General features: G+C 34.6%; 1 protein-coding gene and 1 long non-coding RNA gene across 4 annotated transcripts; both read left to right on the top strand.

Annotated features, from left to right (window-relative positions):
• Positions 1–11,583: 11,583 nt before the first annotated feature.
• On the top strand, positions 11,584–14,723 carry LOC127096619 (uncharacterized). Of its 3 annotated transcripts, none has more exons than XR_007792751.1 (4): positions 11,584–12,052; positions 12,185–12,950; positions 13,051–13,858; positions 13,958–14,723. It is a non-coding gene; the product is annotated as an uncharacterized LOC127096619 (long non-coding RNA). The 3 variants fall into 3 exon arrangements; XR_007792752.1 differs by having other exon boundaries at positions 11,585–12,052; positions 12,185–12,389; positions 12,664–13,858; XR_007792750.1 differs by having other exon boundaries at positions 12,185–13,858.
• A 29,030-nt stretch (positions 14,724–43,753) lies between these two features.
• On the top strand, positions 43,754–58,034 carry LOC127091098 (myosin-1). The gene is made up of 24 exons (XM_051029642.1): positions 43,754–44,059; positions 44,759–45,116; positions 45,932–46,033; positions 46,128–46,271; positions 46,361–46,511; positions 46,629–46,656; positions 47,597–47,762; positions 47,907–47,970; positions 48,110–48,123; positions 48,209–48,293; positions 50,207–50,310; positions 50,455–50,593; positions 51,652–51,770; positions 52,417–52,569; positions 52,683–52,772; positions 52,914–52,991; positions 53,353–53,511; positions 53,693–53,899; positions 54,337–54,542; positions 54,670–54,805; positions 55,433–55,562; positions 55,655–55,801; positions 56,695–56,762; positions 56,894–58,034. The coding sequence occupies exons 2-24, from the start codon at positions 44,775–44,777 to the stop codon at positions 57,554–57,556; spliced, it is 3,495 nt and encodes a 1,164-aa protein (XP_050885599.1). The 5' UTR covers positions 43,754–44,059; positions 44,759–44,774; the 3' UTR covers positions 57,557–58,034.
• The last annotated feature ends 14,055 nt before the right edge of the window (positions 58,035–72,089 follow it).

Here is a 72,089-nt window from a genome sequence, read left to right on the forward strand (position 1 = left end):
GAGGGATTAGTGAGTAAATCATTTTGATTGTTGTTGATGTTTGCATGCTAGGTGATTAGCGTGCATAGCATGGCCCATTTGGGGTGGTAGCTAATTCCCATGGTGAGGAATTAGTGAGTGAGTCACTATGTCTCAAATGAGTGGGACTAGTGAGCTTGGTAGCCGTGCCTGGATTTGGACGGTGAGGTTGAACTATATGTTCACAAATAGTCGGTACCGCATGCATGGAGTCTCATTGCATAATATATGTATGGCGTGTAATATGAATGGATGTATTCCAATATTACACGTGTATTTGTGTTGGTATTGTTGTGTGGTTATTGAGTATGATGTTGAATTAATATGCTGTTCCTGGATGTGTGTTTTGATTAGGGTGATGAAGTGTGTTGAATCACTTAACATAACATGATATTTTATAATACTCATTATATTGATTGAGGAACTCACCCTTACAACTATTTTTCAGGTAACGAGAAATGAGTTGAGTAGAAGCTAATTATTGGAGTCTAGTGTAGTCTCCGTAGTGGGTCGTGCTCTGATAGATGTAACATCGGGATGGGTTGTCTTAACTTATTTCGAATGTTTTATTGTTGGTTGAGAACCATTGTCCATGTAATGTTTTACATGATTGATGAAATTATATCCGCTGTGTTTTATGCAATTGTTTAAGTTTGAAATTAATAAAAGAGCATGACCGTTACATTGTTGAAAAATGTGGAAGATTGTGTGACACCCTTAATGGGCATAATTACTCTGATGTTATATTTTGATATTTAATTAAATTATTGGGGTATTTTAGAAGGGTGTTAGATTAGTGGTATCAGAGCATAGTCGGTCGAGTCGAGTCGTAATTATTTTGTTTCCCCTGTACGAGATAGGTGTTGTGTAACCCTATCAGTACTTATTGTTTTAGTTTGTTGGGTTTTCAGAATAGAGATGGCTGGGAGAGGTAGAGATGATGCTGCGATTGCTGAGGCTCTGGGTATGCTAGCTGGAGTACTTGGAGGAAATCCGAATGTTGTGGGAATGGGAGCTGCTCGTCAACTGAGTGAGTTCCAGAAGAACAATCCTCCAATGTTCAAGGGAGCATACGATCCAGATGGTGCTCAGAAGTGGTTGAAGGAGATTGAGAGGATCTTCCGAGTAACTGAGTGTGCCGATAACCAGAAGGTCAGGTTCGGTACGCATATGCTGTCAGAAGAAGCAGATGATTGGTGGGTTGCTACCCGCACTGAGTTGGAATCTGCTGGAAATGCTGAGATCACTTGGGCTGTGTTCAGAGAGAGATTCCTGAGGAAGTACTTTCCAGAGGATGTCAGAGGAAAGAAAGAGATAGAGTTCTTGGAATTGAAGCAGGGCAATCGGTCGGTTACTGAGTATGCTGCTAAGTTCATAGAGCTGTCGAAGTATTACACTCCCTATAATGAGGCTGCTGGAGAATTTTCAAAATGTGTGAAGTTTGAGAACGGGTTGCGTCCCGAGATCAAGCAGGCTATTGGGTATCAACGGATTAGAGTGTTTTCTGATTTGGTTGACTGTTGCAGGATTTTTGAGCAGGATTCCAAAGCCAGGGCAGAGAGTTATCAGCAAAGGGTTGATAGGAAAGGCAAGAGTCAGAATGATCGTGGAAAACCGTATGCAGCTGGCAAAGGTTTTCAGAGACAGAGTGGGATGAAGAGGCCTAGTGGGGGAGACTCTAGTGCTCCTGCTAAGTGTTACAGATGTGGTCAGGCTGGACATCGTATCCATGAGTGTACCAGTAATGAGAAGAAATGTTTCAAGTGTGGAAAAGGGTGGTCACTTGGCTGCAGACTGCCGGTTGAAGACTGTGACTTGTTTCAACTGTGGAGAGTTGGGTCATATCAGTCCACAGTGTCCTAAGCCGAAGAAAGAGAATCAGTCAGGAGGCAAGGTCTTTGCTTTATCAGGTTCTGAGACTTCTGCAGATGATCGTTTGATCCGAGGTACGTGTTATATTAATGGCTTTCCCCTTGTAGCTATTATTGACACAGGTGCTACTCATTCCTTTATATCTTTGGATTGTGCTGTGAAACTTAAGTTAGAGATATCTGAGATGCGTGGTAGCATGGTGATTGATACTCCTGCAAAGGGTTCAGTGACTACTACTTCAGTTTGTTTGAATTGTCCTTTGAGTATTTTTGGTAGAGACTTTGGGATGGACCTTGTGTGTCTTCCACTAGTACAGGTTGATGTTATCCTGGGTATGAACTGGTTGGTATTTAACCGAGTCTATATCAACTGTTTTGATAAGACTGTGATTTTTCCTGAGATTGAGGAAGGAAAGAATTTATTTCTATCTGCAAGGCAGGTGAATGAGGCAGTAGTAGATGGGGCAGAGTTGTTTATGCTGTTAGCGACTATGGAAGCTAAAGATAAACTGGTGATTGGTGACCTAGCGGTGGTGTGTGATTTTCCTGATGTGTTTCCGGAAGAGGTGAATGAATTGCCGCCAGAGCGTGAAGTTGAGTTCTCGATTGATTTGGTACCTGGTACTAGACCGATATCGATGGCTCCGTACCGTATGTCTGCTGTTGAGTTAACTGAATTGAAGAGTCAGTTGGAAGATCTATTGGATAAGAAATTTATTCGTCCGAGTGTGTCACCGTGGGGTGCACCAGTGTTATTAGTTAAGAAGAAAGAAGGTACTATGAGGTTGTGTGTGGACTATAGGCAACTGAATAAAGTGACGATCAAGAATCGGTATCCTTTGCCGAGGATTGATGATTTGATGGATCAATTGGTTGGTGCGAGTGTGTTCAGCAAGATAGATTTGAGATCTGGGTATCATCAGATACGTGTGAAAACTGAGGATATTCAGAAGACTGCTTTCAGAACAAGGTATGGACATTATGAGTATTCTGTGATGCCTTTTGGTGGGACTAATGCGCCTGGTGTATTTATGGAGTATATGAATAGGATTTTCCATCCGTATCTAGATCAGTTTGCTGTGGTGTTTATTGATGACATTTTGGTGTATTCGAAATCTGAAGAAGAGCATGCTGAGCATTTGAGAGTGGTTTTAGAAGTTCTCCGAGAAAAGAAGTTATTTGCTAAACTCTCTAAATGCGAATTTTGGTTAGAAGAGGTTAGTTTTCTTGGTCATGTGATTTCAAGAGGTGGTGTTGCTGTTGATCCTTCTAAGATAGAAGCGGTATCTCAGTGGGAAGCTCCGAAGTCTGTTGCGGAGATTCGAAGTTTTCTTGGTTTTGCTGGTTATTATAGGAAGTTCATTGAGGGATTTTCTAAGTTGGCGTTACCGTTGACGATGTTGACTAGAAAGGGGCAAGCGTTTGTTTGGGATTCGAAATGTGAAGAAGGTTTCCAAGAGTTAAAGAGAAGGTTGACTACTGCTCCTATTTTGATATTACCGAGTCCGTCAGAACTATTTGAGGTTTTCTGTGATGCTTCATTGTTGGGCTTGGGTGGTGTGTTGATGCAGAATAAGCAGGTTATAGCTTATGCTTCGAGACAACTGAAAGTTCATGAGAGGAACTATCCGACGCATGATTTAGAGTTGGCAGCTGTGGTATTTGTTCTGAAACTATGGAGGCATTATTTGTACGGGTCGAGATTTGAGGTTTTCAGTGACCATAAAAGTTTAAAGTATTTGTTTGATCAGAAAGAGCTGAATATGAGACAGAGGAGATGGTTAGAATTTCTGAAGGATTATGACTTTGGTTTGAATTACCATCCGGGTAAAGCAAACGTAGTGGCTGATGCATTGAGTCGGAAATCATTGCATATGTCTATGTTAATGGTTAAAGAATTGGATTTAATTGAGCAGTTTAGAGATTTGAGTTTGGTGTGTGAGAGTACTCACAATAGTGTTAAATTGGGAATGTTGAAGTTAACGAGTAATATTTTGGATGAGATCAGAGAGGGTCAGAAATCCGATATGCTTTTGGTTGATAAGTTAACTTTAGTGAATCAAGGCCAAGGTGGTGAATTCAGAGTTGATGAGAATGGTGTTTTGAAATTTGGTAATCGGGTGTGTATTCCGGATGTTACCGAACTTAAGAAGAGTATTCTGGAGGAAGGACATCGTAGTGGCTTGAGCATTCATCCTGGAGCTACAAAGATGTATCATGATTTGAAAAAGCTATTTTGGTGGCCGGGAATGAAAAGAGAAATTGCGAGTTTTGTTTATTCCTGTTTGACTTGTCAGAAGTCGAAGATTGAGCATCAGAAGCCGTCTGGGTTAATGCAACCGTTGGCTATTCCAGAGTGGAAGTGGGATAGTATCAGTATGGATTTTGTTTCGGGTTTACCGAGGACAAGTAGGAATTTTAAAGCTATTTGGGTGATTGTGGATAGATTGACGAAGTCGGCTCATTTCATTCCGATCAGAATGGATTATCCGTTAGAGAGATTAGCCGAATTGTATATTGAGAAGATTGTAAGTTTGCATGGTATTCCGTCGAGTATTGTTTCGGACAGAGATCCTAGATTTACATCGAAGTTTTGGGAAGGTTTGCAGAAGGCTTTGGGAACTAAGCTGAGATTGAGTTCTGCATATCATCCGCAGACTGATGGTCAGACTGAGAGGACGATTCAGTCACTAGAGGATCTTTTGAGGGCTTGTGTTTTGGAAAAAGGAGGTGTTTGGGATTGTTATTTACCTTTGATTGAGTTTACCTACAACAATAGTTTTCATTCGAGCATTGGTATGGCACCGTTTGAAGCTTTGTATGGTAGGAGATGTCGGACACCGTTATGTTGGTATGAGTCCGGTGAGAGTGCTGTGGTTGGACCGGAGATTGTTCAACAAACTACGGAAAAGATTAAGATGATTCAGGAGAAGATGAGAATTGCTCAGAGTCGTCAGAAGAGTTATCATGACAAGAGGAGGAAGTCACTTGAGTTCCAAGAGGGAGATCATGTGTTTCTTCGCGTTACTCCGATAACTGGTGTTGGTCGAGCTTTGAAGTCGAAAAAGTTGACACCTCGTTTTATTGGTCCTTATCAGATTTTGGAGAGGATAGGGGAGGTAGCCTATCGTATCGCTTTACCGCCGTCGCTTGCGAATTTGCATGAGGTTTTTCATGTGTCTCAGTTGAGGAGGTACATTCATGATCCGTCGCATGTAGTCCAAGTAGATGATGTACAGGTGAGAGATAACCTGACTGTTGAAACATCACCTATGAGGATCGAGGATCGAGAGTTGAAGCGGTTGCGGGGTAAAGAGATTGCCTTGGTGAAGGTAGCTTGGGGAGGACCAGCAGGTGGCAATGTGACTTGGGAACTTGAGAGTCAGATGAAGGAGTCTTATCCTGAGTTGTTCGTTTGAGGTATGTTTTCGAGGACGAAAACTCTTTTAGTGGGGGAGAGTTGTAACACCCCGATGAAATTAAGATAATTGTTTAAATTAAGTTAATCTTTTATTTATTAATTTAATTAAATAATTAGAAAATTATTGGATTATTAATATTATTATTGGGATAATATTATTGGGTTTTATTATTTGAGTATATAAGTTGGAATAATAAAAAGTCCTAATTTTTGGAAAAGGGTTTTCACGTGAAAAAGAAAAAAGAGAAGCGGCTGAAAGGGAAAGGGCAAAGAGGCAGAGCAAGAGAAGAGGAAAAGCTTGAAGCTAACGGAATTGCCGGATTAACTCAGGTAAGGGGGGTTTATCATCGTTTGATGGGTCTTATGGGATAGCATGTAATGGGTAGTGATGAACCTCTGAATTTGACTCTGATTGAAATGATATGTGATGAATTTGTGAAATATTGATGAACAAAATTGGATGATAATTGATGAAATTGTAGGAATTAGATGTAGTAAGGTTAGCGATTTGAGAAGTTGAATGTATCTGAGTTGTAATTGATAAAACGAACGAACGTGTATGAAAAACTGGACTGTGAGAGGTTGGATCTGAAGGATCTCGTAGCAGAGAAAACCCATAGCAGATATGGAAAACTGGATTTTGGTCATACGCGTATGGCACTAGGCAATACGCGTATGGGATGGCTTGAAAATGGGGGTTTTGGCGCTGGTACGCGCCATACGCGTGTGATACGCGTATCCCTGGAGTGGTACGCGTATGGTGTATGCTATACGCGTATGAGTGAAAGAGATGATGTTTTGAACGTGAAAGCGTCTCTGTTGGTACGCGTATGAGGATGTGGTACGCGTAGCATACGCGTATGGGCGTGGGCGATACGCGTATGGGCATAGGCGATACGCGTATGGGCAGACTTGTGGTTTTTCTGAACAGTTGTGGTGCAGTTTTTAGTTGTTTAGGCTGAGTGCTGTAACTTAGCTGATGTATGACGTAGTGGGGATTATTTCCCGTTGTTTTGAGTAGTATAGGTATTAGTAGAGTGTGCTAATACTGTGTTTGATGATGAGGTATGATATGATATGCCTTGTGATAAAATGTGTTGATGATGCTGTGAATGTATTAGTTATGTATGCATTTGTGAATAGACTGCTTTATGGCTTAGAGTGTGAGCATATGTCTATTCTTGAGTTGTTGTTGTTGTTGCATTGCTAGGTGATTAGCATGCATATTGTGGCCCAATTGGGATGGTAGCTAATTCCCATGGTGAGGGATTAGTGAGTAAATCATTTTGATTGTTGTTGATGTTTGCATGCTAGGTGATTAGCGTGCATAGCATGGCCCATTTGGGGTGGTAGCTAATTCCCATGGTGAGGAATTAGTGAGTGAGTCACTATGTCTCAAATGAGTGGGACTAGTGAGCTTGGTAGCCGTGCCTGGATTTGGACGGTGAGGTTGAACTATATGTTCACAAATAGTCGGTACCGCATGCATGGAGTCTCATTGCATAATATATGTATGGCGTGTAATATGAATGGATGTATTCCAATATTACACGTGTATTTGTGTTGGTATTGTTGTGTGGTTATTGAGTATGATGTTGAATTAATATGTTGTTCCTGGATGTGTGTTTTGATTAGGGTGATGAAGTGTGTTGAATCACTTAACATAACATGATATTTTATAATACTCATTATATTGATTGAGGAACTCACCCTTACAACTATTTTTCAGGTAACGAGAAATGAGTTGAGTAGAAGCTAATTATTGGAGTCTAGTGTAGTCTCCGTAGTGGGTCGTGCTCTGATAGATGTAACATCGGGATGGGTTGTCTTAACTTGTTTCGAATGTTTTATTGTTGGTTGAGAACCATTGTCCATGTAATGTTTTACATGATTGATGAAATTATATCCGCTGTGTTTTATGCAATTGTTTAAGTTTGAAATTAATAAAAGAGCATGACCGTTACATTGTTGAAAAATGTGGAAGATTGTGTGACACCCTTAATGGGCATAATTACTCTGATGTTATATTTTGATATTTAATTAAATTATTGGGGTATTTTAGAAGGGTGTTACATAGATCATGTTCTAAAAAGTTCCCAGAGTCTTAATTCCTTTTATCGGATATTATGGGTTAGGATGACTGACTCATCAACCCATAATATTCTCAAGAGAAACTCTTCTGAGTGTAGTATCGCGTAACAACTGTTATCAAGTTTACACTTAAACAGTCTCCGCCCTACATCCTAAATAGGCCAAGAGGGGTTTAATGTTCTACGATCCTCAGCTTCTCGAACCCCAAATCAGAGATAGTAATGCCTAACCACAAATACTTGTGTGACATTCCTAACTCCAAAAGGGTCTCCACTTAGTAGATGGGTCTCAAGCCAACTTGTTAAGGATTACTCCACACAAGTCGAACATGACTATACCATCCTCCTATCTCAATTGCACTCAAGTTCGGGTTAGAACTTATCTCACCACTCAGAGATCACCAAGCACAACAAGCAGATAATATCATACAAACAAATATACATACATCAAATATACAATTATATACACACAAAAAAGTAGGATAAACCCACTAGAGACTACTCCCCAGCAGAGTCGCCACTTAATTTCTTTAGCGGTAAATTCATGACCATCAAGCTATAGATAAGCTAGACGTCAATAAAACCAGAGTCGCCACCACGCTTTTATTGTTTCCAAGGGAAAAGGGAAAAGTACGAACAAAACCCAAAGATAAGAAGTTTTCAAATCAAACCACTCATGGAAACCTTTCTAGTAGGCCTTCACACATCATAATGCACATAGTCTAAAATTCCCTTTATTTTGTGCTTTTTAGTCTTGAACCGAACACGACACTATTTTTTATGTACACAATACTTGCACAGATCCATCTTGCAACTACGAAAACCCTTCAATAGATTTTTTTATGAAGTTTCATCATCCCACGCTCATTAAGATGATTCTGACGCATATAACATAGTTTGGCTGCATCATTATCAGACTCAACTAATGCAACATCACCTACAACAATGCTCCCTAATAGTTTGTAAATGTTACCTTCAGTCCTCCTAGATCTCATTACATTCAAGGAATACTTTATAACCTTTATTATATCCATGTTTCCATCGTACCTTTAGGAGAAACCATTTACCTTAGAGTACCTAGGGAAATTAAGTTTTTACTCAACTCTCGAACATATTTAACATTCTTCAATGTCACACACCACCATCTTTTATAGAAATTTTAATTTGTCCAGTTAGAGCAATAATATATGCTTTACCATAGCCCAGATAAACAAATCCAAAATTACATGACCTGAATGTAGTGAACCATTTATGGTGTGACACCATGTGGTAAGAAAAACGAGAGTCAAGCATCCTTGCATGTACGCGTTTGTTAGATGAAACACATAGTATATCTGTTTCACTACCAGAATCACTGGTTTAAACCATATTTGCATAACCGAAAGAACTCCATTTTCTATTTAGACATTCCCTATTATAATGCCCAATGTGTTTGAAACTATAATACTCAGCTACTTTTTATTCTTGGATTTATAACTCTTCTTTATAGAACCTATTTTACCCTTATTTTGTCAACAATCTTGACCTTTCTCACATACAAACTAACACGTTAATTTCCTTCCTCTATATTTTGTCTCATTTGAGAATGATACAAAAGTGTAGTAGTAATCACATCAAGACTAATAATGTATTTCTCGTAGGTAAGAGTGGTCACTAAATGGTCATAATAACATAGTAATGAGCATAATAAGATAATTGTCTTATCTTTGTCATTAATCTTCATCCCAAGCCTCGTCATAGAAGTAATTATACAATTGAATAAATTGATATATTGTTTTAAATCATATCCTTCTTGAATCTTTAGACTGTATGGTCGATGTGTTGCAAATAATTTGTTCATCAGCATCTTTGACATGTACTAACTCTCAATTTTTTCTCAAACCTCCATCGAAATTGTTAGATCCAAGATATGATATATCACATCTTCAAAAACACATAAGTAACTCAATCCTACTGTCTTCTCCTTCATATCTCCTCAATCGGTACTCTCAATGTCGGTCAATTATGTCTCACACAATGCATGTTATAAACTTTGTTAAGGCAACATATCTTTAACCCTCTTTTACCATTACTTGAAATTTCTCGTCCCACCGAACCTTGTCACATCAAATTTTGTTAACGCAGTTCGACCAATGGTGCCTACCTCTTATAGAATATTAAAGAGAAACAAAAGTAAAAGACAATGAACACGATTGATCTTTGTTAACGCAGTTCAACCAATGGTATCTACCTCTGCGACTATAAAACGGTTATAGTTCCCTTGGTTTCGATCTAATAAATATGGTTACAGTGTTGCGCCGCGAAAAACACCTGAGCGTATCGCACGCTCGAAGATACAACAGAGTCACCATCAAAAAATAATTATTCCCTAAGAAAAGGGAAAATAAAACTCGGGAAAAGAGAAACGGGTAAGAAAGTCGGTTATGCAAGGGGAATATATTAACACCCCTCACATTTGTTGTACTCAACAGGAACTATTTTGATTATTCTCTCCATTGATGGGTGTGCTTATCTAAAGGTTACTTGTGAATAATTTTAATTAGGGGGACAATAAGTTTTTAATTAATACGTTTGTCAAGATTTCGATATCATGTGCCTACGTATTTCCATAGTGTAATGAGAAAATCAGAGCTCCGTAGTTCATGGTAGAAAATACGAATTTGTTTATTGTTTCTATTGGATAATGCTAACGTTCACGTTATAGCAGTTAAATGTTGCTTGTATGCTCGCGCATGAGAGGTTTAAGTGTTTGCTTGTATTGCGGTAGAATGGATGCACTTGGATCGCATTCTAGCAGTTAAACGTAGCCTGTATGCTCGCACATGGGAGACTTAAGTGTTCTTTATATTTGCGGTAGAACGAAAATAACATGTCTTTTTTGAAAGATTTTGAATGCCCTAAGGCGAAAAAAATTGTATTTAATTGGTTGTGATTGATTTTAAATAGGAGACAAGTATCAGACCACAAGTTAAATACGTCTGAAAATCCAAGTACTCTGGAGCTTGAAGGATAAGTGCATCATGACCTCTCTTTTTAATCTTAAAAATCTTTTGTTTATGAAATTTTTTAGGCGAGTTTAATTGTTGAAACTTAGAAGGAAACTAGCATCTAACCACAAGTTAAGTACGATCGGCAATCAAAATACTCGAGAGCTGAAAGGACAATTGCATCCTAACCTTTGTTTTTCACTCGATGAGGACCGAATTAAATTCGTTTATTTTTTAAGTGTTTTGAATGGAAAACAAGTATTGGGCCACAAGCTAAGCATGACCGACAATCCAAGTACTTTAGAAATGGTGTGGAGAAGTACGTACACCCCATCCTTTTTCATCTAGTTTATTGCAAAATGTTTTGAAAATGACTTGACGTTGGATCAAGTGTTTGAGGTTGAATATAACAATTATGAATTAAATGGAAGAGGTACTTGACATTGGATCAAGCACTCGTGTTGCATTCAATTAAGTTTGATTTGGAAAAAACACTTGACGTTGGATCAAATTTATTTTTGTTCTTTTAGAAAAGATCATTTTTAACTTAATTTTGATTATTTCTAAATTAATAGAAGATTGATTGATCTAAAGGGTCAAGTATTGAATCAAGTGAAAGATCTAATTCAATTTAAGTGATCAGGGGATTTATGATCACTCAAATGGATGAAAATCTAAGAGAACATCAATTGATCATGAGAAGTCAAAGGTCTAATACTAAAGTAATTAATTGATCAAGAATGATCTTGATAACCGAGAGGATGAACATGTCAAATCATACACTAAGCATATGGAATTAATATTAAAAATTGGAATTAATAAAAAATTATACCTAACCTTAATTAAAAATTCTAATCAATTAATTAAAATTAAAATCAAAATTAATCCTAATTAGGGTCTAATCCAAGAATCATTCCATTTCATGTGTGTATTTTATTTAGTATTTTCATGAATTAAAAGCAATTTAAAAGCAAAACAAACAAAAGAATACTAGCTAAATACAGCAGGGGGTGCGCCTTCTGTGCAAGGGTGTGCAGCCTGGAAAACCTAGGCGATGGGCCTAACAGAAGGCCCAAAGTGTATGTGTTTGTAGCCTGGTTCAGGAAATGGGGTATGCTAATTAAATTGAGGGTGCATGGATGAAGTTTCATGGGCCTATGGCATGAAGCCCACACGCACAGCCAAGGGAGAAATTGAGTGGAGGAAACACTCAGTACAATTCCTTCATCTTGTTCATGTGTTTATGTTACTTCTCTCAAATATGCCTCCGCCGGAACTTCTGCTCCGCCGTGCCGGAGGCGGCGGAGTTGGCCAGAACGACCAAATATCACCACCAAAATGCTCCTTTCCACATCCTCTCTCTCTCTCTCAATCTCTCAAAAATTTCTACTAAAGACTAACTACTTCTCCAAATCGAATCAAAAAAGCTATGGGCCCTAACCATGAAAACTAAAATCAAACGGAGGAGGAGGGGAATCAAGCCACTCCACCTTGGGGCTTTGATTTCCCTCAACAAGAGCTACATTGCGGTATCAAAATTCAAGCAAACAAAGGAGGAAGAGAAATGCGTCACCGACCTGTAAGACAGAGGATTGCCTTGGAAGTTGTTGCAGAGTCAGAAATTGAAGACGAAGATGCTATTGAAGAATGAAGAGAAATCCAGACGTAAGCAATTCGAGTTCTTAACCTTTTCCCTTGCTGCAATTTCTTCTTCTTCTTCTTCTTCTTGAATTATAGCCTGTAGGGTGAACTTGTTCTATGGTTGTTGTTGATTACAATAGAAAATGTGGAATGCAGGTTTAGCTCAGTTGTGGCAAGCTTCAATGTCAAGCTTGCACCAACAATGGTGAAGTTGAGCTTTTAGTGATTGGTGAGGGGAAGATGAATTGAAAGAGTGATTTGCAGAAAATGATCAAAGTCCCTTGATGAATAAGGAGGAATATGATTATATAGATGAGTTCCCTAACTGTTTCGGGCACTTTTCCGGGCAGCTCTGTTTGAGGTTAGGGCACTGTTATGGTTAAGTTAAGTTGAATCCAATAGTAAGTTAGTTGGATCAATTAACAGAGTTATATTTTCTGTTAAATTGTCATTTGGAACGGTTGGAATTTAGGATTGGTTAATGAAGTGAAATGTTAGTTGCTGAATCTGTTCTGTGGTGCTAATTGATTTGCTAATTTGAAGTAAATTTTGCAACTGTTTTCATAACTATGCAATCCATGTTTTTGAGTTGAATGCCATGTGAAATGAGGTTTAGTTGTTTTGGAATGATGCAGGCAATTAACTGATTTGAATGTTACTGCAAAATGAAGTTTAGTTGCTGAATTGGATTGGATTTAGTGTAGGAAATGGCACTGCAATACTGAACATGGCGACAGGGCACAGGTGTAACCGGTTAACCACTTTGGTTAACCGATTACCAACATGACATCTTGCCTTAGTAGGCCATGTTTGAATGGATATGTTGAATTGGTGATCAAAAGAGGTGATGGCTGTATGTTGTTATTGTTGTTGGAAGTGTTAATGAATTGAAGTTAGTGAATTGGTTAGAAGAGTGAACTAGGTTAGTTTACTGTTAGTTAGATTGTTAGTTAGCTGCATTAGTTGACAATTGTGGGTTAGTTGGTTATGGAATTTTACTGGTTTCACTTGTTTGTCTGCAGTTACTTGTTTGAAGAGGTTCCAACATAAAATGAAGGTTTACATGGCATTCTGCTGCCAACAAAAAAGCATCAATAGCAACATCATGAGTTTCAACAGTGATTTCATTCTGAGAATGCAAATCTAAAGCCAAGCGCTTAAACTCAGAAGCACGAAGCTCACAGTCATGATAGTTTAAAAGTTGAAAATAATCTGCCTGAAGTTTGAAGTATTCAAACCTAAGGCCGAAATCTATGAGAACATTAGATAGAAACAATGGGTGGAATGTTTATCCACCACATGTTTGGATTCCGATATCACATCCGCATCGCGAGAAACAAAGATATTATTGTTAGGAACATTAGAATTGCTTCTCAATGAAATACCCTGCAATTCTGGTGGAGCGAAATGTAGATTACGGTATTCAACAAAATCAGATCTTCCTGCGGTTTCCGGTACCTGGTTTTGCCATCAGACTCATCTTGACTATTGAGCTTGGAAAAAGTAGCTCCTCCATTAACCCCAGAAGAAAGAAGTGAGACAGATGCAGCTTCATTTTCAGTTGGTCTTAAAACAGATTTGCAAAGGTCAACATCAGGTGGCGGTAACATGTGTGGTTTCAGTATCGAGAGAAGCACACTAGGAACCACAGACCCATGTCTCCATTCTGATTCCAAAGAAGGAAGAACAGGTGGCTTTGAATATATAGACGAATGAATTTCACCTCCTAAGCCAAAACTCTCTACTAGCACAATCCTTTAACAGCTCCTTCATAAAGATACTTTATTCCATGCGAAATATCAAGAGCAATTTACATCCTTGACATCCAAAGTAATTGCTTCCTTGGCATGTTATTTATTGTTTCTTGTTGCTTTAATCCATATGTTTTGACCTTCAAAGATAAGTGTGATAGTATTTGATCTTGTGCAGGTTTGCAATTGATAACTGGAAACGCGAGGGAACCTTCATCAATTCTCAGCTTCTTCAATGTGTCCACTTGTAACCAATCGGCGGCGCTCATTTGCAGTGACAGAAGCATCATGATTAGCAGACAAACAAATCCTTCCAAGGCCCTTCATTTTGTTCGAACTCTCAATCACACTCTGGACATTCTTGCCTTTGATACCTACAACAACTGCATTTGCAAAATATCTAAGAAATGGATCCAAATTTAACCGAGATTTCTCAGCTATTCAATCGATTTAAGGCTGCGTTTCTCAGAAACGACTTTGATTCCAGTTCGAATCTCCTTTCCCAGCTTAAAGTGTTACTGAAAGGGTTCAGAAGTCTTCCACCATTGTTTGCAGATACACCTAATGTTGTTCAGGAGTTAACAATAGCAAGGGATATGCATGAGCATGCTGTTGTCCTAATATTGGCACAACCTCCATGAAAGGTATGGGGCTTTATGAGGGAAGATTATTGCATATGTTCACCACAGTAGAAAGAGCAACTCTCTGTATGCTTGTTGAGAAGCAACCAATGTAATTTAAAATAGTCGTAACATGCTTTGCCAGCTTTACAAGCAATGGTGATATGCTTCTTTGCAAAGTCCAGTTTCTCAATATCCCTACATATCTCTTGAACCATTGTCTCCGCCTTATTTTTTTTGTTTGAATATGCATTGTATTCTCATGGTGATGAGAACTAGTTCAGGTATGTACGTGAATGGATGTTTGGATGTTGATGTCTTGTATGTCGACTTTTTGTAACTTGATTTCCAAGAAAGAATACCTTTCCCTCCGAAAACATGTCTTTTGAAAATGTGAGCAAAGAGATTGGTTAATAAAAGTCAATTTCTCATGGTCGACTTTGATTAGAGTCAAACTTGCGATCAACAAACAATTCCAATCCATGATGTAGTCCATAATGATCAAAGCCTAGGCCAACAATTAGGATTCCACAAAGATGAGCATCCCAAATTCATTTTAGCACAATTCCATAGACTTGATTTCCAAAATTCTCAAGTATGCTATAGAAGAACCCTAGACTTGATTCCCAAAATTCTCAAGTATGCTATAGAAGAACCCTAGCTTATGGAGTTTGATAGGTTACTTGTCATAATTCGAACACTTGTGTCATTAATAACAAACATTTGAATCAATGATACTTATTTAAAAATACAATTATAAATGAGTGTCATAGATGATTATGAGTATGCAGATGAAGTGAAGATTATGAGCTTGATAAAATAAAAAAGATAGGGTAAATTTGACACAGGACATTTCAGTCACAAACCTACGACAAATAGTTGGGTCTAAGACCCATTTGAAATGTATATATATTGTATTCCTCTTCGTCTTAATATGAGTCATACTCAATAAATTTGATTTTTAACTCGGTCGCTAAACATTATAGTGAAAATTTTAGTGACAAGTTTTCTAAATTTTCATATTACTTTGTTCTATTTTTTATTTTTCCAGATTTATTAAAATATTTCACGTTAAAAGTTTTGATTTTTTAAGAAATCTTTCCATCTTTTGCAAGATTTTAAAAAAATTAATTAATTGTGAGAATGATTTTGTAGGACGAAGATGAATATAAAATAACAAAATTAAATATAAAAGTAAAATGTTTAACAAAAATGAAGGATTTTTTTAAAATAACATAAAATAGTGACACGGTATGAAATAGCCATGTGTATGCCACATGTCTTTAAAAAAAACATTGAAAACATCTAACCTATTTTGTATAATCATAGGCCACAAGTGATAAAAAATTAAAGAATCCTCATATTACATGCTTAAATTTTTTTATTGGAACAAAATATAATTTGCTCATATGATAAAGGATAAAAATGATATCAATCCTAAAACAAAAACCGTTTAATGAATATTGTTATTTTAAATTGACTTTATTACAACAGTAGTTTTATAAAGGGTTATGCGTGTTATCTATTCTCGTAGCCTAATAATATTCGATGCTAAATAATTAAGATAGAAAAACTTTTTAATAGGAGAAAAGAATTGATACTTTCCGTATAGACAAGCAATCAAAATAACTCACCTAAGCTAATATTCTGCAAGAAAAATCCTAATAATAAATAATCATATCGAAATTATAATATTCACTATAAAATAAAACACGTTTAAACAGTTGATGAATAACTATTCTGTATAATTGTACAGTAGAAATTATTGATTAAAATAGCATAGTGATAGATTTGAGGACCAATATTAATTTATTAGCCTGTCCGGCTTGCTTAATTTGTAATGCTTGATGTCGTTAAGTGTAGGACGGTGGCCTTGCAATAAGTTTTAAATTTCTAAAATCTGAAGATTTTAGTTGAGCGACAGGAGATCAAACACATGGCTCAACTGTGCTATACTTTGACTTTGGTTACAACATTCAATAAAAATTGGAAAAGAGTAAATACAGAACTCTATATAAATATATATTTTTTTGAATGTTTTTTCTTGGTTTTAGTTTAAATAATTTTTAAAAGTAATGTTTTATTTTGAAAATTTATATGAATGATAAAATGTTACGTTTATGTTTTTATACAATATTTAAAAATATATATTTGATTAACTAATATTTATAAGAGTTACTATTTGTTAATGTGTATTTAGTAGAAATAAGGAAATCATGGATCACGTGGTTGTTTATTTTTAATATATTATGTTTTATAAAATAACATGTTTCGGGTCTAATAACAAATAAAAAATATGTTATTTAGAGCTTCATCAAATATCACCTGAGTATCTATCTTGAGATCATCAGTAAACTTCATTGTTTTCTCATTGACAGAGAATCATACAGTAAGAAGGAGCTAGCCAAGAAACATTCATCAAGGAATTCCTCGAAGTCGTTAACAATAGAAGGAAATTGGAAGGAAGAAAGACACATCCTAGGGTTCCGAGTCAGCGAGAATTTGGAAGGAAATCTTAAGGCGGCGCTTCCGTTAGTAGTGATCGTCACCATGGATAATCGCAAAGTCTAAAGAATTCTTATCGGCAACGGAAGCTTGTGCGAAGTGATGTACGCCAACGTATTTGTAAGATTGGAGCTAGACAAAGAGGATCATGCATCATATAAAGGTAAGAGTCTCTAAACGCTCAATGACTTCATCACCCACCCTTGCAGTATTAAAGAATTGTATGTTTCTATTGGAGAAGGAGGACGTTGTTGAATGTGTGTTTCTTTGTGGTCCATTCTGAAAGTGTTTATGGTTGCATTTTAGGAAGGCATTTTTCTTTGCAACGTTAGACGCAATGCTTCCACTGTCCACCTGAAGATGAAATACCATAAATGCTTCAGTGAATGAATTGTCATTCCGACTAACTTGCATGAAGTCCGCCTACTTCATGAGATAATTTCGAAATACACCATGCAATTGTCCTAACTCTTATAAAGAATGTAAATGAGATCCCTTCCCTCACCATTTGCACATTTGATATTGACATACACGAAAATGAAATTATGTCGAGTGACGAGCCTAACTCCCCAATGGATACCAAAGTGAAGACACTAAGACCGATTTCATACAGGAACTTTGATACTGTAAAGCTTGACGAAAATTCTATAGGTGCCTAAGAGAAAATGCCCAGTCGAGTGGCTAATAGTTAATATCATCCTCTTCATAATCTTCCCCGGCAAAATGTCTAGCATCGACTCTAACATAGCATGTCACCACCTGAATATCGATCATTCCATCTAATACATAGCGCCCAATGAAAGAGAAGATGATCCCCTAAGAAAGATGAAGGTACCATGAACATGATCTGAGGCCTGCTTCATACCAAATTTAATTTTGAAGTGAAATACACTGAATGGTTATCTAATATTGTCATAGTTAAAAAGGTGTTCAATAGATGGAGAATGTGTGTAGACTACATCGACCTAAACTAAGCTTATCTTAAAGATTTGTATCCACTTCCAAACATTAATAAGCTGGTAGAAAGTTATGCTAGCTAAAACTATTTGTTGTTCCTAATGGATTGGTCCTTTGAATTAGTTGCATTTAGCAAAATAACAACTTGGAAAAGTGTCCAAGTATTCAATATTGGTCTAGTCTTCTAAATTTGTATGGAATTGCGAAAGAGACACATGTTGGGTGCGATGCTCCAGCATGCTGGTACGACTTTTGGGCCTTGTGCAACAGGCACCAGATTGTTGCATTTTAACAGAATCTTTTGAGAAGATTCAATTATGTTTTATTATTATTGGTTTAGCAATATGATTATATGATTTTTTAGACAGCTATATGAACATAAAACAAAATTTAATAGAGATTTAAATTTGAATTTACAATAAACCAAATCATATATTTTTTTGGAGATATTCAATGAGCAAATCAAATATCCAACAAATTGTGCAAAAATTTTGGACGAAAATAACTATAAATCGACAAGGAAAAAGCCCAGAGTTATTTTTCTATATAATGAGCCCAAACCTAAGTTGGAAAGAACACATTCCCATTGAATATTTTAGAGTGCTAGGATTTACAAGAGTCCTTGTTAATTTTATGTACACCTATGTGTTTCAGTAACTTGGCATAGAAGGTTTGTCTAGTTGAGTTGTAAATTCAACATTATTATGTACACCTCTATGTTTCAGTAACTTGGTATAGAAGGTTTGTCTAGTTGAGTTGTATATTCAACATTCTTTCATCTTGTTAAGATTGAAGTTGATCACTAGAGTTTAGTAGTTGTTTACCCTTGTCATTGGTTGTGTGGCAGAGAAGAAAGTGAGTAGGTTCTCGTGTTTAGGGGGCTCTAAATAAAAAGTCATTGGGTAGTATTAGGAAGAGGCATTTAACAACATAATATTTCTTGTTTCTTGTAAGTCTAATTGTACTAAGCTACTATTAGTGAATTTCTTTTCTTGTATTGTGGACTCAGCCCCCAGATATATGAGTAGTTTCACAAAATTAGGTAAACAAATGATTGTGTTCTTTATTTCATTTCTGCTCCATTATCTAGTACTTGTTATTATAGTGGTTCTGATGTATCTTGTAGAACCGGTTGTTGAAGCATCGAGTTTGACATTTGTCCTCTAAGAAACATAATTTCAATTGGCATCAGAGCAGGCACCCTAGCTTGTTGCGTGAGCTCTAGGAAAGATAAGTTCTGCTCAAATGGAGATAACTAAAGATGTATGATTTGTCAACAAACTACCTACTATGGATGTCAGAAATTATGATTATTATAAGGTGGTGATGGTGGCTTTTCTCAAATCCTTGGAAAACAAACCATGTAAAGTTATGATGAAGGGACATAAACATCCAATGATTACCTCTAAAGATGATACAACCACCATAAAATTAGAGGTTGATTGGACTGATGTTGAAGATGATGAAGCCCTTGGGAACTCAAAGGCATTTAATGCAATTTTCAATGGTGTGGATAAAAACATGTTTAGGCTAATCAAAAAATGTTCAGAAGCTAAATAAGCATGGAAGATTTTGAAAATATGCATGAAGGCACATCCAAGGTTCGCATGTCGAGTTCTCAGATCCTAAAAGCAAAATTTGAGAACCTAAGGATGAATGAAGATGAAATTGTGAGTGAGTTTCACATCAGATTGCGTGACGTTACCAACACATCCTTTGCCTTAGGTGAAAAAATGACTGAAGAAAAGTTTGCCATAAAGATTCTCATATCATTACCTAAGAGGTTTGATATGAAAGGGATTGATATTGAAAAAGCTCAGGACCTAAGTAGTATTAAGGTTGATGAACTCATTGGATCGACTTTTGGGCCTTGTGCAACAAGCGCCAGATTATTGCATTTTAACAGAATCATTTGAGAAGATTCAATTATGTTTTATTATTATTGGTTTAGCAATATGATTATATTATGTTTTTAGACAACTATGAACATAAAACAAAATTTAATAGAGATTTAAATTTGAATTTACAATAAACCCAATCATATATTTTTTTGGAGATATTCAATGAGCAAATAAAATATCCAACAAATTATGCAAAAAATTTGGACGAAAATAACTATAAATCGACAAGGAAAAAGCCCAGAGTTATTTTTCTATGTAATGTGCTCAAACCTAAGTTGGAAAGAACACATTCCCAATGAATATTTTAGAGTGCTAGGATTTACAAGAGTCCTTGTTAATTTTATGTACACCTCTATGTTTCAGTAGCTTGGCGTAGAAGGTTTGTCTAGTTGAGTTGTAAATTCAATATTATTATGTAGACCTCTATGTTTCAGTAACTTGGTATAGAAGGTTTGTCTAGTTGAGTTGTATATTCAACATTCTTTCATCTTGTTAAGATTGAAGTTGATCACTAGAGTTTAGTAGTTGTTTACCCTTGTCATTGGTTGTGTGGCAGAGAAGAAAGTGAGTAGGTTCTCGTGTTTAGGGGGCTCTAAATAAAAAGTCATTGGGTAGTATTAGGAAGAGGCATTTAACAACATAATATTTCTTGTTGCTTGTAAGTCTAATTGTACAAAGCTACTATTAGTGAATTTCTTTTCTTGTATTATGGACTCAGCCCCCAGATATATGAGTAGTTTCACAAAATTAGGTAAACAAATGATTGTGTTCTTTATTTCTTTTCTGCTCCATTATCTAGTACTTGTTATTATAGTGGTTCTGATGTATCTTGTAGAACCGGTTGTTGAAGCATCGAGTTTGACATTTGTCCTCTAAGAAACATAATTTCAATTGGCATCAGAGCAGGCACCCTATCTTGTTGCGGGAGCTCCATGAAAGATAAATTTTACTCAAATGGAGATAACTAAAGATGTATGATTTGTCAACAAACCACCTATTAAGGATGTCATAAATTATGATTATTATAAGGTGGTGATGGTGGCTTTTCTCAAATCCTTGGAAAACAAACCATGTAAAGTTATGATGAAGGGACATAAACATCCAATGATTACCTCTAAAGATGATACAACCACCATAAAATTAGAGGTTCATTGGGCTGATGTTGAAGATGATGAAGCCCTTGGGAACTCAAAGGCATTTAATGCAATTTTCAGTGGTGTGGCTAAAAACATGTTTAGGCTAATCAAAAAATGTTCAGAAGCTAAATAAGCATGGAAGATTCTGAAAATATGCATGAAGGCACATCCAAGGTTCGTATGTCAAGTTCTTAGGTCCTAAAAGCAAAATTTGAGAACCAAAGGATGAATAAAGATGAAACTGTGAGTGAGTTTCACATCAGATTGCATGACAATACCAACACATCCTTTGCCTTAGGTGAAAAAATGACTGAAGAAAAGCTTGCCATAAAGATTCTCAGATCATTACCTAAGAGGTTTGATATGAAAGGGATTGATATTGAAAAAGCTCAGGACCTAAGTAATATTAAGGTTGATGAACTCATTGGATCGACTTTTGGGCCTTGTGCACTAGGCGCCAGATTGTTGCATTTTAACATAATCTTTTGAGAAGATTCAATTATGTTTTATTATTATTTGTTTAGCAATATGATTATATGATTTTTTAGACAGCTATGAACATAAAACAAAATTTAATAGAGATTTAAATTTGAATTTACAATAAACCAAATCATATCTTTTTTTGGAGATATTCAATCAGCAAATCAAATATCCAACAAATTGTGCAAAAAAATTGGACGAAAATAACTATAAATCGACAAGGAAAAAGCCCGAAGTTATTTTTCTATATAATTACCTCAAACCTAAGTTGGAAAGAACACATTACCATTGAATATTTTAGAGTGCTAGGATTTACAAGAGTCCTTGTTAATTTTATGTACACCTCTATGTTTCAGTAACTTGGCATAGAAGGTCTGTCTAGTTGAGTTGTAAATATTACATTATTATGTACACCTCTATGTTTCAGTAACTTGGAATAGAAGGTTTGTCTAGTTGAGTTGTATATTCAACATTCTTTCATCTTGTTAAGATTGAAGTTGATCACTAGAGTTTAGTAGTTGTTTACCCTTGTCATTGGTTGTGTGGCAGAGAAGAAAGTGAGTAGGTACTCGTGTTTAGGAGGCTCTAAATAAAAAGTCATTGGGTAGTATTAGGAAGAGGCATTTAACAACATAATATTTCTTATTGCTTGTAAGTCTAATTGTACTAAGCTACTATTAGTGAATTTCTTTTCTTGTATTGTGGACTCAGCCCCCAGATATATGAGTAGTTTCACAAAATTAGGTAAACAAATGATTGTGTTCTTTATTTCTTTTCTGCTCCATTATCTAGTACTTGTTATTATAGTGGTTCTGATGTATCTTGTAGAACCGGTTGTTGAAGCATCGAGTTTGACATTTGTCCTCTAAGAAACATAATTTCAATTGGCATCAGAGCAGGCACCCTAGCTTGTTGCGTGAGCTCTAGGAAAGATAAATTCTGCTCAAATGGAGATAACTAAAGATGTATGATTTGTCAACAAACTACCTACTATGGATGTCATAAATTATGATTATTATAAGGTGGTGATAGGGGCTTTTCTCAAATCCTTGGAAAACAAACCATGTAAAGTTATGATGAAGGGACATAAACATCCAATGATTACCTCTAAAGATGATACAACCACCATAAAATTAGAGGTTGATTGGACTGATGTTGAAGATGATGAAGCCCTTGGGAACTCAAAGGCATTTAATGCAATTTTCAATGGTGTGGATAAAAACATGTTTAGGCTAATCAAAAAATGTTCAGAAGCTAAATAAGCATGGAAGATTTTGAAAATATGCATGAAGGCACATCCAAGGTTCGTACGTCGAGTTCTCAGATCCTAAAAGCAAAATTTGAGAACCTAAGGATGAATGAAGATGAAACTGTGAGTGAGTTTCACATCAGATTGCGTGACGTTACCAACACATCCTTTGCCTTAGGTGAAAAAATGACTGAAGAAAAGTTTGCCATAAAGATTCTCAGATCATTACCTAAGAGGTTTGATATGAAAGGGATTGATATTGAAAAAGCTCAGGACCTAAGTAGTATTAAGGTTGATGAACTCATTGGATCGACTTTTAGGCCTTGTGCAACAGGCGCCAGATTATTGCATTTTAACATAATCATTTGAGAAGATTCAATTCTGTTTTATTATTATTGGTTTAGCAATATGATTATACTATTTTTTAGACAACTATGAACATAAAACAAAATTTAATAGAGATTTAAATTTGAATTTACAATAAACCAAATCATATATTTTTTTGGAGATATTCAATGAGCAAATCAAATATCCAACAAATTATGCAAAAAATTTGGACGAAAATAACTATAAATCGACAAGGAAAAAGCCCAGAGTTATTTTTCTATATAATGTGCTTAAACCTAAGTTGGAAAGAACACATTCCCATTGAATATTTTAGAGTGCTAGGATTTACAAGAGTCCTTGTTAATTTTATGTACACCTCTATGTTTCAGTAGCTTGGCGTAGAAGGTTTGTCTAGTTGAGTTGTAAATTCAATATTATTATGTACACCTCTATGTTTCAGTAACTTGGTATAGAAGGTTTGTCTAGTTGAGTTGTATATCCAACATTCTTTCATCTTGTTAAGATTGAAGTTGATCACTAGAGTTTAGTAGTTGTTTACCCTTGTCATTGGTTGTGTGGCAGAGAAGAAAGTGAGTAGGTTCTCGTGTTTAGGGGGCTCTAAATGAAAAGTCATTGGGTAGTATTAGGAAGAGGCATTTAACAACATAATATTTCTTGTTGCTTGTAAGTCTAATTGTACAAAGCTACTATTAGTGAATTTCTTTTCTTGTATTGTGGACTCAGCCCCCAGATATATGAGTAGTTTCACAAAATTAGGTAAACAAATGATTGTGTTCTTTATTTCTTTTCTGTTCCATTATCTAGTACTTGTTATTATAGTGGTTTTAATGTATCTTGTAGAACCGGTTGTTGAAGCATCGAGTTTGACATTTGTCCTCTGAGAAACATAATTTCAATTGGTATCAGAGCAGGCACCCTATCTTGTTGCGGGAGCTCCATGAAAGATAAATTTTACTCAAATGGAGATAACTAAAGATGTATGATTTGTCAACAAACCGCCTATTAAGGATGTCATAAATTATGATTATTATAAGGTGGTGATGGTGGCTTTTCTCAAATCCTTGGAAAACAAACCATGTAAAGTTATGATGAAGGGACATAAACATCCAATGATTACCTCTAAAGATGATACAACCACCATAAAATTAGAGGTTGATTGGGCTGATGTTGAAGCTGATGAAGCCCTTGGGAACTCAAAGGCATTTAATGCAATTTTCAATGGTGTGGATAAAAACATGTTTAGGCTAATCAAAAAATGTTCAAAAGCTAAATAAGCATGGAAGATTCTGAAAATATGCATGAAGGCACATCCAAGGTTCGTATGTCAAGTTCTCAGGTCCTAAAAGCAAAATTTGAGAACCTAAGGATGAATGAAGATGAAACTGTGAGTGAGTTTCACATCAGATTGCGTGACATTACCAACACATCCTTTGCCTTAGGTGAAAAAATGACTGAAGAAAAGCTTGCCATAAAGATTCTCAGATCCTTACCTAAGAGGTTTGATATGAAAGGGATTGATATTGAAAAAGCTCAGGACCTAAGTAGTATTAAGGTTGATGAACTCATTGGATCCCTACAAACTTTTGAGATGTCCATCAATGAAAGGTCAAGAAAGAAGAACAAATGTAGAACCTTTGTATCCAACATTTAGGAAGTTGGAAGTCAAGGTGTCAAAGAAGAAAGCTTGGCAGATCATATTTATCTTCTTGGGGAAAAAATTCAACAATACCTTAAAATATCTAGACAGGAAATAGAGGACCAATGTCCTGGGTAAAAGGTCCAACATCATTCCAGAGGACAAAGACATGAATGAAGAAGATCTCAACAGTGGGAAGGGTACTCACTACTTTAAATATGGAGGATATGGACACATTAGACCAGAATTCCCTAACTATATAAGGAAATAGAAAAAGGGGTTAACCGTTACTTGGTATGATTTTGAAAGTGAAGATGAAGGGGAAACTGCAAACAATGTAATGGCATATTCTAGAAGATGTGTGTCTGAAGGAGAGACCAATATTGAAGATATGTATGAAGTAGAGCTAGCTATTTCTTTCAGGATCATGTTAAACAATGGGAAATAAGCATGTTCATCTATAGACATCCAGAAGAAAACCATTGGTGCTCCTTCGAAGGAATCAAAGGAACTTGCTTCAACCATCTCAAGTGGAGAAAAAGAGATTTCATCTCTAAATTCCAAATTCAAAAACTTAATTCATTTTGAAAGTAAGTTTAAAAATAAATCAAGTTTACATGACGAAAAATAGAGTTTAAAGAGATAATCAAGGTTGAAGGTATGTGCATGGAAGATACAAACAAAATGATTCCCCCAAAGAAGGTTGATATTTATGGAGAAAAGACTAAAGATCTGAGGTTGAACCACATATCACAACATCGTGCTTAACATGTGGCACCTCATCATAGGAAGAATAAGAAGCAGACTCTGATATGTGACCATTGTGGAAAATATGGACATACAAAGCTCTATTATTTCAAATGGCTTAAGTTAAACATCAGAGGACAAAAAGGAAGAACTTGCCAAGAAGAAGTGGAAATGAAATGTTTCATAAACCAACTCCATAAATCATACATAACATAGAGTTTCCTCAAGGAAAGAATAGTATGGTACCATTCATATGGCCAAAGGTAAGACTGCTCATGGAAATTGATCAAAAGGAAGAATCAAGGGCTCAAGGAAAGTAGTTAATCATAGTCAGAAAAAGGTTCCACTAAGAAAAGACTTATCTACCAATGTGAACCAATTGTGTATTCAAAGGAAAAAAACGAACTTTAAGAGTGATGTAACCAGTAAGGGTCAAGAAGTATTTTTGAAGAAGGTCATATAGCAAAAGACATCAAGAATTTGAAAGACCTCGAGATTGATAAAGTTGGTTGGTATAAGAAGAAAGGTCTTCCAAGATGTTAGAAAAGATGTTCCAACATCTGTCTCAAGAGTATGATTCACATCTTAAGAATGTCTCTAGACTTAAGCAAGAAGTTTTCATTAAAGGGAAAGTTGATGGTCAGGATGGAGGTCCTCTCAACTTTGAACAACCTACCTTGGTTCAGATGAAGAAGCCAAATAAGAATAATGGTTATGACTCAAAATTGGTTAGTAAAGCTGAAAGTAATGAATTGAAATTGAACTACAAGAAGTATGAATTAGATAATTTCAGTCCATAACAAACCTTTTGATGTTGAGAATAATATAGATGCATATGGAGATATGAGTTTTGTTTCACTCAGGTATGGGCCTATGAGAAGTCTTCATGAAATCAAAATGTCCTTTGGTGAAGATTCCCAGAAAACCAGGTTGACAAATACTGATGGTGATAATGATATATCAGTCATCATGTTAAACATGTTAGATGATTATCAAGTGCATAAGGAAGTTGATGAACTTAGCCATGAAGATATTGAGGGTGATAGTGTTATAACTGATGTTGATTGTCAAGATCATGCATTAAAAGATGTGAAGACACATGGTCAAAGTGTGATATGCAAGAATTAAGCCATTCTTCTAATTTTCACTTCAAAGAATGATATGTCCCCTCAGAATGATGAAGATCAGCCCACAAGTGGTGATAGTGAGAAGCATGTTGTTTCCTTGATATTTACTGAAATATATGTGAATTGGTTCTTGAATGCTTCATATGACATTGCCATCTTAAGAGATAATAAGGACTTGTTATTACACACAAGGGTGGGAAGTAAGACAATGCCATATGTTCAACAAAGGGTGATTGAGTATGAGTTCAACATGACTGAAGATGTGAGCTACCTTCCTGATTTTCAAGAAGAGAAAATGAAGAATTCCTCATGTGGTTCCTTAGGAAGTAGCTGCACTCATCTTGGAGGGAGTAATCCTATGATCAAAGATGTCATCAAAATTGATAAGGAAGATGTTGTACAAGTTATGACAAATATCGTACGTGACAAAATGGTAATTGAGTTCCCAAGGCTGATGAAGAATGAGCAAGCTAGCCTTGTTCGTGGAGTAAAAAGAAGCCCAAAATCATACACAGATGCTGAAGCAAATGCCTTGGCCATTGTGAAAAGAATGAATGTCAAAGAAATCCTCACTCTCAAAGTGTCTTACTTGGTTGAAGAAAGTCCGTTAAAGAGAATGTGGTTGTATCACAAAAGGATATGCCTTGAGAGGAAGTTGTCAACAAAAGTTTTGAGAATTGAAGAAGTGGTAAAACTATTGAAAGAAGGATGTCGAATCTTGTCATTAGATAACGTTGATCATACAACTACTGGGAGTAGTGGTAAACCGTTGCTCGAGATAAAGTTAGTATTGAAAGAGAATAAAATAGAACAAGATGTTTTGACATTGTTCTGGAATATCCTAAGGGTTGTAAAGTATTCAACAATTCCAAATCAACAAAGAAAAAAATGAAAATCTTGACATGTGTCATCACTTCATTAGGGAATTTGTTGAAGAAAATGAGGAAGCTCTTGAAGACATGGCAACTGAAAAACAGTTGGATAATAATCTCACTAAGGCATTAAGATATACTCTTAATGCCTGCTCGTGTGAGAATTAATAACAGTCAAAGATAAGGAGGTTGCATGGGAGTCTATCTCCCACTATGTTTGTGCTGCACATGAAACAATACATAATTTGCTTGTTTTTATACCTCCTTTTATATGGAATTGCGTTACAAACAAGGATCTTAATCTTCTGCTATTTTTCTCTTGCTACCTTCACATATGCATTTCAAAATAAGTGAGGTGTTGTACATTCGAAACCCTCTAAAAGAATTATGAAAGAAAATAAGATTAAAAGGGTTAGGCCTTCTACAAATGGTGATTATGCAATGTCATCTATAGTTGACAAGAAGACTTTTACCAAGAGGAATTATGTGAAGAAGAAACATATTCAGAAATATGATTATGACTTAGAGGCTAATGAAAATTGTATTTCCTACAATAACTATAGAGGATGGATTTAAGAATAAGCTCAGATGTTCTGGCCCTTTTATGTTTTTGGATTTGTAAAGGCTCTATAGCCTATTTTATTTTTCTAATTTAAAGACAACTTTAATGTTGTACATTGTTTGATGTTGTTCTGGTTGTTTCTCATGTTTTTGGGTATGTATATGTTAACATAACCCTTGAATGGATGACCTTGTATATGTTATTCTCTATGCATAATGAATTCATTAAAGGACTAACCCTTTGCCAAATTATGAAGAAAAAAAAGGGAGTAATAAGATGGAGTGGTGTATATGTTGTGTGCATATAAACTTGGTGATTATTTAGTACTAGCTATTTAGGAAGTGCTAATATTATGTTCCATGCTAGAGCATCGGGCAGGACATCTGGTTCTGGTCCTTGTATTTGTGAAAACATATATATATGTGTTAGTAGTATTCATTGCATATTTTGATATTAACTACTAATTGATTGTGTGTGCATGACTAAGTATTTGAATGATTGCATACTGACATATGTTAGTTTGTAGGATTGCATGTTATTAACTGTGATACTGAATTCATGCATGACTAAGTATGTGATCGATTGCATGATTTTCTGTTTGGTTTGGAGCAACTTAATGGACTATGTGTAAGCATCTGTATTGATGCTTCTGACTTCTACGACTGCAGGTGCTTAAATATGATACATGGAAGTTGTTGTTGTTCCTGAAATGCTCTGAAGATCAAGTACATTTACTGGTTGTTACTTGTTCTCATGGAAGAAGTGCTTTTTATCTTGAAGAGTTATTTTGCCACAATTTTCCAAAATGGGAGATTATTGTTCCTAATTGATTGGTCATTTGGATTGGCTGCATTTAGAAAAACAACAACTTATAGAAGTGTCTAAGTATTCAAGATTGGTCTAGCTTGCTAAAGTTGTACGGAACTATGAAAGAGACACATGCTGGGCACGATGGTACGACATCTGGGTATTGTGCAACCAACATTAGATTACTGTGTTTTAACAAAATCTTTTAAGAAGATTCAATTATGTTTTATTGATATTGGTTTAAAAATATGATTATATGATTTGTTAGACAGTTGTGAAGATCAAATCAGATTTAAAAAAGATTTAAATTTGAATTTATAATAAACCAAATCATATCTTTTTTGGGAAGATATTCAATGAGTAAATCAAATATCCAACAAATTATGCAAAGATTATGGACGAAAATAACTGCAGATCCATAAGGAAAAAGCTCAGAGTTATTTTGATATATAAGAAGCTCAAACCTACATTAGAAAGAAAGCATTCCCATTGAATAATTTAGAGTTATAGGGTTTACAAGAGTCCTTTTCAATTTTATGTACACCTCTATGTTTCAGTAACTTGACATATAAGGTTTGTCTAGTTGAGTTATAAATTCAACATTGTTATGTACACCTCTATGTTTCGGTAACTTGGCATAAAAGGTTTATCTAGTTGAATTGTAATATTCAACATTCTTTCGTCTTGTTAAGATTGAAGTTGGTCACTAGGGTTTACTGGTTGTTTTCCCATGTCACTAGTTGTATGGTAGAGAAGAAAGTGAGTAAGTTCTCATGTTTAAGGGATGACTCTAAATAGAAATTCATTGGATAGTGTTAGGATGAGGCATTGAACAACATAGGATTTGTTGTTGCTTGTAAGTTTAATTGTACTAAGCTACTAGTAATGAATATCCTTTTTTAGGTTGTGGACTCATCCCCCCAAACGTAGGTGTAGCTTCACCGAACTGGGTAAATAATTGATTGTGTTCTTTATTGTTTTTTTGCTCCATCATCTAGTACTTGTTATTGTATTGGTTCTTGTGTATCTTGTTAAACAGGTTGTTAAAGCACCAAGTTTAACATTTGTCCTTTAAAGAACATAATTTCATTATTATCATTCATGGATGCGTACTTTAAACTCAACCAAATCCCTATGCACGAAGTAGATAAAGACAAAGTCGCCTTCATAACTAAACGTGTCAACTGCTGATATAACATCATGCCATTTGGCTTAACGAATGAAGATGCAACATATCAAAGGATGAAGAATAATATTTCTGAAGAATAAATTGGCGAAACACAAGTGTTGTACATGGACAACATGATCATAAAAACTAGCAGAGAATAGAAGCATGATGAACACCTTGCAAACATGTTCAAACGAGTTTGACATTATAATATGAGGCTTAACCCTGAGAAACACACCTTTGGGGTTAGGTCGGAAAATTCTTGGTTTTTTATTTAACATAGAGAGGCATGTGAGTTAACTCATACAAGTGTGAAACAATGATCAAAATGGAGGCTCTTACTACAAAGAAAGGGATAATGAAATTGAACAGGATGCTCACAACCCTAAATAAGTTCATCCTGTTATCAGTTCAACATATTTTGCTAGTATACATGTTGTTGAAGAAAGAAACAAACTTCGAGTCAACCCAAAAATTCGAACATGCGTTTGAATCACCAAAATAAACCATATATGTCCACCGACTTTGTCTAGACCATCAATCAAGGAGACATTATCCTTGTACCTAGAAGTATATATTGAAGTGATTAGTACCATCCTCACCCGAGAACCGGTATCCATTCAAAAGCCATTATACGTCATATTTAAACCATTAGCAGGTCTGCAAACGCTCTACCAAAAGATAGAGGATACCACCATAGTGTTATAACGACATCGATAAATTTAAGCCGCTACTTATTGGCACACTCCATCATCGTCCGAACCAACTTACCCCTAAAATAGGTTCTTCACAGGCTGGACGATAGAGTGGTCTATTGAGATCTATGAATTTGACATATCCTTCGAGCCAAGAAAGGCACTAAAGGATAAAGTGTTTGTGGACTTCCTAGCATAAATTAAGTTTGTCACCTTAGAGCCAAGTGCAACATAGACCATGTTCACAAACGGCTCATCCAAAAACAGAGGAAGTGGCACCAGCCTCACATTGGGAAGCGGGATTAGGTTGGTTGTTGAAGTATCATCATGTTTCAAGTTCACCACTACTAATAACCAGGAAATATATGAAGCCTTTATATTCGGTCTCATGCTAGCGTCTGATATAGGTGACGAAGAAATCAAGTTGCAAACAAACTCACAACTGGCTATATCTCAAGTCAAGGGAGGAAGCAAAAACCTAAAATCCATGACTACAAAAGTACGTCAACCTAACTAAAGAGGAGTTGTTTAGGTTCAGGTCACATGAAATCATGCATATATCGAGAGAGAAAAACATCATGGTATACTTATTGTCCAAGCTTCTAAGTACAAGAAATGCAGAGATCAACCACTTATGGATACATGAAACTTAGGCAGGCCTATCATCGAAAACCCTGAAGTGGTGATGGCAATCACATATGGTAACTCACAATATTCCTATATATCGTTGATAATTGCATATATCGAGCATGATATACTTCCATCTAACCCTACCTATGTTAGTCTCATGAAGAGGCTAGGTGACAAAGAAGTCAAGTTGCAAACAAACTCATAACTAGTTGTGTCTCAAGTTAAGGGAGAAGCAAAAACCAAAGATCCATTACTAAAAAGTACGTCAATCTAACTAGAGAGAAACTGTTCAGGTTCAAGTCACATGAAATCATGCATATACCGAAAGAGAAAAACATTATGGTAGACGTATTATCCAAGATTGGAACCACAAGAAATGCAGAGATCAACCACTTATTAATATAAGAAACCTTAGGCAGGTCTAACATCAAAAACCTTGAAGTGGTGATGGCAATCACATATGGTAACTCACAATATTCCTATATATCATTAATAATGGTGTATATCGACCATGGTATACTTCCCTCCGACCCTTACTATGTTAGTCTCATATAGATGATAATCAGTTTATACTCTACCCTATGATGGACAGTATATAAAACAGGCTTGTCAACCCCTCTCTTCAAATGTGTTGAAAGGTAAAAAGCCACACATATACTTGCTGAGGTACACAAGGGTATATTTGGGAAACACATATGGGTCATAACCTTAGTCGAAAAGGTTCTCAAAGTCTGTTACTACTCTCCATCCATGGTCCAAGATGCCAAAGCATGTGTAAAAATTATGAGCAGTGCTAGAAGCACGTGGATATCCATATCGCCCCTCTGACATAGCTCAGTTTGTTGATAACAACATGAGAAGTTGAAGTTCCTAACTATCATGGTTGATTATCACACTAAATGGGTAGAAGCATAAGCATTAACAAAGATAAATAAAACCAACATACAAAAGTTCTTCAAGCAATGTATCCTAGTGAGACCCATGATCCCACAATCCACTTTACCAATGATGAGATGTATTTCGCTGACAAAAATTTGAAAAAACTCTTTGAAGACTTAAGAATAATACATCACTTTACAACAATAGAACACCCTTAGGCCGCCATCCAGGTTATACTGAGAGGATTTAAAAGAAATCCTGAGGGCTCCAAGGAGAATTGGGTAGAAGAGTTCTCATATGTCCTCTAGGCATGTGGAACTACACCTCATAATATGACCGATGAAAATCCGTTTATGATTACTTACGAGACCGAAGTTGGCATCCCATTTAAATAGGGGAGATAAGCTAGAGAACAGTTCATCCTCTACTAGAGGAAAAAAACATGAAAACCATCATGGAAGAGCTATATCTCTTATAAGAAAAATTATGTTTTTCCGCACTCACAAATGCTACCGTGAAACAAGTTGCAGACATCAAGTACAACAAGAAAGCTATACCCCAAAGAATTTCCAACACGACGATCTTATCCGTGGAGGACCAACATCAGAGGGAAAACACTATAGACAATAAGTTTTCTCCCAAATAAAAAATTACCATATCAATTTTGGCTTAGCACAAAAAGCAAAGCCCTCGAGACTTTACATGGGGAAGTTATCCCCAGGACCTAGAGTTCCACCAAGTTAAAACAATACTTTAGCTAACTCATACCTAGTTTAAATAATAATGGGAAGGCAAAAAATCTGAAAAAATGTAATGACATTGAAATGAATAATTAAATGACTTTTTACCATTTTGTCTATCTGAGTTTCTTTTTTAAGGGAAAGAAGAGCATAGTAGTATGCTAACACAACTAAGCTTGGAATTTTGAAAGAAATATGGACAAATCCACACCATGAAAACCCTATATTTGTACTAGTCACTCCGTAACTCAAGTGATAGAGCCATGGGTATGTCGGTCTTGAATCGAGTTTTTACATGGGGTCGGGAATGGGATTTGCCCCTCTCCAGAGTGCGATCCCTAGAGACATCAAGATAATGATGAAATAAAATAATTAAAGATGCACAATGATAAAATAAAATCATTAATTATGCATAATGATGAAATAAACTCATTCACGAAGGCAAATGATAAAACAAAATTATCTGCACGAGAATGAGAAAGTATATCCACTTATAAAGACAAAGCAAAATTAACATTCATGAAAGATAACAATTATAATAAATTTGAGCAAACACCACAACCATCAACCAAAAGCAAAAAGATATGATTAAACAATAAAATAAATTCAATCACAGTCTTCAAGCTTCTTATGTAGGTCCTTCAGAAGATCCTCATAGGTTTCCACCTCCTTGGAATGATATTTTTTCTCCTTTTCCAAAGCGTCCTCCAACTCCGTCACCATTGTCGTTGAAGTATTGAGAGAGTCATGACATCAGCCAAATATTTTTCAACCTTAGCCAACAAATCCTCCTTCTCCTTTAACGTTCCATCTTGAAGTTTGACTTTAGTCAGACAAATGTTTGTTTCAGTATTCATTTATTCAAAATTCTATAGTGGTCATGCTTTTCTTTCTAAAAAATTCATACAAACATTATTTACTTTATCAGTTGTTATCGTTGTTGGCAGTCTAATATATTCAAGAGAAACAAAACCAGATAATCAGAATACTCATAGTAATCCAAAAGTTTGGAGTGTAAGGGAACTTCAAATTCTAATTGTTATTAGTCTCTTCTTACAAATGGTACTTATCTTTTTTAATATGAGGATGACATATATAGTTTATAAAAGCCTAAATTGGTACTCATCTCTAAAATATGTAAAAATTTCATTCCAATGAAATATATCGAAGCATTGAAACATATACTCAACGCCCATAACATTGATCTTCTTAATGTCAAGGTCTTCGTAATGCATGGATGAAAAAATAGAAAAAATATTGTGATTGAGTTAGAGACATATTAAGAGACAAATTTAACAACAAATTATCGGTCATTTTTTGAGTTTAATGCATTTTCTTCTTTTGCGACAAATTTAGTAACAAATTCAGGGTTTAACCTATGAATATTCACCATCTTTTTCTTATGCAACAAACTTAGCGTTCAAAGTATTTATCTCTATATAATTAATGATTAATTAATATAAAACGGTTACAAATTGCCATGTGGCACACCATCTCAACATCTTTTCCATGTTATCATGGCACATGGCATGACATGTCATCCTCAGTTAACTGAAGTTAATTAGAGGGACTATTATTATAGAAGAAGACTTTTTGGAGGACGAATGTTTGAAAGAAATATTTTGAGAGACTAGAAATAAAATATGGTATATTTAGGGGACCACAAACTTATTTAGCCTATTATTTTTTGTCATGCAAAAAATAAATCCAATAAAATATAGATACATTAAAAAAATGGTAAAGTACTAGTACCGAGTTCGTATCGATACTGGTACATACTATGTTGTATTTCATATTTTTCTTATTATTCCAATTCAAGAAAAAATTATATTAATATAATGGCTAATTTTTATATTTAGTTCTTTTTTCTTATAATTTAACACAATTTTGATATTTTGAATTTTTATTGTGAATGAAAAAATACTTACTCTCTCATATTTATATAAAAAAATATTTCTATTGATTTTAAAAAATATTTAATATATTTGTGATCCTTCTAAAAATATCAAACTTCACTTTTAGTCCATCATAAAATTTCCTTTAATGAATTATCCTCCTAATATTTTTCATCCACATTTTTGATTCCCCGTTTTAAGTGTCTCTAATAGAAGATGACAAAATTTTGTCATTTTGGCAATTTAAGTGATGACCAAGGTGAATTTAATTAGATGAAATTACAACATGAAATATATTTATTTAAACAAATTTGTTTTTTAGGAAATAATTATTAAAAAGACATCTTCCCTAATTAGTTTACCTTATGCCACCCTCTTCCCCAATTTTTGTTTCACTTTGCATGCAGAAACGCAGAAGTTCAACCATATTCGCTTCAACGTTCACTAGTGCAAAAAGGAGATTCAACATTAGTTTTTTAGATATTTAACATTGACTTTTTTATCGATGTTATAGTTACCGATATTGTAAGTCGGACTTTGACACCTATTTTGTAACTAGTATAACAAATACATTTAACAACTAATTTAAACCGGTGTGAAATGCTTATGAGCATGTGTAATATATGTCAATTTGGCACTACTGGACATTATTTAACGTCTATTATTACTAAAAGTAGGTGTTAAATGTTAGCATTCAACATATCTTTAGGATGAAATAGGTGTTAAATATCCATAATTTACACCTATTTTGAAAATCTAGTCTTGTATGTCAATATTTAATACATGTTCCAGTCTTTTATATATATATATATATATATATATATATATATATATATATATATATATATATATATATATATATATATATATATATATATATATATATATATATATATATATATATATATATATATATATATATATATATATTACACAATGTAAATACAAAGTTGATTATTAGACAACAAAAAAACTAAGTATAAGCTAACAAATCATCATTAATGTTGTGTAAAATTTGCACATTGTTTCCCTTACTATTTGGATTAATCTCTCTTGAGAGAGTCTGCCTTTACAAAATATTAGATACAAGAAAAAAAAATAGAAACTTAAACACATGGTAAAAACCACTAACGAAACATAATGAATGTTATCCCAAAATCAAACCAACTAAATACAATATTGCCACCAAAAAGGATACTTTGTCATACAGGCCTCCAGAAACCATTTGACAAGCTTTCGTTGTGGAGTTATCAACCTCCCTCTGTTCCTTAAGTGTCACCTAATACAATGAAGAAGGAATCAAAAAATTACAATGCAAAAATATGAGATTCAGTCCAAATTTAAATCAGTAGAAAAGCTTACTATGTCATTTCTAGACTCCCTTGTCTTTGACAAAGCAAAGTATGTTCCATTTGAATTTTGAACCACTATAGTTGACTGTCAAATTTTAGAAGCAAAAGTTGCATGGTTGAGGATAAGACTCGGTTGCATAAAATCAGTCGTACTCATTTCTCCCCTTAAAATGTCTAATCTTCCCCGCAACATGAATCCACACACTAATTAAAATTAGCCTAAACAAACAGATAATACAAACTATTTTTTTATAGATATAGAAAAAAAGCATAGGCAAACACCAACTAATCTTCCCTACAACATGACCCCATACAACTATAAAAATTAACTTAAATAATTACAAAGTACAAACTAATTGGTAGACATATATTTCAAATTTGATAATATGGAAACTTCTCAAAGTTGTTTCAACCATCTATCAAGTCAAAATTTGGCCCCATAGAGCTCCATAGTTGCATACCTGAATATAGTGTGTAATAAAATAATACCTTTAACAGTAGAAGCAGTCAGCCACAATGATAAGGCCCAATGACTCAGGATTCAATTGGAAGCATTATTGTGAGCCTTATAATACAAAATAATTCCACTGCATAAGATAATTAGATGATTAAGTTAGCAACAGGGACAAAGCCAAACTTAAGTGAATTGGTGGCAACTATAAAATTTAAAATATCCAACACTAAACATGTGAAAATAATAATGAAAAGGATAATTGGTTTTCTTTCAATCAGGGTTGCTCTTATTGTTATTTTTATATCTCTTTATAATCTTATACCTACCCAACTCCATTTATTTTCTTAAAAAACCAACACCATTTATTTCTTGCCTTCTCTATTTTCTTGGTCATTACAATAGAGACATAAGAAAATAAAAGTTGGGCATGAAATGTCATATTCAATAGAACAGATTTGAGTGTTAGATTTCCTCAACAAATTTCATAATCAAAAGTTAAGGAATACCAATTTCAATGATTCTAGGATGCCATATAATCACACAACTGCTAGTTTAATTATATATCTACACAGAAAAAACAAAACTCATCAGCAAGGGGAAATTAGTGAGACTAGATCTGTACAAAACAACTGTAATTGAAGTCTCTAATCACTTTAGAAAAATAAAAGAAAAAAGTCACAGAAAATGGTTAAAACTTAAATAGTACAAATGCAAATTAATTAATTGTTTGAAGCTATGACACGAAAAGAAAAGTGAATAACAAGTATATCGATTAAACCAAAAATACTCATCCACACGGAAATAACAGAACCACAAAATTATTGAGAGAGGACAATAATCATAAATATGAGCTTATACGCTATAATCAAAGGATTAAAAAAATTGATTGAACCATATTATAAGGCTTTAGGGGGAAAAGAAGAAAAATAATCTAAAAATAATGAGAGAAGGGACACTGATTTTGAGAGAGGATGAATTGAGAGAGTTATTGAGAGAGGTTATGAATAAATAGTAGCTTTATTCAAAGATTTTATCGAGAGAAAGGTTGATTCACAAATCTTATCGAGACAGAGAGAGAGATTGAAGTGGTTTTGAATATGTTCAATAGGGTTTTTTTAGGGTTTGATTGGTGACTCTGTTAGAGAGATAAACTAAGAGAGGAATCGAGAGAGGAATGCCAAATTCAAGGGTTTCAAATTTCGAACAAGTTCCGAAGTTGTTGGAAAAAGTGGTGTTTGAAGTGGCGGTGCATGTGTTTGATGAAGCAGAATAATCTTCACGTTTTTATTTTTTTAATTTTGGTTACTGGAACGAAAGTAGAGTGTGAGCGCGAGAACTTATCACACCTAATTTTCCTAAAATCATATATAGATTTATAATTACAAATTTCGCACTACTTTAATAATTAATTTATCACACTAGTTTTTTTTTTTTTGTAAAAAGAGGTATGTATTTATAATTACAAATTTTTCACTGCTTTATTTTATGCCTGTTTTTTTTAAATTAAGTGTCACATACTAACATATTTAATTTATTATAAATTTTACACCCTTTTTTTAATAAAAGAGATATAATATTAATAATTCTATTGTCATTTGTGCACTAGTGGTTATCTTCTAAGATAAACCCAACCAAAGTCATTTCCATGTCTTCCTAATCTATAAAAATTTGAGATGGAAATTTGTGTGGATGTCAGGTCGTATAGTTTTGTACCAATGCAAGAAGGGACCTAATAAATGAAGACTTTTTTGGAGATGTTCATTTTGGCGGGATGATAAAAAAATGTGGTTTGTTCATATGGGATGAAGACATGTGAGTAAATGTTATAAATGAAGATGAGAGCAATGTGAACGAGTTATAAGTTGTAGGTTATTTGAAGGAGTTGTATGAAGTTTCAAAGAAGAGGAACAAGTATTTGAAGAACAAATTGAATTCAAAGACATTTGCTGGAAAATAAAAAATATTATGTTTTGTAATCTCTTTTATGTTTAATGTCTAGTTTGTAATAAAATATAAATGTTGAATGAGCCTTTGAATTATATTTTTTTTTACCCAAAGCCTTTGAATTAGATTGTTAATGAGTGAACCCAGTTGTTGATTTGATGTTGAAACTACACATCATTGAAATTCATGTATTGATAACTATTTTTAATAGAATGTTGGTATTGGTTAGACAATTGATATGGTTAGACAATTTTTGACATAACCATGCATAATGTGTAGTCGACATGTTATCTTATTTTGACTTAATTTGACATAGGTTGACCTAATTTGGGACTGATATTTGCCTTTCTTTGACTTAAATTTACCATAATAACACTCTAATTTTAGACATATTCTAGCCTTAGTTTGGCTTAATCATTTTATAATTTGGCCAATACGAATAACAAAACCCTATTAGGACAGTGCAAAACAATATGTTATGATATCATCATTTAAAACCTATGACAATAGTAGTAATAATATTGCACAATAATTCAAGATGACATTGATGGTTTCATTTCATGAAAGAAACCAGAATTCTTATAGTAGTAATAATATTATAGGCTGTTACAGTACTAAACAAAAGTTGTTTTAACAACAGAAGATGGATTGTTGGATTCTAGTTCATACATCCAGATACAAAAGAGATATATGATGTTACTTAATCATCACAATACATTGTTCATGATGATACATAATCCTTATAGTACAAACATAGTCAAAACAAAACAAAAGTACATAATTCATTACTGAAACCATTGAGATAGGCCCTTGCAAATTTTATCTCAACTTTTCATTCTCCTAGCACTGCCACTAACTGTGTATTCTTCTTCTTCTTCAGGAATCACAACCGAATCTTCAACATGTTTTCCATGTCCTAATATGTCCCGTTTTTTAATGCCATAAGTCTATAACACTTTCAATAAGGATGATGCCATTTTTTTAAAATTATTATTATTTTTATTGTTATTATTATTATTATACTGCAAATTAGGTTTCTAAATGAACATGAATAAACTAGACATTCAAATTTCAGATTAATTGAATTTTCTGAACATTTTTGAAGGAATTATTCAAATATTTATTATTTCTAATGATCTTCACATCTTCACATTGAATGAAAGATAACAAAGTCAAAAAAATTTAGGTTTAATATATTTTTTGGTTCCGTATGTTAACATTGAGATTCATTTTGCTCCTTAACTTAAAAAATTAGCGATCGATTTTTGATATTTTTCGTCGCTAATTAAACAAAAAGGACTAACATGGTACATTTTAAAGAGTTAAGAAAGTCATATGAATTTTTTTAAAGTTAAATGAGCAAAATTAGCCTCATGGTTAACATACGTGGACCAAAAAGGCTAAATTCTACTACTCAATTATAAAATAATACAATCTCCATTATACTCATGCCCACAAGACAATCTCTTTACCATATCTCCACGATTCACAATAGAAACATGCATCCAATAACTTCTCAAAATTCTAAAAAAAATCTCCTTTATCTAGAAGCATGCCTCCTAAAATTATCCTTAAAAAAACTAAAACTACATTGCTACCATTTGAAATCTTTTAAGGAAAGTTGGCTTCCGAGACAAATAAAAAAATAAGTTTGCCTCTGTTTATTATAAGCACTTGTATCATACGATTCATTTTGATTTCTTCTCAAATTGATGGCTAACCAATTTAAAATTTGGTAATTTTCTCATACTTTGATAAATTTAGAAAATTTGTGATTTATTGTGATAAGATAGAGTAATAATTAGGAAAATTTAAATAATACTTGAGTTGAGACAAAATTGAAACAAAGAAAAATCATTAAATAAATCGATGTAAAAGAATTAAAATGGGCCACCATACTCTTTTTATAAATTAAAAATGATGATATGTTTTAGTGAAGATCGCTACAAGAAATTTGATTTCTTGATAAGATCAAAATATGGTCCAATCCATAACCAAATGATCAAATCTCTCAAAATCACACAATATATTTTTTTAACAAAATTCATCTTATTTTTTATTCATTATTAGCTCCATGTTTATAGATATAAGGATAGTATATTGATTTTAGAATAATATCTCATAAAATACTAAAATTTTAGCCATTATTATATCAATAATGGCTTGAGGCTAAAAAGTTACACATTAAAAGATGGTGAATGAAGTGGATATTAATTACTTTGATAAACAATATCAATTCATAGTACTTATATTGCTTGTCCTTTTCTTTTCTTCGGTCCATTCTTTATATGGAGTGCAAACTCAGGAAGTTTAAAGCTCTAGAAGCTTTAAAATCGTTATAAGCACACAAAAAAACAAGTATTTTGGACCAAAATTGGAAAAGTTGGCTCTAAAACATTTTATTACAACATGGTGAATTAAGAACATTAAAATAGAGCAACAAACCCACATGTCATTTCCTCTTCATAATTTTGGATCAGAATGACAAGTTTTGACACATTTCCTTTCAATTGATCCCTCGATCCCATTTATTTGGTCATGAATTATTTTAGGGCACCATTGACTCTCCTAGCATGTGTCCTTGTCATATGACCTACTAGGCTTTGAATTATTTTATTTAAATCTTTTGATGCTCAATTTCCTCACCACAAATTCTTGAAATGAGTTATTCACCGCGAGTCTTTCATGATATTCATTTTGCTCTCTTTGATTTCGCCTTTTTATAGAAAACAAATGTTTCACTCTTTTCAATAAGAACTGTGGGAATTATACGCATGTTATTATTGATAACATTACTTAGGCGAGGATGATTCCCTATTTCTTTTCCTTTTTGGTTTCTCTTAATTTGACCGAAAGAAAATTGTCTATGTGTGTAAGGCGGTCCGTATGTATTGCCGCTATCAGAGAGGATGGTTATAGACATTCTAAAATAAAATAAAAAATCATATAATGGTTAAATTATATAACTTTTGAATAAATGATAGTTTCTTTAACATTTTAAGAATTCATGGACACATGCTGTTTTTCATAAAGTCGTTAGTAAGTTACTTATCATTGTGAATCCTGGAGATGTAGTGAAAAGTTTGTCTTTTGGCATGAGTAAAATTGATATTGCATTGTTCCATAGTCGAGCAGTAGAAATTTTTGACCATATTCATTCCCTTGAGTATGTATGAAAATGTGAACACTAGAGATGATGAAGTTGACTAGAATTTAGAAAACTCAATAAATATATAATTTAGTCTCTAATTCAATAATTGCTATAAACAGTAACCGGTTTTTTTTTTTCAATTAGTGGTTGAATTTACTATTTATATAATAAAATTAGGGGAAATTATAATCATTTTTCTCAAAAAAACTATTAAAAGGACAATGACATCTCATATAGTTTTAAAAATATATATCAATCTCCATAAATTCTCATCAAATAAACAAACATCTTCTTCCTTCCTCAGAGTACTAACGTAAGTGTTTAGTGAAAATTAAAAAACCGTAAAAATATATGACATTTAGGGACCGTTTCACTTAGGGACCGTTTCGTTGATAAATATTATTGAAGTGTATGAAGAAGAGAAATACTTGTCTATTTTCGAAAAATATAAAGATGAGTAATGTGTATTTTAAAATTAAAAGGGTATGTCAATGTCATTTTAATTGGTCTTAAGAGAGATGACAATAATTTTCACTATTAAAAATAATAACTAACGTATTATTATTTTGTTTTAAAATTTTAAAAAAACACATAATCATCATTGTCAATAATGTTACGTTTTGCATTTAATTAAATTATTTGGTCACATGACCAATTAATATGGGAGACCAATCCTACTAATCTATATAGACTTATTTAACTCACAACTAAAGAAAAATTGAAGACTAAAAAATTGAAAATCGATCTGTTAACGAAAGCTAATAATAAATACTAAATTAAAGATTTTTTTTAAAAGGACCATTATTAAAAAAACATATTACAAAGACTAAAAATTAATTTAGACATATTTAAAGGAACTAAAAGTTTATTTAATTTTAAGTAAAAAAACTTATTTTTACCAAATAAAATAAATAAATAAATTTTATGCATCTATGTGATTGAGTTGCATATTTAACTATACGTATTTAACAATTTAATTATTAATTATACTAAAAATAATTAATTTATACTTAAAGGTATATTAGACAAATTTAATATAATCAAATTTAATATCCAAACATAACTTACAAAGCCAAAAGTCATTCAAACATTCCATTAAAGATTTGAATGTTAATTTGACCTACGTGGAAAATTAGTCCAATATATTAATCCTAATAATCATCATTGGTAATATTAAAAAAAGTTTATTGCATTAAAATGTTGTTGACCTTAAAAGCATATTTGACCATTACTTAATTAAAAAAATTTAAAGAATTTTGTAAAATTATATATATATATATATATATATATATATATATATATATATATATATATATATATATATATATATATATATATATATATATATATATATATATATATGGGTAAGATTAAATGATATTAAAATTCTAAATTAAATGAACATAAATTTCACCGTTAATTCACATCTATATTCAATGAGTCATATAATAATTTTGATATTCTAATGTTTATCCATAAGATAACAAAATCATAAATTTATCTTCATTCACTCAAAAAAAAAAAAAAGTCATACTATTAGTTTTTTTTCCTCTTAGATTCTCTTCTCCATACAAGAGCATAATTGTAATTTGTGTATGTTAAATATTATAATTTTTTTTTATCAAATTACAACATAATTATTGCTTGCTTCATACATACTAGATACTATGTTTTTTTGGGTATAACAAATCTATTAAATAGATCTTTGTTTCTTACTACTAGTCTTACATTGTTTTTTTTTATAAATTTATTTATTTATAAAATAGACTAAATAGATAAGCACATGCATAGAATTTAAAATAAGTAAAATTTTTTTATATCAACATCATAATTTACTTTTATTTTGTTTTAACACATCAACATCATCTATTCACTAATTATTAAAAGCACAAAGACAACATGCATGTTCCGATAAGTTGTAAAACTTAAGCTACTCAATTTTTTAACTTCACATGCTTAATTTTTTTTTATTTGTGAATATTTTATATTCTATACTTATTATTTTCCCGCTATATTAAATTTATACAACAGTTTATTAGAATATGATTATTATGTTAAATAATAGTAATTATTAATTATTAGTAGTATTTAAAAAGAAAACAACAGTTTAAAGAAAAGCAAAAAGCTGGTTCTTCTCTACACGGCGTGGAGTTGGCAAATAGTTTTCAATTTTTTTTTCTCTCTCAAATTCAACTTTCTCGGAAACCAAATATCCCTTTTGTCAGAAACTTTCTTTACCATTTTCTTTGATTGCTCTCACTCACTTCTTCTCCATTCCGCTACATCACCATCATCACTGCTCTGTTTCGCTTCATCTGCTGTTTGATCAGTGATTGTGATTCATCATCTGCTTTACCAATCTCCGATCATGTATTGGATTCTCTGAACTTCATCGATCGAGTTCATCTTCAATCGGAGAATCTAGGTTATTTTTTTAAGCTTCATTTTTTTTTGTTGATTAGTTGAAAATGATGTGAAATGAAAATGAGAATTGTGATGTTTAAGTAAGGTGCATGAACTGAACTGAACTGAATTCGATTTTGTGTTTTCTTGTTTGTTTAGCTGGTTTGAGCTGGTTTCTGTTTGTGGATGATTGAAGTAACACATTTTGAATTCCTTTTCATTTTTTAGTAATAGATGTTTAGGGAAATCGGAGGATCTGTTCGTGGAATTATTTTCTATTTGGTTTCAAGTGTTTTGATGATTTCGTTTTTGAATGGTGTTTATGTTTATGTTTATGTTTAGTTTCATGTCAGATCGGAGAGGCTTTGTGTTTGGTTAACTTGAAGGTGTTGTTGTTTGAGATTGGTCCCTATGAGATTAGGTTCAGTGGAAGTGAGAGTTGCTTTGTCTTATTGAGTTTTTACAGACTAGGAATCACGATGAGGTTGGAGTTGCACTTGTGAATAGAGACTTTTTAAGAGAGGTGAACACCACTAGATTGTAGAGTTTGTATCTTGAGCTATGGACCTATACGGTCCCCTCCATTATGTTTAACTGATTAAGTCATTCGATGGGACCGAGTTAAAAAGTTTGATAGGAACATTTGGTTGAAGAGGGAATCCTTTTGTTGTTTTTTAAGTATTTCTTTTGTTGGTAATGATTTTTGGTTGTGTTGTGGCAGAGCTATTTAAGGAAAAATGTCGATGGGATCCAAGGCTCTTCGAACTCTCCAGCCTATCAAATCATTGCCTCCTGGATTCAAGGTTAATGGTAATCTGACCCGTGATGGAATGGAAAGCCGGGGTGACACTAAATTGAGGAGTAGTGGTTTGGTTGGGTCAAGTAGTCCTGAAAATGATGCTCTTTCTGAAGAAGGTGAAGATCGTACGGGTGACATGGGTCTTTTCAACGAGGACTTAGCATATAGTGGAAAAGTTGCAGATGAAGACTTGGAATCTGTTCCTCTTCCATTCCAATCAATTTCAGCGTCCTCTAGGGAATTGAGGTGGAGTGATACAACGCCTTATGTTTCAAAGAAGGTACTTTTAGCTTCAGATTTCAATTAATCTTATTCTGGATGTTTAAAGCTTAAATTTGAAGTCTTGTGATTATTGTAGGTAAATTATATTGTCATTAACTTTTACATGATCTATAAAAAATAAACCCTTGAGCTTCACAATAGAAGAACTTCACATCTTATTGAAATTTGAAGTTAGTTTGTTTAACAAGAGATTGTTAAGACAGAGTACAGACTGAAATATCTCATATGTACAAGTACAAGTATCTAAGATTAAGAAACAATTATAAGATTATAAGAAGCCTCATAATCATATGGCTCAAACAAGTATCCCAAATTTTGATGGAAACATCCATCCAAGTTATATTTCAACTTTTCAGAGAAATGAAAGATTTATTTCAATTTCTTTGATATACATTAAGTTTGGAGGCAATTAAGATTGGGGTCAGCCATGGTCTTATTTGTCTTCTGCTATCAATTTAATACATTACAGTTTGTGTAATCTTTCTGCTGACGGCTGAGAGGGTCTTGTTATAAAGTGTTATTTATGTCAATTAGAGATTTGCTACTGTTTGTTGTTTGTCACTATTCTATGGCCAGACTAAATCATATATGCCTTTGTTGTTTCTATGTTATATTTTACTGGGGAATGCCATGCAAATATAAATAACTGTTACTTCGATTTATATTTTCTAAAAGATTCATAACAGGGAATACTATGTCAGCAATTCCAGAAATTAATTTGATGAGCTTGTTTGAGTTATCAATCATTATTTGATTGACTTAAATTTGGAAATTGTTATGTCTTTCCCTAACTTCTGATGCTAACTATTTCAGAAGCTTCAGTCTTGGTTTCAACTTTCAAATGGGAATTGGGAGCTGGCAAAAATAATAACAACTTCTGGAAAAGAATTAGTTATTTCATTGCCTGATGGGAAGGTAAGATACATAAGTTATGATATTTCTGAAGAGTGGCGTTCTTCATTTTTAGCTTTGTTAACTGCAGTCTCACCTTCTATGAGACTTATTATAGGTTTTAAAAGTGAAACAAGACAGTTTGGTACAAGCAAATCCTGATATTCTTGATGGAGTGGATGACCTCATGCAACTTAGTTATTTAAACGAACCGTCAGTTTTATATGATCTACAATATAGATACAATCAAAATATGATTTATGTAAGCTTTTATGTCATTTCAAAGTTTTTCACAACATTTTATCTGATAGTAATTCTTAATGTTTATTTGTGTAACTTTGTGTAATTCAGACAAAAGCGGGTCCTGTTTTGGTCGCTATAAATCCTTTCAAGAAAGTTCCTCTGTACGGTAACAATTATATTGAAGCCTACAGACGTAAGACAACTGAAAGCCCACATGTATATGCAATTACAGACACAGCAATCCGAGAAATGATACGAGGTAACTTTTTATTTCCTCATATGAGCATATATTGATAGAGTTTTAGAGCTTAAAAGTTAAGAGCTCTTCCATTAGTTTTAAGCAAGAACTTACTCTAACTATTGCTTTGTTTTCCAGATGAAGTTAATCAATCTATAATTATCAGGTCAGTTATTTTTGTTGAATTCAGCTTTAATGGGTAATAGTCATGACAGATTGTACACAATTTAATTTCTCTTAGCTGCTTTCATTAAAATTTTATTTTAACTGCAGCCTCCGTAAATACTGTATTAATAGTGATTTCATGTTTTCTGAGCAATTAACTGCTCAATCAGTTGTCCAAATAGTGGCTAATGTGTAACCAAACAAGGAATTTACCCCCCTCTAACCCCAAACAAAACTAGAAAACCTTGTACAATTAGTGAGTCTTCATAAATATCAAATATTTATGACATTTTCTGTTACTTATGACTTTCAAATTTATAGATGCATGTACTTTGTTGACTTTTTAATGACCAAGTTTCACATATATTGTCCCCCCTCCCTCTAACCCCGAAGAAAACTAGAAAACCTTGTACAGTTGATGTACTTTATTGACTTTTCAATGACTGAGTTTCACATATATTGTCTATTAGTCTAGTGGCTGCAATTTCACCTCTTAAAGATGAATAAGTGGGAAATTGCGGATTCGAACCCGCGCGCACCTGCGGTTGTAAGTCCTTGCATAGATACCAACTGAGCTGGCTTAACAGGACAATATATATATTTTTTAATATACTAGAACCACTCTTTGTGGTCTATTATTTGGGTGTGTTTCTTGCTAAGTTCTTCAATATTTATTTTCCATCTATTTTCCGTGATGTTTTAACTTTCTTAGAATGGAGAAATATTACCACATTTATTGCATAGAGACAAACATAACTTGAGGATGACCTCATTCTTACTTACCTGGTTCACATTATGATGGATATGCATACTTATTTGCACCGTATGAAGATTTTGTCATTATTGTGAAATGTTTTTGGTTGTTCTTATCCTTGTTTTCCCCTAAGTTGTGTTGTGCTTGAATTGCGGCATACAATAATAGTTGTCATCTACATATTCAGTGGTGAGAGTGGAGCTGGAAAGACTGAGACAGCAAAGATAGCAATGCAGTACTTGGCTGCTCTTGGAGGCGGAAGTGGAATAGAGCATGAGATATTGAAGACTAATCCAATACTAGAAGCCTTTGGTAATGCAAAAACTTTGAGAAATGACAACTCAAGTCGTTTTGTAAGATTTCTGACCGATCATATTAGTTCTTGAAATGATTATTTATGGGTTTCATGTTTGGATTCTCTCTATCTATGTTAAAACTGTTATTAAATATATTCTTCAATGATGGAAGTTCTCATAATTTGGTTAATTATGTGACAGGGAAAGCTCATTGAGATTCACTTCAGTGAAACTGGAAAAATTTCTGGTGCTAATATTCAAACATGTAGGTTTTCTGCTGTTTAATGGTTGAAACTTGAGACCAATGTGCCTTTTCTCCATCTAAAATTTCCAACTAATTATGATGTTAAATGCTTGCATCTATGTGCTGAATTCATCTGATGCTCCTGGCCTGACATCAACAGTTTTGCTTGAAAAGGTAATTATTCATCTTCTAAGCTAATTTTTCCAAGTTTTGTCCAGATTACATCAGCAGAGACTAATGTTTTTTGGTATCTGGACAGTCTAGAGTTGTTCAATGCAATGAAGGGGAAAGGTCATATCATATATTTTATCAGTTATGCGCTGGTGCACCACCATCTCTTCGGGGTATTTACAGGCTTGTACCCAACTATTTCACTTCTGCTAATATTTTGTTGCATATTGTGAATTTTTTATCAAGTCCTTATTGACGTTACGAGATTCCAGGAAGAAGAAATATCTGTATCAATACTAGTAAAACAGCTTGTTTGTTCATTGTAAAACAGAAATTCATTCTTATACTGTACACAAAATGCATGGCAAAAGGTTCTTTCAAGTGTTTCCCTGTACTAGTTGGATTGATTATAATGCTCCAAACTTTATTAAAAATATAATTATAAAATGGTTGCTTTTAATAATAGAACTTGGTAGAGTACATTTAGCTAAATAGAAAATCTAATAAGGCCTTATTTCCACTTGTGGCAGTATGAGGATGATCTTATCTGGGTTGTGATTCTGTCTAACAGGATACTGTGATGCCCATAGAGGTTATATTTGGTAGGTGTAGTAGGCATCTATCCTGTTATTTTCTTGAAGTCTGGGATACTAAACTGTTTGAGTAGGCCATTGCATGGAAGTTCGGCGTGATAGTGATAGAAACCAACTAATACACAAAAGTAAATAGGGAAAGTCTCTTTGAATTTCAGAACAGTACCGCAGAACTTCGAGGGTCTGCACATTCCCTAATGCCAAAATGACCCCTTTCCTATCAAATTCCAAGATAGTAAACACTCCCCTATCTTCCGCTATTTACTTGATTCCTTTATGAGAGTCTAACAGATAACTGCGGCATAAATGGAATGATGTGGAAATAGCAGGCAGATGGGATCTTCTTTCAGAAAAAAACTATACATTGGTTAACTGTGGGGACACACGAAGTGCACATCAATGACCTAAAAAGATCTCAAGAAAGGAAATTACCATGCTCTGAGTGACTGTTATGATCTAGAGCTTTAAATAACAAACACAAGGCATAGTGACCTGGGCTTTACAAGTCTGCAACAAGTTATGAGTGCTAATTCCAAGTTCTACTGTGATGCTGTTCAAAGAAAGGATTTGACTTTTGAGGGGGCCTTAGATTTCTAGTTGGGCTGTCAAGAAGAAATGGTGATTAGAAGAGTAAGCATTAAGCAAAGAAGGATTTCCAAGAAAACTTGTCTCACAGATCTAACATTTACACTCTTTTACCTGGGTTAGTTGACGAGGATGTTGTGTTGGATGTGTGATAAGACTACACGAAATAAGATTAGAAATGATAATATTAGAAAGGGTGTTGGAGTAACTCCTATAGTAGAAAAAATGGTGGAAAATAAGTCTAGATGGTTTGGACATGTAGAGCGAAGACCTGTGGATTTTACTAGAATCATTAAGTGTTACCTTTTCAATCAGGGCTTTACTCAATTCAATAACCATCGTGCTCTGAACCAACAAAAGAACTTTGACTTTGATCTATTTGATACTAATCACATAAACTCACCAATTAATAAGATTACACCAAATTTGGAACTGTTGGAAAATAAAACATCTCATAATATTATGATAGAATATCTTGGTTTATCTCCCGGGATCAGATTTCAATCTTTGCATGTCTTAGATTATCTCTTAGAAATATTTTCACATCCCTTACTTATTACTCCCCGGTCCCTTTTTACAGGCCCCTTTCTCACTTTTCACATATATTCAGAAAAGATTGTAGTAATTAATGTGTACATTCTTTGCATGACTATTACTAAAAATAGAAATTAGTATTTAGTCTTTTATATCAAGCTACTATCAAGTTATTATCAATAATATTCAAAACTCTTATTATTTTCTCTCCTCATTTGATCTAAAATCTAAAATCCCACAACTTCAACAGGAACAATACGTTTGATAAGCTCTGTATATTTGTATTTTTCTTGTCTGTAACATTTAATGTTCTTTGTTCTTGTTTATTTGACTTACTCCTCATTGATTATTTGATGTTTGATTTATTTGTTCAGAGAAGCTCAACCTAAAAAATGCAGAAGATTATAAATATTTGAAGCTGAGTAATTGTTATTCAATTACTGGTGTTAACGATGCTGAAGAGTTTCGCATAGTCATGGTACATTTGTTTTTGTCGTTTGAAGATGATTTACCTTTCGTAGATAGAGGCTTTACTTATTGTTCTTATCAATGCTTTTATTGACTGATTGAGTTTGAAATGATACTTTGACATAATTAATAATCTTTTTCTCACTATTAACAGGAAGCTCTTGATGTTGTCCACATCAGTAAAGAAGACCAAGAGACTGTATTTGCTATGCTTGCTGCAGTATTATGGCTAGGGAACATATCATTTACCGTCATTGATAATGAAGACCATGTTCAAGCGGTAGAAAATGAGAGTAAGAAATTTCCATAACCTCTACTGAATGCATGCTTCTTTTATGTGTGATGGGTTCCTAATTACTATTGAGACACTTGTTTTAACATATACTCTGGATCTTATGTTACTGCATGCAAATTTATGTCGAATATACTATAACGTGCCCGGACTTGTTCCAATAAGCATGGCTTGACTGGTGAAATGAATTGTCAATGATCAATTTTCTTAAAAGCTTAATTGCTTAATCAGCTAGGCAAGAAAAAACAAGTACAACAAACTTTTAAAATTACAGATTATACAAAGTTTACCATAATTTCCTCTTCAATCGTATAATATTCATACAGGCTTTATGATAAATGCTCATTGAATAAATGCTTAATTAAGTTGTTCACCCAGCCATCTCCATAAGCTTGTAAGAAATAAACTAAAGTGTAGGTTCCATAATATATAAATCTGGTATCATAACAAATGTATATCATTATGACATCACAACACACAATATCACTGATGACTGATGTATTTCTATTTAGAGTGTATTTTCTCTCTTTTCTCCTTCCCTACCTAAATTATACGATTTCAACATAATTCAAAGCCTCTATGATCACGTGATTAAGCGTTTGGTTCTTGTCCTTCCCGTTTCTCTAAATTAATTTTGAATTTCAGCACAAGATATGCTGAATCTTTGTATTGTCTACACTTCAAATTGCAAGAGTCATGCACGAGGGAGTGCGTTTCACATAAATTATCCAACAATTCTCGAGCTTTCACTTAAGCCTTTAAGAATTTTGCACGAGGGAGTGTGTTTCACATAAATTATCAAACAATTCTCGAGCTTTCACTTAAGCCTTTAAGATTTTTGCTGCAACTGTGGCTCGTTTTCATTATGATCTGATAGCTGTAATTTACATACGTACTGGGAAAATGGCTTTCTGTTCCAGTTGTAACGACAAGTTAGATATGTTGTATTTAATACCTGATATTTAATATAAATGTTTTTTGAATATATTTTTGTTGCCTTCAAGCTTTTCTAGTTAGTCATTACCTCCCTTATATTGAATCTTTTTCTGAATTCTAAAGGTTTGTTACACGTCGCCGAATTGATTGGCTGTGACCTAAAAGATCTCAAGTTGACTCTATCAACTCGCAACATGAAAGTTGGTAATGATAAGATCGTCCAGAAGTTGACATTATCACAGGTAAAATGGCTTGTGTTATATGTTTACATTTCTCGAAAATTATATATGGAAAAATTGTAACCTTCTATTACTAAAGGGGGTATCTTGGGAAAATGGATGTAATGCATCCCTTTATGCAAGTATTACAAGGAAAAGGAAATAAAATAAAATTAGCCGGTAATGAACACTGTCACATCACATGTTCTTTTTCTTCTTTGGATGCAACATTTAAATGTGAATGGTCATGGGTACATCAATCTTGTAAGAAGAAGCCCATCCCTATTGGGTAAATGTAAAAGACCACGTTAAGGGTCTCGGTATTATGACAACTGCTTCTGTGCATTTGTACCAATTTGTGATTTGTGTGATTTCTTTCTGAAGTTCCTGTATAACCGGGATTCAATACTATAATTTTAAAATATTATGGCTACCTCTGAGAGTTTGAATACTCAACAGCTTAACCTATTTTTTTGGATTGGGGTGGTGATGGTTTATATATTCTACATTCTAAGTCATAATATTGTGTTGTTATGTTCACCGAATAGAGTGGTTAGACTACCGGATAGAGTGATTAGACCTCACCCGCTTTGTAAAAAGCCAAATTAAATGAAAGCATAATAATGGATATAATATTTGTCAATATCTGACATATTATATTGTCTTATAGGCAATTGATGCAAGAGATGCTTTGGCAAAGTCTATATATTCATGCCTGTTTGATTGGTTGGTTGATCAAATAAATAAATCACTTGCTGTTGGCAAAAGACGTACTGGCAGATCAATCAGTATTCTAGATATATACGGCTTTGAATCATTCAATGTACGTCTATACTAAACCACATCTCATTCTTTCTTTGTATTTATCTGACTATCCTTTTCCTGTTTAAATTTTAAAGTATTTTGGCTCTTTGATGCTACTACATATCTCTGCAGAGGAACAGTTTTGAGCAATTCTGCATAAATTATGCAAATGAAAGATTGCAACAACACTTCAATCGTCATTTATTTAAGTTAGAACAGGAGGTATGCATCCCACATAAACTGAAGGTTCTGAACAAGTATTGATCGTCTTCATATCTTAAAAAAGGGAATATAATAAATACAATAAATACCAACCTGGGCAAGCCAAACATTTTCTTGTATTTATTGATTGATTGTATTCAGGAATACATTCATGATGGCATTGACTGGGCTAAAGTTGAATTTGAAGACAATCAAGACTGCCTTAATCTTTTTGAAAAGGTACAGAACTTCATTGTTCCCTCAGACCCTTTGCTGCACAATCTTTAGCGAGCTTGTAATTGAATGGTTGTAATGAGAAAGTGGTGACCAATCTTTTAAATTATTGTTGGCAAATATTAAAGGAGTAGAGCGTATAAGATAATAGATTCTGATAAATGAGCTCACACAGTTAAATGCAGTTACACCAGCTCTAACAGCTTGTAACTAACTGACTGAGGTACTGTGGTACATTAGTGAACTACATAAATGGAAGAGTTTGCTGTGATAACAACACTTATATTCCTAGACGTGAAAACTATGACATAATGATTAGAGATTAAAAATTCTAGTGTTGAATTTGACTTTTGATACATATTTGCAGAGGCCATTGGGGTTATTATCCCTGTTAGATGAAGAGTCCACTTTTCCAAATGGCACAGATTTGACATTTGCCAACAAGCTTAAACAGCATTTAAATTCCAAATCTTGTTTCAAAGGAGAAAGAGACCAAGCCTTTACAGTGTGTCATTATGCTGGAGAGGTAATAGTTTGACATGTTCACAGAACATAATGAACTACAGTTTTAATTGAAATCTCGTACGGGATACTTTAATAACTCCAAAACACTATCTTAACTCTTAAAGAAGAGGGTGGATTGTTGGTTCAAGTTTACTCATCCTACCTGACCGTTGTTTGATAGTTCTTTTTGATCATTTCCTTAGGTCACTTATGATACAACTGGGTTTCTGGAGAAGAATAGGGACCTATTGCACTTGGATTCCATCCAACTTCTATCCTCATGCACATGTCATCTTCCTCAAATATTTGCATCTCATATGCTTACACAGTCTGAAAAGCCAGTAAATGGCCCTTTGCACAAGTCAGGTGGGGCAGATTCCCAAAAGCTAAGTGTTGCAACAAAATTCAAGGTATATGAGTTTCATTATGAGGTGATCCAAAACATCAAGTATCATGAAATGGTCTAAAACTTTGGCAAAGCTAAAATCATGATATCCTATATTTTGTTATTTTATTGATAGTATTTATCTTAATCAAACTATGCAAAAATATTGCACTTGTGGAAAATAGGCTTTCTCATTTAAATATTAGCATACTGGTGATATGGCCTATACCAAGATGTTTCAATTTCAAATTAGTTAGTAATTAAAAGTCACAGTTTAAACCAAATAAATATTGTGTGTACCTTGGTTTAGGTTATCAGAAGTAGGAAATAATACAGTTGCAAAGAAAATTATTTTGTGGTGGTATTGCAAGATAGAGTATAGAATAAAAACTTCAATGTATCAAACCATGCGTCATACGAAAGCTAGACACATTATTAAACTTCTCCTCCATTTGCATGCAGGGTCAGTTGTTCCAACTAATGCAACGCTTAGAGAGCACAACTCCACATTTTATTCGCTGCATTAAACCCAACAATCTCCAATCACCTGAATCATATGAACAAGGGCTTGTACTGCAACAGCTGAGATGCTGTGGGGTGCTGGAAGTGGTTCGAATATCGAGATCCGGCTTTCCGACAAGAATGTCTCACCAAAGGTTTGCCAGAAGGTATATAACTGAAAGTAACTAATGATTTCAGTTACCTCTACTACCTACACCCCATCCCCTCTGCCCTGGTAGTTTTCTTATATTTAATTCTGACCTTTTTCTTATTGGATTGGGTGTGGTGAATCAGATATGGCTTTCTTCTCCTTGATAGTGCTGCATCTCAGGATCCACTTGGTGTTTCAGTTTCAATTCTTCATCAATTTAATATTTTGCCTGAGATGTATCAAGTTGGCTACACAAAATTATTTTTCCGAACAGGACAGGTAATTTTTTATATTATGAAAATTATCAGACAGGGTTTTTTTCTCACTTCCCAAAGCACTCAGCAGAATGATATATTTATGTAACAGTAAATTCACAAAAAAAATAATGTTGAATTCAATTTACTATGTGAATAATTATGAGCTAACAAGCTATCCTAAGTTGCATTGAACCTATTCTACTACTATAAAATGAATCTACTTGTATTATGTAATCCACACAAGTATGGTGCCTGTAAGACATATAACATAAAAAAAGGGTACTGATGAAGAATGCTATGTATATGTGTGTTTTGGTGGTGAAATAATATTAGATCCGCGTTCAGTTCAAAGCTATAGTTTGTAGCTTCTTGAATATCACTGTGAAAAGACTTAATACTGTGTGGTCGAGGTGATTAGCCGCACACTCAAACACAGGATAAAATTGATTTTAATTTTCTCAATGTTACCGTGTACGATTAGGTTTTAGTTGTCAAACAGAAAAATAGATCTTTAGTGATTGTGGATTTAAATGAATTAGTATTTCCAATTTGTATTTCTATTTATATCCAGTATTGGCTTCCTATATGAGAGGTCCGCCATCATGATTTTTATTTATTTTAAATTTATGCTGCTTTGACCACATTTCAGATTGGTGTGCTTGAAGATACTAGAAATCGTACCCTTCATGGCATCTTACGTGTGCAAAGTTGTTTTAGGGGTTACCAAGCTCGTCATTCTCTCAAGAAGCTTCAAGGAGGAATCTCTACTTTGCAGTCATGTATTTCCCTTTTCTCTGCCTCACTCTTTCAGCCTTTAAGATAGTCTTAATGTAAGTATTGCATAATGGAAACATATTATCTATGCATGCAGTTATTCGGGGAGAGAAAACAAGAAAGGAATATGCTGCTTTGCTTCAGAGACATAAAGCTGCTGTTATTATACAGAAACAGATAAAAGCTGTGTTTGTAAGAAACAAAGTTCAGACTGTTAAAGATGCTACAATTGTCATACAATCAGGTTAGAGTTTATATTTTGTAGATACAAAGATTCATAATACCATTGTTTATTTATTTTGGATATTTGAATTAGAGCTTACAACTATGATGCCTAACACAATAAGCATCTGACACCATGATATGCAAGTAAATACGTATCTGACAACTTGAAAAATACAGGATATGATTGAAGATACATATATAAGTAGATACAATAATTCACAAAATATAATGAAAATATTATTTCAGTGGCCAAGAATAGTGATCAAAGTTTGAATATAGGTGAGAAGTGTAATATAAATTGCATCTTATTAACATATATAAATGGGAAAATGTGGATTACTAGCTTAATGAATGAAGCAGTGATATAAATTGTATTTGTTGCAATTAACGGGCAAGAGTATCAACATCGAACATAAAGTATGTAAATGAGATGCGAGGAGTAATGAAGAGTATGAGTTAAAAGTGTCAATGGCATGTTGGGAGTGTATCGACAGTGTATCCGTATTTTTTTAAATTTTTTTTATCTCCGATATTGCACCGAAATGTACCAACAAGGTATTGGAGCGCATCAGAGAGTGTCATCAAGTACTATACGAGAAGAAAAATGAAGTATTAGTGCATATTAGGCTCCCAAAAATTAGACACCTTTTTTTTTCCAAAAAATAATAATTAATCTTATTTGTGAATTCTTTTTAAACAGAGAAAACTGAATTCCTACCTAGATGTGAAAATGATACATGGATACAAGTTTGCATTGCATCAGTATGACACTATGTTTGCAGTTCAAATTCTATTGTTAGTGCAATACAAGAGAATTATGCATAAAATGGCATTTTGTTCTAATGTGTACTTCTGTCTTTTCATTGACATTTTGGTAAATTTTCATAATTTTAGTCATTCTACTTTTTGCAGTCATTCGTGGATGGTTGGTAAGAAGATGCTCAGGGGATATTGGATTTTTGAAATATGGGGACATAAAGGTATTCTTTTTCCCTAAGTTCAGAAACTATTTAATATCTAAAACTTTTCTTTTATACAATAGGACATTTCTTATATTCTTCTTTTAGAAGCTTCATCTTCGTGATACTTACAAACATGAACTCCAAAACAGACACAAGATTCGGATGAGATTCTGGTCAAGTCATCTTTTCTGGCTGAATTACAGCGCCGGGTACTTAAGGCTGAAGCTGCCCTGAGAGAGAAAGATGAAGAAAATGACATCCTTAACCAACGTATCCAACAATACGAGAACAGATGGTCTGAGTATGAGTCGAAGATGCAATCCATGGAAGAAGTGTGGCAGAAACAAATGAGATCCCTTCAATCTAGCCTCTCCATTGCTAAGAAGAGCCTTGCTATTGATGACTCTGAAAGAAATTCAGACGCATCTGTTAATAATACAAGCGATGAGCGTGATTACAGCTGGGATGGGGGAAGTAATCACAGGCGCCAAGAAAGCAATGGGACAAGATCGACGAGTGCTAGTTTGAGTGTAATAAGCCGACTTGCTGAAGAATTTGAGCAAAGGAGTCAAGTATTTGCTGATGATGCCAAGTTCTTGGTTGAGGTGAAATCTGGTCAAGTAGAAGCAAGTTTGAACCCAGATCAAGAACTTAGAAGGTTAAAACAGATGTTTGAAGCTTGGAAAAGGGATTACACTGCAAGATTGCGTGAAACAAAGTTGATTATAAATAAACTTGGAACTGAAGATGGTGCAATTGAGAAAATGAGGAAAAAGTGGTGGGGAAGAAGGAACAGTACACGGATAAATTGATTTCCACTTTCTTACATATCTTATTTAATATTTTGGGTTCCCCTTTGGTCTGTGCACTCTTTCAAGAGCATTGCCAACAAAATATGAGAAAATGAGGAAAATATAATAGGAAAAGGTAAAAAATAGGAGTAATAGGAAAAGTCCACGGATGGAATTATTTTACTACTATTGGGTTATAGTTGTTGCTAGCCACCTTGCTGCATGATTTATCACACTAATGAAATAGAGGGAGAGAGAAAGAGAGAGCTTTGTAACACCATATTTTCTTATTTTTTGTTTTTATTTTGGCTGAGCTGTGAAATAAGGGCTATACTGCAGACCTTAGTGATTCATGAATTCTTTTCTGGTATGTGAATTGTATATTATTTATAATTTAGAGGCCCAAAAATGTAAAGTAGTACACAACGTATTGGCCGTGCTGCAGTTATTGTAAAATACTGATATTTATCGAAATTTATAGATTGATATTCTTGTAAAAGATACGAGGATTGGTTGTTAGCTGAAATGGTTGAATTATTATTTGCTCTCTTGTTCCCTTTATTGGTCCCCTCATCCAATTTTGTTGTAACTGAATTTTCCTTGTTATCCACTATTATGTCCATTACATTTCTCTCCCTTTAAAAAGAACTCTGAGTCCTCAAGGTTGATATTAGGATAGGCAGCATTTCAGTCAGGTTCTCCCAAGTAACCTCAGTAGTGGGTAGCCCAGTCCACTGAACGAGGACTTGATTCACTTCCCGACCCTGCAGCAAGATGGTACGGCGTTGCAGAATCGTGATAGGCACCAAAATCGGACCATTATGATTGGCGGCTGGTGGCAGAGGTAAGTATTGTAGAGCATGTGAACCTTTGCATGGTTTAAGGACTGAAATGTGAAAACCAGATGTACTTAAGCACTAGCAGGCAAGAGAAATTTGTAGGCAACAACACCAATGTGTTGCATCCCAGGAAACTGACCAAAATAATATAATCTAGGCTTTTGATTTTGGCGTAGAGTTGAGGGAATGCTGATCATAAGGCTGCAGTTTAACTAAGACCAGATCACCAATGGAAAATTCAGCAAAGCGTCTCTTAGTGTCATCCTGTTTTTTCATGAAGTTTTGGTCCCTCAACAAATTAGGTTTGGTTGCTGTAGTACAATGTCTCTCTTGGTTAGTAAGTCCTGAGGGATGGAGGATCCGATGCTACAGATTTATACTTATTTAATGACGAAGGTTCACAGCCATAAACTGCTTTGAAAGGAGACATGCCGACGCTGTTATGAAAAGAAGTGTTATACTAATATTCGGCTCAAGGTAAAAATTTAGATCACTGTTTCAAATTCTGCTCAAACATACATCATAAATACATTTCTAATGTGTACTTGTTGTCGGTACAATAGTAGTGACCTTGAATGCAATATGCAAAGCATGAGGTTTATAAGACTATGATTTTTGAACAAGTGATATATCCTCCTAGCCTTTGAGGTAGGTACACATAGCCATCCTTTACCTAATGGGACATGCAGAGTTTTAAGGCTATTTTCTCAGACTTGAACAACTCGACCCTGCCCCATTAGGGATCATGGTAGGTGTTATATTTGAGGAAGTCTCGTGATGTGGTGACGTTCCTTACGTGCTGAGCTCGTGATATAGTCCGCTGAGTCTCATTTAAGATCTCTCGTGCATCCCAAGTGATTGCAATTCAGTGGGTCGAGATCATTGATATCGTATGAGCATAGGCTATTATATACATGAAGGTCCACAACCCCAAACACGAGGTCTGTAAGGGCGGAGTGGTTTGAGAAAAAAATATGATGGTTCATAGCCCCAGACACAAGGCATGTAAATGTGAAGTGTTTGAGAATTTGATGTTGTTCCTTGATGATATTTATTAGGTCATATGGTATTTCAGGATCGAAGCTATCATGATCGTGGGATTTGAGATGTTTTCGATTCCCTATCTAATGGTTCCATGTGATGGTTGTTGGTATTCTCCATCAAACGGTTGAGATTAAATCAACTGTATCGAGAAAGACATTTGATCTAAACCTTTAGTTGTGTGTGTGCATGCTTGGAAGCAAATCCATTGATCTTCTGACAAAACATGACGGATGTTGGCTCGAGAACCCAATCGATTTTGCTTTTTCTCCTATATATTTTGTGACAAGTTATCATTAACTTCAACATTTTCCGTCTATACCTATTTTGCTCAAAGTATTTTTCTTCAACCTCGTTGCAAGCTCAGTGTTCACCAATGACGCCTGATTACGAGAAATTATATCATGTTTTTAGGCTTATGTCGCATGTTATTCGCATTTATTTCAATATATTTTATCACCTTTTAGTTCATTTTTATTCGTTGTGCAGTTGTTAGCGAGTTTCGGTGCGGATTCGAAAGCAAATCGAAAAAGGAGAAAAAGAGCAGCAAAAGAGCAAGATTCTGCTCATTCTGCCCCAATGATGTTCGCCATGTGTATGTGGCGTTCGCCATTGGCCTATCCTGATTACGAGAAATTATATCATGTTTTTAGGCTTATGTCGCATGTTATTCGCATTTATTTCAATATATTTTATCACCTTTTAGTTCATTTTTATTCGTTGTGCAGTTGTTAACGAGTTTCGGTGCGGATTCGAAAGCAAATCGAAAAAGGAGAAAAAGAGCAGCAAAAGAGCAAGATTTTGCTCATTCTGCCCCAATGATGTTCGCCATGTGTATGTGGCGTTCGCCATTGGCCTATCCTGCCACATCATTTAATGATCAAGGCAATGATGTTCTCCATTGCCCTAATGACGTTCACCATTATCATGCAGGATCAGTTTTCTGCGTGGGAGCGGTTTCTCAACTGTTTTTTCCACTTTCTTTTCCCTCCACTTTGTTGGCATGATCCAGAGGAAGTTACAAAGGGAAGACCTCTATAAATAGGATTCTTGGGGGTGTTTCAAAGGATCCAAGTTGTGCGGAAGCTCTGTCGAAATTCCTTCGTAGTCTTAGGCATAAATTCACCTATAAAAGTGACAATAACTCACATTGAGGGATTGTCACACTTGTTTTCTTTTAATTTTCATTGTACTCTTAGATCAAGAACAAGTTTGCCGGAATTTTCAATTCAATTTAAATTTTTGTTTTCTTTAATTTTAGGTTTTTACTGCTTTATAATTTATACTTATTATTGCCTTTACTACATTACATGTCATGTTGTTTTTAAGTTTAGTTGTTGTGATCATGTTTTTTTTAATTAAAATAATGTCTTGCTAAATATCCTTGAGTCCGGCGTATGAGGACCGTCGTTACCGATGGAACTCGATAGAAACAATGGGTGCGAAATTGTGATTAAATTCTGTTTTGACTTTAGTTTTCAATTGTATGATTTATTGTTTTGACACGAGAGTGAAGAACAAACTGAGGTTCTAGCCGATAGCGCGAGAGTTTGAGGAAGGAACCGGATAATGGAAACTATGCACCGATCCTAAAAACAGCGAGATCGCTTTGGGTATTGTTTAGGATCTCATTGGTTTTCAAAATATGCTTTCTAATTAAAACAGGCGAGCGAGAGCAAAATCTTGTGGTTAGGAGGTGTGGTTTTAGTCAATAGCTCGAGAGTGTGAGACGGAGTCTTTAAATCAATATTTTCTACGGAACTTAATCTAACCATAATTAGTACTCGAATTCTCTCCAATCCCTTAGGAACACGGAATCCATATTCGGGCCTCGATTTATCATCATTTTCAAACCTTTAGCAATTAGCGTTTGTATTTTCGTTCATATCCTTTTAACCTTTAGCCTTAGCTTTGCGTTGTAACGACAAATAACATTAGTTTGATTATTAGTCTCTTTGGGTTCGACAATCTTTTAAAACTACCCGATAAACTGTATACTTGTAGTTATTATCTGACAAACACGTAAGTCACGATCAACTCCCCTTATGTAGGTATTGTTTCTTATAATGCTCGGACTACAAGAATAGGAAGAAGAATTTTTTCAAGTGCATGGCGACGACAATTGCACAATGGCCATTTTTTACAATAAGGAAGACTATAGGTTTCTCACGGGCGACCCTGTGTCAATCAATGGATTTGATTAAGACTCAATAAGTATGAGAATGATGAAGTCAACCTTATAGAAAGATTTATATAATAAGCGTTACAGATCTAATGGAAGTGGAAGGTGACCTTGTGGGCCTCAACGCTTTCATACGTAAGTTCATTTTATGATTTCAATCTCACATTTTATTGTTATTATGTTGGACTAACCGTTTGTTTTTGAACATGTAGAAAGAATGGCTCATGCTTTAGTACCGGAAAGGAAAATTTTCCTTGAGAAGGCCAAAGTGAAGAAAACCCAAGATTTTGGCGCCAACTAGAAGAGTGATCTTGTTGGGGTGTTGATGTAGAGACCAAAGGAGAAAATGAAGAGGAGTTCAATATCATAAACGCCAAACCCCTTACCATTTCCACACCCCCAGGTTTTGGCGGGTCGAAGTCCTCGCCAACAAAGAAACAAAAGATCGATATGCGTGAAAATATTAAAGCGATGTGACAATCAGGTTTGTTATAGATGAGCCAAATGATGGAGTCCTACTTGCCGAGGGGCACATTGTTGGGGAAGATTATCATTGATGAGTTTTCCTCAATTCAAAAATATGAAGATGGATTGAATTCCAAAATCAAGAGCTGCATACGAGCTTAGAGGCACATAAAGTTGAAATGAAGCCCAAAAATTAAGAGTTGCAAACAAGCTTAGAGGCGCATAAATCTGAATTGAAGTCTAAAAAAGAAAACTTTACATCTATGAGAAGAAAGATAATGATTATTGGATCAAAGATCTAAAAGAGGAAGTAAAGTGTTTGAAGGAGGCAAACACATTTGATACCGTCACCCAGAGCAATCTCGAGGTTGAGCTGAAGGAGGCCAAAATGGACGCCACCTTTAACATGGAGTAAGGGTTTGAAAAGGCCAAAAGTCATGTATAATTATTCTCCCCATATCCTGCCTTAAGATAGCTTGGCCTCTTCAAGACAAAGGTGGACGGAAAGACTTTGGAGGAAGTGATCTCGTCTAACCAGAGCAACTAAAGCGTTATCTTGTTTGTTTTCACCTTTTTCCTATGTTTTTTTTGTGTATGTGTCATTGTAAAATGCACCATTTACTGTTTTATTAATGAAGTATTGCATTTATCCCAATTTTATTTTTTATTGTTTTATTGTGCATTACCCTTAATATTCCCTGATAGTTGATATTGGTCCCTTTGTGTTTCGTCGAGTTTGACTAGACATGTCGTTTAATTGCTTACAAAATATTGTTTATGTTCGTTTGTGAATTTTAAACATTATTAAATAACGTGGCGATATATTTAGGAATAATTTTGAGGTGTTATGATACCTCGTAGGGCACTATGATATCCCAAAGGGCACTATGATATCCCAAAGAGCGTAATGATATTGTAAATGGTGCAATTCATACCATAGAGGGTGCAATGATATATCGGAGGGAGCAATGATGCTACGTGTAATAAGTTGCATGATTTTCATGAGAAAAGGTGAGACGAGATAAAATTAGTAAATATTGTGTCTCGTTAAAAACCTTACAATTGTTGGAAAATAGAGTGTCACCCTGTCTAGTTTTTTTATGCTTTTAATCATGTAATCAAAACAAGTAATAATTCGTGGCGATTTAAACATCATAACTCATCATATTTAATGAAGAACATAGATTAGTTATAATAATACCTCAGTTTAACTGAGTTTCATGTCTCGAGGACATGATCACCATTCATATCTTCTAACTTGTAAGCGTCATGGGATAGTCTTTCTCGTACCTTATAAGGTCTTTCCCACTTAAGGAAAACATTTCCAATCATAATGGGTGCTACCACTTGATGTAATTAATTTCACAAGTGTAACACCCTAAACCCCGAAACTTATATAGAAAAACTACTTGACAACTTAAGGTGTCACTTCGACAACAAACCAACAAAACCTTTAAAAACATTTAACAACACGCAGCAAAAATTAACATAATAACAACTTCAAATTGAACTTCTCAAATAAAGTATTAAACTTCAATATCACAATTCGACACCAAATCAAAATATAACAAAAACCTCTCGTCTCCGATGTTATAGGAACATCGCACTAAACAACTAAATACAATAGAAATATGAATAAACTAAGGTAAGCTCCAAGAAGCCATCTTCCACTCACGACAACAAAAATCTACTCCTGCTTATCTGCAAGAGGTCCATGGTTGACAATATAAAGTAAAATGGGTAAGAATAAAATTCGATATAAAATGGTGTAAAGAATGTGAGGGTAGATAAACACGCAACACATCACACATTCAATACACAAACCACACATTACAATTTCACACCTTTTCCATCATAATATATACATATGCATGCAACATGACTCATGATATCAACATTATGCATTTGGTAACAATCAACGATGGTTCTTCATACGAACTGGGTTCACCCTTCTGAATCCTGAGTCCACCCTTCTAGACTCGAAACAAGTTACTTGTCCACCCTTATAGACTCAAAACTTTTCTCTTTCACAACAACGAAACAAATGATGTACGAGATATAATTTATGTAACAATAACAACCACATGCTTATGATCCCCCTTCGAACCATAAACAACATGCAACATAGCAACAACGTAGTTCCTCCTTTGAAACTACCACCATAATAAACAATAACTATGTACTCTCCACATAATCAAATCATCAATCATCATAATAATTCATCTTGAATCAATCACACATTCACAAAATTCCACCTAAAGAAATATTATATTCATATCATTAATTCTCATTCAGTTCCTTAAAACATTACTGGGGAAAATGTTACGCTTTCGAACTGCACCTCAAACGGAGTCACGAAACACAAGTTACACTTGAAATTACTCACTTAGTACAAAATCCAGGGAGCTGCTACAATCACCCGTAGCAGCTAATATGGCTACCCGTAGTAGCTGCTACGGCCCGTAGCACTCCCCAACCACTCCCCCCTTTTGGACATGCCTCTGGTATAAAAACCAAAGGGTTGCCCTTGTTTTCGCGATTTTGTGCGACTGCTCTTGTTTTCGAACCCTATATCAGACCCCAAACCTTGAATTTTGATTTCTAATAATCCCAAAACATACCATATATCATTATACATGAAAACATACGAAAATTTTCATCTTTCAATATCTAAGTCAATATCATTTCATCAATTGACCATATCCCTTATACCAAAACCCCAAACATGAACAACAATCTAATAACTTCGTACTTACAAAGAAATTAGCACATCAACATCAAAATTATCATACAATTATCACAACACATGGATTATATTTCACATATTTCTTTCTCAAACATATCAAGCATTCGACAATGGTGAAATATATAAAAAAAGCCTATAAAAGGGTGAGGATCCCTCTCTACCCTTCATAAATTAAACCAATATACGAAGTAGTCCTCCTTACCTAATCCAGCAAAAACTTTTCAACAATGATGATTTCCTTCTTCCTCCTCAGAGCCCTAACCTCTCTCAAGCCTTTGCCTCTTTTTCCCCCAAACTCAATTTCACGATCAGTGAAAAGTCAACTTCCCACACTTCTCCCTTTTAAATAGAAAACTGATTTTCCTCATTTAGGTTGTTCCTATCCTATCCTCACTTATCTCCCCAATCCCCATTTTATCCTTACTACCTTATTTTTCTATTTATTTTAATAATTAAATATAATTTTCACCAAAATAATTTTAATCAATTATTATTTCTAATTTTCCTTATTTTATAATACTTATATTATTTCAATTATTCTCCTCATTATAAAATTAATTAAAATTCTAATAAGTTCTACCACTCTCACCAACCCAATCACATGCCACATACTACACACATATTCACCAAAAATCAACCACAAACATATAACTCACTTAATAATTTAAATAAAATGCAACGAAATTCAATTAAATAAATTAATTGAATTCAGGATGTTATAACTCTCCCCCACTTAGAGAATTTTCGTCCTAAAAAATTAACTAAATGAAACAGCTCTGGATAAGACTCTCTCATCCGACTATCCTGCTCTCACCTCATGCTTCCACCAACAGGTCCTCCCTAAACAACCTTCACCAAGACGATCTCTTTACCTCTTAGTTGTCTCACTTCTCGGTCATGAATTCACACTGGTGATGCCTCCACAATCAAGTTATCTCTCACTTGCACATCATCCATTTAAACCACATGAGACATATCCGAAACATACTTCCAAAGTTAGGACACATGAAACACATTGCAAAGATTCAAAAGAGACAGTGGTAATGCAACTCAGTAGGCCAATTCTCCTACTCTTTTCATAATCTTATAAGGACCAATGAAACATGGTATGAGCTTTTGAGATTTCAAAGCACGACCAACACCTATCACTAGAGTGACTCGCAGGAACACATGATCTCCCTCTTGGAACTTGAGTGTTTTCCTCCTCTTATCATGATAACTCTTTTGGAGACTCTACGAAGTTGTCATCTTCTCTTGGATCACCTTGATATTCTTGGTAGTCCACTGGACAATCCCAGGTCCAAGCACAACATTTTCACCAGAATCATACCAACACAGTATCCTACACCTTCTACCATACAAAGCCTCAAACGGTGCCATTACAATGCTAGAGTGGAAACTATTGTTGTAAGTTAACTCAACCAACAATAATCAACAATCTCAGTTACCTCCATACTCTAAAACACAAGCTTTCAACAAATCCTCTAAAGACTAGATAGTCCTCTCTGTCTGGCCGTCCATCTGCAAATGATAAGTAGAAGTCAACTTCATCTTAGTACCCATGGCTTCCTGCAAACTCCTCTATAACCTCGATGTTAATCTCAGGTCTCTATTAGATACAATACTCGAAGGAATACCATGCAAGCTAACAACCTTCTCAATATACATTTCAACCAACTTCTCCAATGAATAATTGAGCTTAATCAGTATGAAATGAGGAAATTTAGTCAATCTATCCACTACAGCCCAAACTGCATCATTCCCCTTAGAAGTCGTAGGAAAACTTGTAACAAAATCCATGGAAATACCATCCTACTTCCATTTAGGAATATCCAATGGTTGCATCAAACCCAACAATTTTTGATGTTCAATCTTTGACTTCTGGAAAGTAAAACATGTATAAACAAAATCAGCTATATCCTTCTTCATTCTTGGCCATAAAAACATTTTCTTCAAGTCTTCATGCATTTTAGTAGCATCGGGATGAATACTCAAACTACTTCTATGACCTTCTTCAAGAATACTCTTCTTAAGTTCTGGCACATCAGGTACACAAAATATGTCACAAAAATGCATAACACCATTCTCATATATTCTGAAATCACCTCTTTTACCTCAATTTATTAACACTAACTGGTCAATTAATCCCAAATATGATTTCTAACCTTCTCTAATTTATTTGAGAATACCACTAGTCAGCTTCAAGATACCCAATTTTACATTGTTATGAGTCCTTTCAAACAACAGACTCATATATATGGATTACTAGATTAACTCAAATTCTCGAATCATAAGCATCGACATACTCAACAACTTTCTACTCAAAGCATCAACTATAATATTGGCTTTACCATGATGGTAACTCAAACCAAAATCATAATCTTTCAGAAATTCGAGCCCCCCCGTTGTCGCATTACGCGAAAAACCGGCGGGAAAACAAGAACAACAGAGCCGCCACCGTGCGTTATTTATCCCAAAAGAGGGAAAGGAAACGCTCGAAGTAAACCTAGGAAAAGACATGGTCTCACGACCAAAGAGAATGGGATCGGGAGTCGGTTATGCGAAGGGAAGGTATTAGCACCCCTATGCATCCGTCGTACTCGACGGGATCCACGCACAAAAGGAAGGAAAATGGTTGCTAAAACGCTGCTCAAAAACAAACAAATACTGGCTGAAAGAGACACAAGAAAACAAACAAGACTGACTCGGCAGGACATCGCGTCCTGGGCCTACTTAGTCTATCAAGCATAGACATCAGAGTCAAAGTAGTTCGGACTGGGGAAACAACACATACTCGCTAGGATGTCGCATCCTATGCATACGTATCTTCTTGGACGAAGAAGAATCAGAGCATTCGTAGCTCGGCTAACGCGCACAAACAAAACAACACAGGAAATCGACTGCCAATCGCTGGGCTTACGTCAAACTCCACACAAAAATGGGCAAACATGGAACCCGAATGCCAATCGCTGGACTTATATCAGCCTCCGAACCAAACACACCCACACTGGAACCCGAATGCCAATCGCTGGACTTACATCAGCTTCCAAGCACACAACAAGAGGATACGGAATGCCAATCGCAGGGCTTACATCCATCTCCTACTCACGCAAAGACAAAACAAAGACACAGGCGCCCGGAGAGATCTGCTCATCTCCTGCCTATGTACCTCATCTGGTATGAGGATCAGGGTGACGTAGTTCCCCTACGGAGGGATAAAGGACTGACCTAACCAGATAACAGAGGGAGACACAACTAGGGAGACTACGACTCAAGCCTAGATGTTATCATGCAAAATCATCCCTAAGTTAAAGTTTCTAGCTAACTTGCACAGGGAGCAAGCTATCCTAAACATGACTTGCACAGGAAGCAAGCCAAACTAAACCTAACTTGCACAGGAAGCAAGCTAAAGCAAACACACAAGCACAAATAGCACACACTATATGCAATCAATGGGCTCAATCAAGGTTAGGTTTTAGTCGAGGGGTCATATCAACCTCAACAAACAAACCACTGTAACAGGGTAATGTTAGCTCTTAACCCTAACATTGAGAGTTAGGGTGAAGCTGATGAAAGGTGAGTGAAGATGAGACTTCACAGCTCTTATCCCTGGCCTGGGAGAGCTTAAGACAAGAATGTATGGGTTCAGAAAGTGGGAACCCTTCTACACATATGACTGACTCAACTGTACAACTGTACAAGATCTTGGGTTAGTATCTGCAATGCATCAACACAGTGGTGTGAGCAAAGCAGATGACACACAGAATAGCAGGGGATGGATTGCACATCCCTGGTATCTGCCAATGCCTCTTCGCTTAGGAGGTCTTTGGATATGTACAAGGACAAATGTAAACAAACACAAACATTGCCTCTTAAGGAGGACTTCAGACAGGTGCCTGGCCAAGTAACAGGCCAGGTCTTCCAGACTACATGGAGTTAGGATGTTATACCTCAATGCTAATGCTATCAAGCAAATCAAAGCAAGTCCTCAATAGAACTAAAGCAACTAAGGTACCTGAAATCAATCCAATATAATCAGTACTCAGGCAAACCAAAACCAAACAGCAAATGGTTAACAATTAACTATACACAGACAAACACAAGTCAATGCACAAAGGTGCAAGCTTTAAGGCACAAGGCCAGGTTTGAAAACCTACAAAACAAACCAATGATCAGTCATAAACAATCAAGAAAGCAACTCCAAATGAGGCACACCATCAAGCATAAGCATTTGTGCTATTAACCTGAAACACAACTCAAAAGTGAGAGCACAAACCACTAGTCCAAGACTAGGGTCAAAATGAGATCAAATCAACAAAACAGAACATGAAACGTATCCAAAATCAAGATCAAACAATTAAGAATCCAATCCAAGTGGTTTCACATTCATATCATCCATTATTATCATTTCATGAAGCAAACAGCACAAAACATGCAATCTAGAACCTCAAAGGACCAAACAGAATGGTTCAACCCAAATCTAATCACAAACATTTCAATAAATCTTCCAAAAATTCATGATCAAACATCATCCATAACATGATAAGCACACCAAATTTCAGCTCATTTGGATCAAGGGAAGTAGGTCAATGAAATTCATAAAGTCAACACAAGTTCAAGCAAGCTTATACAAGGCATCAAAACAAGCATCAACTTCAACCAATCATAAAACAACAATCAAACATGATAAATGAATGAGACCAAAGCCAAAATGCACTTTAAGATGTCTCCAAATATACATGCCAAATTTCACATCTGTCCAATTAATAACCAGAATTTCACAAATCAAATATAAACATGTCTCACAAAAAGTCAACAAATGACCAAACAGGGGAGAAAATTCCAATAAAATAGGAAATGCCTTCAAAAATTCCAGAAAAATTCACATGTATTATAGACATTCACAAGTATTCTCATGCAAAAATCCAGCTCAATTCAAGTTCAAATGGCAAGGCAAATAAAATCAAGAACTTTCACAAAGCATGGCATGGCACAAAATGTAACACATACAAAGATCATGTCATAACTCTCAATCCAGGAACTCAAAAATTACAAACCACATATCAAAATGTTCCTTAAGGTGTCTAGAACACACTTGCAAAGTTTCAAAAATTTCTTATTAGGCATCAAGATTTTATGATCAAAATGGTGAGCATGGTGCACAAAATGACACATTCAAACAAGCCCTAGCCAAATAATTTTTCCACAAGTGCACAATTTTATTAAAAATGTTCATAAAATCCAGCACATCACCAGGAGAATGGCACAAAAAATTGCATCAAATTTGGATTATTTTTGAGTGAGTTATTGATTTTTTAGTGAGGAAAGAAATTAAAAAAAAAAGAAATGAAGATGAGGAACATGTGGAATATTTATGAAGAAAACATGCTAAGGTCACATGATAATGCCACTACACGGTAGAATCAAATTGTGTCCTTTCCAAAGTGAAGCGCGTTTCTTACTGTAACGCTGCGTTTCAGTAATGACGTGGCTCCACATGACTCGCTGCATGGTACAAAAACAGGCTAACGCATGCAAAGGCAAACAGGATGGATCTAAATGAATTCTGGAACGAAAATTTGCACAGCTTCATCGTGTTCTTGACCAAATTTCCAGCCATGAACGAACTTTCACAAAAATGGACAAACGACATATCACTGTGTTCATCTCATCACGTACATCAACAATCCAACAATGATTTCATCTAATTCTAAACATATCAACGGGATCGATCAAATTAAGTTTCGACATCAAACATTCAAATCAAGATAACTCACTCAATTTTTAATGAAATGCGATGGTTCAAGTTGCAAACTACTCTACAATCAAAGACCTACAAGATGCATATCACAATTTAAGCAATGCCTATGGTCGAAATTTTACCTACAAATGAGGACAGTGATGGAATCGCGACTTTTTGGCCAAGATAAGTTGAAACAGCAACACTTTGATGTTTAGGTTGATGAATGGAAGTAGAATTTGGAGCCCAGCTTGCACGATCTAGCTCCAATCAAGAGCTGCCATGGAAGATGTTTGGTGTAGCAGTCTTGGATTCAGCTGGAAATGGTCGACCCCTTGCTTGCAGAAGCTACCACAACACTTGCAGATGATGAACCAATGAACAATGGCACAAGCTCTTAGGAATTTTTTCAGAAAAAATCAAGATGAAGAATTGAGAGTTTTTTCTTTTTTAGATCTAGATCTGAGTAAGAGTGGATGCTAAGTGTGTTTTCTGTTACCATTAACTATATGTACCAACTGTTAATGCATTTTGTTAATCAAACTTAAGCCAAGCCTTGGTAATTAGTGAAAATGAGCATTATGTGCAAATTGCTAAATCAACTCATTATGCATGGGGGTGCATGCTACAGTGCACGAAAATGGGCTTAGGCACACTCCAAATGTGGTTTTTGATCATTTGCAATTGGTAGAAAGTGTAGACAATGATTAATTTGAAAGTCAATTTTTCACCTCTCCCTTTTTAAATTCAAACCACTTGAAAAAGGCCATTTTGATTGGATGATTTTTGATGAAATGTGATGAAGGATTTGGATAGAGCATGTCAAATGTGACTTGTAGCAAAAAACCTCACTCAATTTGGCCAAATGGTTTGAAAGCTATCTCACTTTGAAGTTCAACTTTTCTTGAAAATGATTTGATCATAACTTGCCAACCACAAATGAGAAATGCGTGTTCTTAGACTTTTTGGAAAGGTGAGACCAAGATCTTCAACTTTCATGTTGGACAAAAATTCATTTGAAGCTTGTATGATGATGTAAATTTGAGGAGAAGAACTTTCCATTTTTGGCAATTTCCAATTACAGGTCACCTGCTATTTTTGGAAACTTTTGATCTGACTTTATTTTCTCCAATCTTGATCTTTGAAATGTCAAATGAGACTTGTATGGACATGAATGAACCCTTTCAAACCATCTCCCACCTTCGAATCCTTGATTTCAGGCACAGTTGACCATAGTTGAATTTCTAGGGTTTCTGGTGGATTGAACAATGACTGATGACTTCTGAGCATCCAATCTTTGACCAAACCACTTCAAAAGGACCCCTAGGTCATGTGAACATGTTGGACCAACCCTAGGGCCTTGCTTCTTTGAGAAATGCATTTGCTTGCTTGCTTGACTGATCCTCCTAACCAATTGACCTAATCTTGTCTGATGGCTTGCACTTGGGCAAAGGACAATGCAATGTTATGCAGTGGACTATGTTATGTTAATGACCTAATATGAAAATGTATGTACAAAATGGTAGGTGCAAATTTGAGGT

The sequence above is a fragment of the Lathyrus oleraceus genome, chromosome 6, assembly GCF_024323335.1.
Source record: "Lathyrus oleraceus cultivar Zhongwan6 chromosome 6, CAAS_Psat_ZW6_1.0, whole genome shotgun sequence".
In the NCBI taxonomy this organism is placed as follows: Eukaryota; Viridiplantae; Streptophyta; class Magnoliopsida; order Fabales; family Fabaceae; genus Lathyrus; species Lathyrus oleraceus.

What these genes read in the sequence shown, in the direction of transcription:
- LOC127091098 (XM_051029642.1), top strand. Translation starts at nt 44,775, where the DNA reads ATGTCGATGGGATCCAAGGCTCTTCGAACTCTCCAGCCTATCAAATCA. An exon ending in ATGACAACTCAAGTCGTTTT is followed by an intron (nt 47,763 to 47,906) that starts GTAAGATTTCTG and finishes ATTATGTGACAG; the next exon opens with GGAAAGCTCATTGAGATTCA. An exon ending in GTGTTGCAACAAAATTCAAG is followed by an intron (nt 53,900 to 54,336) that starts GTATATGAGTTT and finishes ATTTGCATGCAG; the next exon opens with GGTCAGTTGTTCCAACTAAT.